Source organism: Anoplopoma fimbria, chromosome 9 (assembly GCF_027596085.1).
Source record: "Anoplopoma fimbria isolate UVic2021 breed Golden Eagle Sablefish chromosome 9, Afim_UVic_2022, whole genome shotgun sequence".
NCBI classification, from domain to species: Eukaryota; Metazoa; Chordata; class Actinopteri; order Perciformes; family Anoplopomatidae; genus Anoplopoma; species Anoplopoma fimbria.
The window spans coordinates 27,785,064-27,857,152 of record NC_072457.1 but is presented as its reverse complement, the minus strand read 5'-3'; the positions used below and the strand labels follow the sequence as shown (position 1 = coordinate 27,857,152).

The 72,089-nt window shown below is 44.1% G+C and overlaps 2 protein-coding genes across 2 annotated transcripts; one reads left to right on the top strand and one right to left on the bottom strand.

Annotated features, from left to right (window-relative positions):
* Positions 1–21,886: 21,886 nt before the first annotated feature.
* Positions 21,887–55,472, bottom strand: bcl11ab (BCL11 transcription factor A b). Its single transcript, XM_054603773.1, is given in 4 exon segments — positions 21,887–23,449; positions 23,452–25,116; positions 52,362–52,754; positions 55,228–55,472. Coding segments are annotated over 4 exon segments (2,448 nt in total). The 5' UTR covers positions 55,283–55,472; the 3' UTR covers positions 21,887–23,114.
* A 4,456-nt stretch (positions 55,473–59,928) lies between these two features.
* On the top strand, positions 59,929–70,129 carry cep170ab (centrosomal protein 170Ab). Its single transcript, XM_054603772.1, is given in 20 exon segments — positions 59,929–60,033; positions 60,155–60,244; positions 61,132–61,210; positions 61,420–61,478; positions 61,953–62,112; positions 62,410–62,547; positions 62,669–63,121; positions 63,272–63,639; positions 63,751–63,879; positions 63,975–64,074; positions 64,077–64,106; positions 64,368–65,840; positions 66,361–66,604; positions 66,850–66,958; positions 67,048–67,209; positions 67,713–67,801; positions 68,170–68,263; positions 69,683–69,734; positions 69,874–70,053; positions 70,056–70,129. Coding segments are annotated over 20 exon segments (4,188 nt in total).
* The last annotated feature ends 1,960 nt before the right edge of the window (positions 70,130–72,089 follow it).

Below are 72,089 nucleotides of genomic sequence, written 5' to 3'. Positions count from 1 at the left end.
TGAGAATATAACATACATCCTGGTCCTTATATTAAGGTTATGTTTCCTTGTTTTCAGTTTTTCAGTTATTTCCTGTTTTATTTTGGTACTCACCATTGTCTCAAGTTTCAGATACATCTCTTCCTGCCCTTGTTTGTTTCCCGCCAGTGTGATGACCTACCCCGCCCTGATCAGTTTCACCTGTCCCTGATTACCCTTCCTTGTGTATTTAGTCTGTGTGCTCCCCTTTGTCTGCTCCAGTTCCTCTTTGCAGTTTGTTTGATCGTCTCAGAGATCATTTGTGAATAGTTTTCAAGAGGTTTTGACCTTATTTCTGCATAGGTTTTTTTGGTACTGTTACCTGAATTTCTGTGTTTTTGCCAAGTTAAGACTTTCACTCGTACTTCTTGTCTGAGTCCTGCTTCTGTGGGTCCATTTTCTGCTGGTGAAGCCTGATATGTGGATGAATAAAAACAAAATCAGCCCCTACAAAAGCCTTAATCACTTCCAGGTTGCTGTATTTCTTTGCTGGTTATTTCTTTGCTGGTTATTTTTTTGCGAATGTCCTAATGGGACAGTAGGTTCAGCCTCTGAACACTCAGTTTTGGCAGCTTTTGATGTGCAAAAATTCCTAAAAAAACCCCCAGAAAGATCATGATAGTCCCACAACAAACGCTTGTGGAACAAGAAGAGATTCCATCCAACCACAGACAAATTACAAACCTCAGCTTGGATGGAAACCAACAGTAAAATCTCACAATGTAAGAAAAATCACCTATTTAATGAGAATGTATTAAACAGTTGGGAGACCAACTGATAATGTGTTTTAAAGCAGCTGATGAAACACAGTAGCTACTGAGATATGATTTAATAAACTGAAGGCAGCAGAGCTCGTTTACCGTAAGCTCCTTGTGATTATGTTATGATAGTTATGACACTGAAGACTTATCTTTGGCGATTGCTCCATGTCATGTGTGGTTTGGAGGTAGCTGTTATTTAGCTCAGTTTAAAACCAGAGTCTGTGCCCTTTGCTATCTGTCTCTCTCTCCCCCTGCCTCTCTATCTCTCTCTACCACTATCTGTGTCTCCCACATCCCTCCATAATACCACGGTAGCCCTCTAATAACCAACGGCTGTGATTATCCAGTCAAGTCAGAGATTTTCTCTGATATTTTCCATCTGATTTTTTAAAAAACTAATAGGGTGTTGGTGTGTGTTTTGTGTATGATACACTTTTTAAAGGATTGTAGGGGTTCCTTCTGAGGGCTCAAAGCCATTTCAAACAGCAGCTAATGCTAGACTCGACCGGCTTTGTTTGTTTTAAAGAGGGGAGAGTGACATTTAGTGGCTAACCGAGGGGCGAGGGAGAGAACATGAAAGTGAAAGTTTTTTTTTTTGAAAAGAAAATGCCAGCCCGAGGTTTCTGTTACAGGCAGGTTGTCGTACCACACACACCATGCCAAACCGCACACGCATGCCCATGCACACACACACAGGACTGAAGTTCCCAACGTAACAACCATTTTCAGTCGTCCCATCAATCTTAAATGTCCTGCAAGGTGCATCCTTGTCACGTTTAAGCACACTTCTCATTAAATGGGCCATAACTTTAAAGGGAGTTGACACCAACTTCCCATTACAAAACAGTTACAACTTTCACAAGCTTTTTTTTTATGAGCTTTATTGACAACCCTCCCTGCAACGTGGAGCAGCAGCAGTTCAATAGTTGAATTGTCCCTCTTTTCCTCCTCCTCCCCCCACCGCTCATTCTGCTGATGTTGTTCTACTGCTACTCGGGGAATAAGAGACCTCACACTATGGGGACTTGTAAAAACCACTGTCATGTTGATGGGGAGACTCGGCAGTGTGTACGTTTTGCGTGCATGAGTGTGTGTGTTCAGACTGTGTGTGTGCGTCTTTGGATGTGGTGCATGAGCACACTGCGGAGACCAGTAAAATGCTGTCTGAATGAAGTCCCAGTGCAGCAGTGGTGAGTAGTGTTTGATGGCCATGTGATTTGTTTGTTCAGCCCCAATGGCCTCTTCTCCTGGCTGAGGGAGGGAGGGAGAGAGAGAGAGAGAGCAGGGGAGGGAGGGCTGATCGCTTCGCACCTTCTCCCCTCCTAGCCCCGCCAATGAGCCATTTAATCCTCCTTCTTACAGCTAAATCAACACCTCTCACACACTTCTAGCCAGTTTCGGACCACCTCTGCCGACTGTCTGCCACTCTATCTGATTGTCCCTCTTGGTGGGTTTTCAGCACTCGACAGTAGTTGCAAAACATTTTTTTTTTAAATATGTGTTGGCATCGCTGTTATGTCATTCTGAGATACAATATACGGTGAGTTCTCATTTCACTTCAAGCATAGGATGAAGAAAAAGAGCGAGTAAGAGAGAGGAACGTTAGGAATGGAAAAAGAAAAAGCAGGCCGAGTGTGTGACTGAGATATATACTGATAATGGAAAGAGAAGGAGAGAAAGCATAAGAGGAAACGAGGGTTGGAGAGAATACGGAGGGCCTTTGATGGGTACTGTAGCTTGTGGGCGGCACATTTAGCCCGGTGTGGTAATTGTGTCTCTGGGGTGAGATCCTTGGACCTGATCCTGCCTGAGATCAGAGAGCGAGGCAGATCACTACAAAGCAGAAGAAGAAAGAGAAAGAATTAGAGAGCGAGAGCAAAGGAATGCTGTGTATGCTTGCACTCATATTTATGTTGATGTAATTGTCAAAGTGAATCAATACATGCATACCTCTACTACAATATTTAATGTTTTACAGTCGGTCTTAACAGTAACAATGAGTCAATTTAGTTAAGTAAGATGACTGGATGGTTCAGATTAGACTGACACACTAAAGATACAGTTTGAGTCACAGAAGCAAAGGGAATTTTGCTGGAAAGACATTTGATCGTGTAACTGCATGAAAAGCACAGTTGCAATAAAGATAAATAAATAACTCTAATTCTATGAAGCCACATCAGTTTCAGGGTCCTGGTATTATGCATACTGACTCACTGTCAAACTGTCATGATTTACGGGGACACATCGGGCCATGGTTAATGTTACTAGTAACACCTGTGCTTTTTCCATGACAAAAAATCTTCTGTTAATTAAAGTCTATTAACTACCTGTGACCTTAAAGGAAAATTTTGGTTTATTACAGCTTGGGTCTTTTTTTGTTTGTAGTTTTGGCCATCATTCGTTCCAGTTATAGTAGCATTGTATTCACAAAATAAATTGTCAATACCTGGGAATGAATGAAATAAAATGATAATCAGTCAGCCTCCCAGTTGTAATTCCGAGCCAGACATCTCGGGAGTTTCAAGCCCATTCTTAAATACAAACACAATTTCACGCCACTTTATATCTGAAACCGCTGCATGCACTTTCAACCAGGTGACCGATGTTCGTGTCTCAAAGTGTTACTGAGTTTTTTAGAAATTGTGTTAGTGATGTTTGTGACGTGTTTTCTGTACTTTGTTTACATTGTTTACATTTAACTTGCTTGGTGTGACTACAATCTAAAGCAGTTAGAGTAAGCATTTTGGAATAATGTGTGAACACACACAAGTCAGAATAACAAGAGGTATTGCTGATCTGCCCATTCTGCAGACATGAATGCAGCTATGCAACTTAACAGCGTTATCGTTGCTATGGTTTTCCTGGCCCATGAGGGATTATTAGCATCATTTTGAGCGCACTCACTTTCAGTTTTACCTCCAAATAAACAGATTTAGAAAATCATGTAAAATCGATAGATTTGCCTGTGAACTTAACATGAAAAAAAATAAACAAAAGCAATTCAAATTTAGTGCACTTCCAAATACTTGCACATGCCCCGCTCAGCTAATGTGTGAAATTTCATAGCGAGCCAGTGCACAGAGGGGCCACTACTTTGCTCCCTGCTGAAAGACCAACATACTCTCGTGTGAAACACCTCCTTATCTCCCTCTTCCAGAATGACCAGGTTTGTTTCCCTGCAGGCCCTCCAACACACACACACACACACACACACACACACACACACACACACACACACACACACACACACACACACACATTCACGCACCACCCACAGAGCTAGCAAGACTGTCCACAGACTCATGCTGATGCATACATAAAATTTTTGTATGCAGTTGTACAAATTCAGACACACAAACGTACAGATGCTCTCCTCTCCCCTTCCCTCTCTTTCCACGTCTCTCTCTATCCGGTGACAGCAAGAGAGCGAGGGGGGAAACGTGAGCGTCGGCGGTCCAAGTGCCTTGGTGTCGACTGACAGATATAATTACAGGAGCGGTCTCTAAACCCCCCCCCCCCAACCCCCTCTCACTTCTCTCTCCGTCCTCCACTGCCCCCACCCCTCCCTTTTTTCCTCTTGCTACCCCTCTACCCCCCACCCTCCAACGCCACTCTTACCTCCTCGGCCCTAACCATTATTTATTTTAGCAGCTCCAGCCCGCTTCAGAGGGCTCAGCAGCACTCACAGGGCCCCTGCCAAAAAGTGGCTTTCTGACTGAAAGCTTTCCAAACAAGCTCCGCTGGTCCATTTGGCCGAGATCCAACGCTGTGCGGTCTCCCTACTACCGCTCCCTCTCTCTCTCTCTCTAAGAAAAGAGGGAGAGAGGGAGTCTGGTTTGCATTAGGATGAATATGTGAGTGTGTGTGTAGTCACATTTGTGCCCATACTTATACAAGTCTTTTGTGTGTCTAAGTGTGTGTGTGTGTGTGTGTGTGTGTGTGTGTGTCGTGTGTTTCTGGCGATCTGACCCAGACCCAAAGTGATGGTCCCTGGAACCTGAAGCCACACCACGCTATATAAACAATGAGCGGTGTATTTACACAGAGCTAAGAGAGCAGGAGACTGCGGCTCCTCCAGTGCATCACAGCAAAGCCGCGTCTCTGATACTACGCAGACAATCTGTTTATGGCCTTGTATGTGTGTGTGTGTGTGTGTGTGTGTGTGTGTGTGTGAGAGGGTGAGGGAGACCCTGCCAGGACCCTTCTCTGGTCTACCTCCCTCCCAGGTATCTTATCACTGTCGGTGAAGATAGGAGTATGTGGATATGGAGAAGCTGCTATAACGGCCCCTCAGATAAGTCTGTGTACAGGAAAGTGAGGTTGGCAGAAAAACACATGATCAGATTAAAAAGAGGTGGTCAGACACTGGAATATAATATGTTCCATATTGCTGCCAGTCAGCACATACATGTGGAAAGGTACCTTTAACAACTGCAGTTCTTTGATGTTATCTTTTAGAGCCATACAGGCACTTTGCACAAAAATAATTGTCCATAATTAGCTAAATTAACCTGATCAAAGAATAAGTTAAGAAGATTAAGACCAGCAATTTAAGAGACAGTTTATGACACATGTTAAAAAAAAAAATGTTTAGGTTCGCAACTCTTCGAGACGAGCCAAAGAGAGACGTCCGAGAGAAATAACGAGGATGTGTTTGAGCTCTGTTTGTGTGTCTTCTGTCACTGCATTTGTGTGAGATGTTGCAGCTGTCCACTCTTCCAGGAATCAGGAACCAGACCCAATCTCACCTGACCTCCCGTGAGCTGCGGAGCGTGACCGAAAACATACACACACACACACATACTGTACAGACAAACACACACCCACACACATGCACAAGCCCCAGAGGAACAGAGCAACAGGACACACACTCTTCCCCAGGCCAGCAGAGAGGAAGGAAGTAAGGGCTGGTGGTCACACAGTACGCCAACGGTAAACCTGCCTGTCACACACTACAACATGCCTTCTCCTTTTCACCAGCGTAACCTCCAAAATGAATAGACGGCCTAATGAAATATGTGGAGTTATTCATTCTTTTTTTTTATCAAACACAAGCTAGTTCTATTCATTCATGAAAGATATTCACATCAACAATGCAGCTTGGCTTTGAAGCTTTGACATTTGACGTGGAAACTTCATATCTCTTAGAAACAAACTATTCAGTACTCGGTTGTTGTTGCACAGCGTGTGCACTGAACACTTTGCTTTGCAAAAAGCATTATCTGACAGTAACTACACAATTCTTTTTTAGTTTTTTGTAATTTGGGTGCTGAAAGTGGTTTGAATAATGTTTTTAGTAGAACACATTTCAGAATTTGGGGTTAAAGGTTACAAGACTTTATATTCCAAATTCCAAGTCCTGAAAAGCCACAGTCAATTTGTAAGAAGTAAGTATGCTTTAAAAACTTTGTACAAACTGTTTAAAAATCATCACTGCAAAAATACCAATAGCAATACCAAATATACCAAATATTAGCATTGCCTACTAGTATTAGAAATAATCAAACTCAAAAGCAATAGAAGTCTGCAACAAAAGTAAATAACTACTCCATTTTTGGTCTGTCAGAAAAAGGAGTCTAAAACATATAAAATCCTGCAAGGACGACATTTCTTTTTCGGTTTAACAGTTATATTTTCAAGTACTGCTCAAAAAGCAAATATCAAATTGCAAAATACATCTCCATAATTGGTTATAAAGAATGAAAAGCACTAAACATCAGTCATACATTTCAAATGATCCAGGGAACGAACCTGAATAGCAGGCATTTTGCATGGACAGCCTGCGATTAAAATAAAAATTCATAAAAATGCTAAATAAAATCTTAATTTTATGTAGATAACTCAACAAAGATATTGTTTGTTACAAACCTAAATGAAGAACATATTGTTTTGTGACAAAACTATATGTTTGTGTTTTAGGAAGAAAAACTCCTTATTTGTAGTTCTTTGAAAATGAGCTGTAAAGATTATACAATATTGCTTTTTAATTGTTAGAAAATTTTGACTTGTATTTTAATTATCAAATTTGGTTAAACATTTGAATGATGTCCACTGTACAGAATGGTAAGGTTTTTGTAATTTATAATTTGATTATTGCATTTTACTTTTTACTCAAATAACACGTACAAATATATATAATTAAAATACTTTTGTTTGGTTTATCACAATATAGTGTATGAAACAAACAACTGCAATCCTCATCTTTAATTTTAGCCTTCACTCTGGAATTGAAGAGCTCTTTCATGAAGCATTTTGTTTCAGGGCTCAGCCGGTTGAAATATGGTAAGCGACATTGTTTACTATGCTGACTGACAGCAAACAATAACAGCCATTTGAATGATTTACTAGTTATACGACAGCAACAAAAATGTACAAAACTGGAACAGCTGGTTTTATTTGTGTGAACACAATGTCCATGTTAACGACCAGCGTTTACAGCAGCACTGACTGAGCGACGTCGCAGAACAGAGAAGTGATTGTTCAGCTAGTTAGCTTGCAGTAGCTGTTTATCAGAGGGGTCAAGGCTGTCGATTATTGTTTGAGTGCAGCCACTGGGTCGTCTGCTGCACGTAGGATGACTGTAATGTGCAAAAGGTTGCCCTTCGCTGATAACTGTCAGCGAACTGGAGCGTCTGATCAATTCACCCCTTTGTGTCCGTTCTTTCTTCCTCTCTCGCTCCGTTTTCTTTCTTTTTTTTTCTCCACTCTTTTTATTACCCTGCAATTACAGCTTATCTGCAGTGGTAAACTTGGCCCCTCCACTTCCTTATCTTTCTGGCTGGGCAGAGCAAGGGTCTCTTGAGTAAGAAGACAGGGAGGACACAAGGAGGTGGAGAGAGAGAGAGAGAGAGAGAGAGAGTTGAAAAATAAGAAAAAAAGTGAGCAGGGAAGGAGACCTCCAGTAAATGAATGGGCAAGTTGCTGAAAGGAAGCAGGCTTTACTTATGACTTCCTACCCTCCCTTCTCTTCTATAACAGCCAGCCCAATACGTTTCCTTTTTTTATTTTCAACCTTTCACACCACCAGACTGATAAAGAAAATAGCTGGATTACATGGATTAATTCACATTTACTGAATAATGATAGTTCAAGGTTGAGGAACTTCTTTTCTACAGGCATTCAAATTATAGAAATGTTGCTCTTTATTAACTAATCTGCCAAGTTAATACATATTTGCATATTCAAATATTAACCCGTGTTTTACCATCAATGCTTGTATTCAAACCCATTTCTTTTTTCCTTGAACCATCCCCCCATCATTCCCTTCTTCAACCCCCTTTATGTTGCCCTGGCTGGTCAGTGGGTTTGTGTGTGTGTGTGTGTGTGTAATTGTGTGTTGGTGTGTGCGTGTCTGTGTGTCTGTGTGTGTGTGTGTGTGTGTGTGTGTGTCTGAAGGGCCACTGGGGTTAGGGAGTAGACCTTGGCCTTGTGGTCTGACCCCAGAGAAGAGACTGGTGTCTGGGTCTGAATGCTCTGTCTGACCTCGCTGTCACAGCCTGTGTTTGTGTGTGTGTGTGTGTGTGTGTGTGTGTGTGTGTGTGTGTGTGTGTGTGTGTGTGTGTGTGTGTGTGTGTGTGTGTGTGTGTGTGTGTGTGTGTGTGTGTGTGCTCGTCCATCTGACAAGATGCTTTGTGCGTATGTCTCTATGTGTTCTGTATATTTACACCATATGTCTTCATGTGCTTGTTTGCATGCACTCACCCTCTTATACCGATGTGTACATGCGTGTTGGTCACCTATTTATATTTAACTATTTAATGCACATATCTGTGCTTCTCTGTGTCTTCATGTGTGTTTGTGTGTGTGTATGTGTGTGTGCCTCATCAAGCTCTCCCACTGTGTGTTGGGGGGGCAGGGGAGCAGGGCTCTGGCCAGACCAGACAGAAGTGACAGGTATTGATCATCGTTGTTCCAGTCAAGCAAAGACCCTCTCAAGCCTGTGTGCTTTGGGGAGAGTCCTGTCTGCATCCAGGGGGAGAGAGGGAGAGAGGGACAACCACAATCAATGCCTGATCCTCCGCTCAGAGCAGCGGGGTCAGTCTGGATTCACCTCTGTTTCTTGTTCCTTACTGACAGCGGTCAGAAATTGAACATCCAAATAAAGAAAACGTTAAAACATCAATATTCATGTTTTCAGCGTCTTCAGTCGAAAACAGATAGAGAAAAATAAATCTAATGCTTCTGATCCTTTGGAAAAGGGTGAGAAGGGCAAAATGCAGTAAGATCTGCAAAAATCTTCCTTATGAAAAAGGTCTTCTCAAAAAATTGAGACCAGGTTGTGTTTTGACTTTGGTGATGCTCAAACTATGAAAAAACAAAAAATCACATATCTCTTGGCTAATTGGCCTTATTGAAAGTCTCCTCATTTCTAACCAACAATGCAAAGGAGTAGAGACTATGACATTGTTCAGAAGGGAGAGTTGCATACCTCAGGCTTTTCACCCAGTTTGTCCTCGGTGCTCCACAATCCCCCATCCCACCTCCTTGCCCTCACCCTTTCCACAGACAAATTGATTTGCAAGGGTCCGGAGCTGGCGAGCCCTCAGAGCACCACCTTTTTTGCATACAGAGCGCTGCGGGGATAGCACAATGACTTGGTCCAACAAAAGAAAGAGAGGAGAGAGGGATGAAGAGAGAGGGAGAGAGGAGGGGGGAGGTTTTGTAGGGGTGGTGCGCGTTTGCTGGTGGGGGTTGGTTGCACCAGGCCAAACTCAGCAGGACGGGGAGAACTGGCTGGTTCAGAGGTCCACGAAATCAACCAACACACACACACACACACACACACACAAGGGTACATCCATGGGCTCACTCACAGACACGCAAATAAGCACACAGACACACACTCACACACACACACACACACACACACACACACACACACACACACACACACACACACACACACACACACACACACACACACACACACACTCCAGTGCCCTCATGCCCTCAGCCCTCCCTCCTTGTCCCTTTATCCCTGTCTGGTTGGAAAGGTCAGTGCATGTCTGGGACAGGGGTCCCAGGATCCCTAAACCCCTCAATCCACACACACACACACACACACACACACACACACACACACACACACACACACACACACACACACACACATGCAACAGCCAGGTCAACACACACACATGCAACAGCCAGGTCAATTCATTTCTATGTGAATTTGCCATAATTCACCAATACTGTACACACTTACATATGAAATGCACGCACAGGAAAGTGGTTTTGTGCATGGGGTGAAATTTATGTGGTCAGCGCCCCCCACCTCCCCAGACAGTGCACCTCCCTGTTACCCCACCCACCCCCACCCTCTCCCGACCGCATTGAAAGAAGAGAGTGAACACATTCAAATGGAAAACATAGTCCATTGTGTTTTGTCTCCTCATGATGTAAATAGCTACACTGGCTCGCAAACAGAAATGTGCAATTGTAGCGACGGCAGATAACAACGCAGCCACTGTCAGTGATGTCATATCCACTGTCATGTGTGCATGTGTGTGTGTGCACCAATCATATTTTACTTGCACATTTGCAACAATACTTAACAGTAAAAAAATATGTGTGCGCCGGTACAGTTAATGTATTTCTGCTTTTTGGTCAACTGTCCACTCAATACAACAATACAGAATAAAGTACTAGATGCACACACTTGTGTCTGCATGTATGTGTGTGCATGTTTGGGTGTGCAGTGAGATGATCTGCTGTCTGGCTCTCTTCCTTTTCCTCTGATGCCCCTGAGACACTACACCATGCAGACACACACACACACACACACACACACACACACACACACACACACACACACACACACACACACACACACACACACGTTCTAGGATAGAGAGGGAAACCCTCCTTCATGAACCTCCCGACCTGGAGCCCTATACAACCTACGAAGGACAGGGGGGAAGAAAGGGGGAGAGAGACCACAAGCCCAGCTGGGGTGGGGGAGGAGAATGAAAACTCACCCTTCTCCTTTTTCTCCCACACCTCACCCTCTGCTCTCTGACCTGCTGCGAGGAGGAGGTCTTGACATGTCTGGTCCACTACATGGCTGTGGATGAGTTGTCCACCACTTTTTTTCTGGTAACTTCTGTTGAACTCAGTTAAGCTATAGTCCCAAAGTTTATTGCAATAGTGCAACCTGATGAGTGACACATCCCATCCATGTAGTGCAGTTTGGTACACCAACGGAAAAATGGTTTGGAGAAGTTTTGCTTCTCAATAGCATAACTGTGGAAGAGTGAGAGTTGTGAACTTGGATGTGATGAATAAATACTATAATGTTACACTGAGCAGGCTTTCCAACCCAACCTCAACATTGCTACCAGACAGCATATCTGCAACTATTCAACACCATATTTGAGTTTAGATTTTGGTGCATAAAGCTACATGTTTAGTTTTTACTATCAACTGTCTAGCTATTTTAATGTTGAATCGACATGTGTCATTTTACGGTGACACTGAAAGTTTTCATACATTTATAGTTGATTCGATTTTTACATTGTTCTCTGTGTTTAGTGCTTTTTCATTTCATTCAAAAAATATGAAAGCATTAATCTGAAGTTGAATTATAAGCAGAGAGGACACAAGGTAAACAAGAACACATTGCATTTGCTTGATCTCATTTTCTGCATCACACCCGCAAACACTGCAGGTAAACAATCTAATTTGTTGGACAAAAGATTCACAGATTACTTACCTTCTTCCAGTGTGTGTGTCTTCTACTAAAGTACCACTGATTATGTGTGTCTGAATGCACACAAACTCAAAACTGCCACCTAATCTTTTTTTTGTTCCCTTGGTGCAAAGTTATTGTTTTTAGGAACCGACTTCAAACTAATGATACATTACAGTAATGAGCAAGTTGTCAAAGTTAGAAGAATTGATGAATGATGATACATGAGGAGCAGAAGTTAACTTTGCATTATATCACTTTGCTGTGAGGCAAACATTAACAACATATACATCATAGAGGAAATGATCAGACTGAGAAAAAAAATAGAGAGTCAAAAATCAGCTGAATGAATTTACTTATATATAACATCAGGCAGTCTGTCTTATCAAGGAGATGTTGAACAGGTAACCTTGATAACCAGGTGATGCACAGGGACTTTATGCTAAATGCTACCATGGTTCCGTGTTGATATGCATGCTTCACCTTATGATACAATGCAATATATTTACAGTATCTTCTTTACCAAGTCATGTAAAGCTCACCTGTTAACACCTAGTTCTCACTACTAGACTTCAGCCATGATTTTCCACTCGAAGACTCGACAAAACCTTCAAATCAGAGTCAAATCTGCATTGGCTCGGCAGACACATTCCAGTTATCCAGCATGCATCTAGCATAAATGGGGGAATTAATCAGGGAGCTACGGCTAATGACAGTGTGACACACGGGTTGAGGGGAAATTGGCGGATGGGTTACCTGCAACCATAGGAACTTAATCGTATTTGTTTGAGTTGCAACACAGCCCAAAGTTGTTGTCACACTTAGGGTCTTGGACCATTGCATGGATAAACATAAAGTGGCCAATACACATAAGGTCAATCATGTAGTTTGAAAACCACACCGACTTCTTCTCCTTCTTCTCCTTCTTCTCCTTTAGTGTGATTACCGCTCTGAGAGCAGCTGCCTTGAGGAAGAAATGTTCAGACAAAACAGTGACATGGACCCATGTCAAGGACAGAAAAGTCTCGAATAGAGAAAAAACAAGAGCGGGAGAGAAGGCGAAGGCCATATTGTGTCTGAACAAGTTATTTGTCAGTGACACTGATGAAGTGCCAATCGCTTTGTCTGGGTGTTTGTATGTGCGTGTGACTGTGCAAGAATTTGTATTTTTTTGTGTGTGTGTGTTTACATATTTACACATCAGTGCTTCCAGGGATTGGGACACAGGGTCACTGTTTACCTGGTCCTTGATCCATTAGGTGGTTCACACACACACACACACCATAAGGGTCTCTGCTGGTCCTGCCCCTGATCTGGGTCAAAAGAGACCCCATTCAGGTCCATTCCATCCCCCAGAACCCCCTGCTGGTTCTCTGCTCCATCCTCGTCCCAGCAACCTCTCACTCCTCCGTGCCAGGGATTGTTTCCAAAGATTAGACTTAATATGAATATCCATAAACAGAATGGGACTCCCAGACTGTGAAAGCTATCAAAGACATATTTGCATCTAATCCTCAAAGAACCTCCCTCCCACCCCTAACAGAGATCTCGCTACCCCCTTTCGGCCCCCCAAAAAAATCCTACTAAAACCTCCCCCGAAAAAAAACCCTCAAACCTGCCATCCCCCAGCCCCAGAAACCCTCCCCTCTTGCCCCCGGACCATCCCATCCATTCCCCAACCGTTGGGCCAGACAAGACCAGACCAATTCTGTTGGGGATTATTTGGCTTAGTGATGAATAATGGATGACCATCTCCCCTCTGGCTCTCCACCACAGCAGCACCTCTCAATTGGCCTTGGCATCGAGCCATTCACTGGCCTGTCTGGATGGCTGCTTGGCCGGCTGGCTGGCTACCGGACCCAAGAGATCTACACGATGATTGCAATATTGGGAAAGTATGGACAGAGTATTAGTTCTGAATATTGAGGAACATGTTTGTTTTCATTTAGTGACATGGTGGCAAATGTGTAACATGTTGGTTAAAGGCAATATGGAGGAAACTATTATGAGTTTTGCAAGCAAAATTGTGGATTAAATTCAAAATATCATTTATTTTTGGTACTTTTATTTGGCGGCTAATGTTCAAAAATAATTAAATATTTCAACAATAAAAAGTTTGTTGTTTTGCATTTGTTTTCATTCTCACTTCATTCACATTTAAAAGTGTATCTCACGGAACATGAAATTACTGAATGCCCTCCAATAAATTAAAATACAAACTGCTGGTCTTGGACACTCAGTAGACCACGGGGGCAGAGCGAGTGTTGTACAGAGCGTGGGAGAAAGGCCTGAACATTGTCCTTGCCCTGAAAAGCAAGGAAGCCACTCTTCTTTTATTCCTCCTCTCATCCTTGTTTTGCACTTTATCTCTTTTCATTCGCTCCGCTCTCCGTCTTATTTTCAATGAAGCACTTGGGGCCAAAGACATGTCAGTGCTGTGGATACACACACACACACACACACACACTCACACAGACACACACACACAGACAAGGACACACCTGGGTATGAGAGCGCCAACTGAAAGGAGACAAGTTCATCCAAAGGGCCTGGCTAACAGTAACACAGGAGGGGCCAAGTCCCATTGTGCCCCAGGTCCGCTCAGAAGCTTCTTACCCCTCAGTGTTCCTGAAGACAGACTCCCAAGGTGCAATTCGACAAGATGGTTTTTGTACACTCATTATTTGTGACCCTTTTTTGTCTTTCATTTTCTTGTTTTACGGCTTTGTTTGTTTGTTTCTTTCAGGCGAGGGTAGAGTAGCCTTGGGTCTTTTGACGACAGCTGTGCTGCCGAACGCTGCATAGAAACAACACAAGTTCAGCACAATGACTGACAAGCGCTTTGTAGGACAGGAGGCCCACAATGAATGTGTCCCCACTAAAGACCACCGGTTGGCCCCATAAAGACCAGAATATTAGAGGCTGCCTGGTCCAAGTGAGTCGGACGCACTCCTGCAGCCCCCTGGTGCAGTTTGGACAACTGCGACCTCCAGCCTGCAGGATGGCAATATTTGTGCAAAAGCTTTTAATATATGCATGTGGAGTGTCAACTGAACAGACTTACTGAGGGTCCAAAACAGAAAATAAAAAGTGTTGGTGAAAGAGGGTATTTTTAAGAAAGTGTTTTTCTTAAAGTGAGCATAAGATATGAAAAAATTAACAGAAAGAGGACAGAGAGAGGCTGTGAAATATCAAACATCGATGTCACACAAACTCTCTAACTCTCCCTCTCTCTGTGACAAAATGCATTCTTTGATCCTGAGGAAAAAAACATACAAGCCCATACAAACAAATTGTAAATACTGCAGGCAGAAGGAAGTATGTGCAGGGTGTAAAAAGGTCAGTCCAACAGGTCAAGCATGTGACCGTGGCCCTGCAGCCCCTCTTCCCTTCCCCCCTTGTCCCGCTCTCTTTGACCCCTGGGCCTCAGGAATTAACCAGGAGTGGCGGGGCAATTCTCAGAAACTTCCAGAAACTTCCAAAGCCCTTTCACCTCTCAGCCTCAGCCAGTCTTAGCCTCTGTCACCCCTGCAGCAGCTGGAGCAGCTCAGAGAGCTCTGCTGGGTCAGTGCCGCCGTATACACCTTTGACACACACAAGCACACAGAGGGACACAAACAGGAGGATATTATATATGCCGTAAATATAGATAAGAAAGGAAAGTAAACATATGTAAACACAAAAGAATGATATATGTGAACAGGATAAAACTAGGGGTGAGGTCCATGCAATGTTGGACGATTATGCAGAAACCATAGAAGACTTTTTACACCCAATGACAATGTCTTTAAAATTTGAATTCTCTACAATATCTAAGCATATTACAGTGTGTTTAGATACAGGGAAAGGTTGTGGTTAGGGCAGATCAATTATGGTTAAGCTATGGTTAGGATTAGGCATCTATAACACATGTTTAAGGTAATGGAGAGATAGTGGTTATGTGTACAGGTGACATGACCTTAGTGTCCACAGGGGTAGCTGCAGCACTGGACACTGAAAGTCACAGACAGGAGAAAAAAACCCAACAACTACAGAAAGCGACCACTCCTAAAAACTTCAGTTAAATATCAGCCGAAATCAATCAGTCTGAAAATCCAAACTGTCGTGGGTGACATAGTTTACAAGCTACGAATGATGTATTTGCTGAGTTGCCGTCGTGTCCGGCCTTAACTGACACTGAAATATAGTGGCATAAAGAGGCCAGAGGATGAACTTTGCCTCTTTATCCACAGGACCGTAAACAGGCGCCCTACTGTCTCCCACTGCACACACAGCATACAGCTCACATACACATAGACACACATGCAGGTGCGCTGAAAAGCGCACACAAGTCAGAGGGCACTGATAATATGACCCTGTTTAACTGGTCGTATAAATTCTGCCAGCGGCGTTGCACCTGGAGAACACACACAAATGCACACGACGCAAAGATATGAGCCGTGAGCGTACACTGACCCAGTCGTATGCAGACACATGTATGCGAGTGCACACGCCCACATGTATGCATCTGTCTTGGCAACACGTCCACATGTTATAGAGCATGACACGCACACATACAGTTTTTGGCAGCAGCGGCTTTAACAGTTAGAACGGGGTGCCACTCATGGATGTCTACACCGCGCAGTTCAAGGTCAGATCAGTCAGTCCCTGGAATCTACTGCCCCCGTCCCGCCCCACCTCCCTCACCCCCTGACCCTCCCCTCTCCTCCAACCACCCATGCTCTGGAATGAGCCTCCCCTGCAGTGTGCCAAAGGAAACCCCCTTTGGCGATAGACCAACCACATACTGATACAGTGCAGCTGAAATAGTGCTGACCCGCACAGGGCCGGCATATGTGTTAGTGTACAAACTGTACCAACATGAGTAATATATATTTAGGAATGTCACAGACGAACCCAAAGGTCAGTAATAAAGGCAATACCTTGAGGCTCATATCTGATTGTGCACCACGAAACCACGAAACCAAGAGTCCACTCACTTATGGTCAGCACAGTTTTTCGAGAAATTCCTCCCCCCCCCTTCTCACCCCCGGCCCCTGTCCTTCTTTTTCACTCCAGGGTCAAAGTTTTCACCTTATCTGGAAGCCATCAGCCGTACCAGTCCCACCTCTGTGACTCATTTAGTTGAAACTGTTTCACGTCGTTAAAACCCTTCTCTCTAGGTCTGAGAAGTAGGAAAAAAGGAGGAAAAAAAAAATCACATACACGGACGTTTAAAGCAATACTTCACAAGCGAGGTAATCCTGGTCCCTGCCAAGATTTTGGCTGCCAGTTACAGCACATATTGTCTAGCGGGCAGACCACGACTCAGATGTTGTGAAGGCGAAGGAGGAGGAGGAGGAGGAGGAAGGGGGATTCTGCTGTGATCCAGTTTACTATTTTGGCTGGGGCTTTCTTCTCGCTGTGTGGTCATGGGGAGATTCGGGCGCAGCCAGCGGGCACAGAGGACACCGCCTGGCCGCAGCCCGACACAGAAGCCACATGGCCAGAGAGAGAAAGAGACGGAGACAGAGTTAAGAGAGGGAGAGGTGTAGGGAGAACGGCAAGCAGAGCTGTAGGGTGAGGAATGTGGGTGAGGTTATTCTGGTTTTCTCTTTTATGTTCTCACATTTTCTCACTCTCCTTGCCCCCGTCTCTTCTTCCTCTACCGTGTGCGTCTCAAACACTCCCTCCTGGCTCTCGCACTTCAACTTCAGCCTGACCAAACTTCAACTTAAACCTTGTCCCTCCATCCATCCCTCTGTCCCTCTTTTCTCCCTCCCCCTCTCTCTCTCTCTTTTCTCAGACAGACACAGCTACCCTGGACGTTTCCTTTCTGCCGGCCTGCCCCAACAAAGGTGCTCAGTCATGTGAAACCTAATCTCCAGCCCCCCAAAACCTGACCCTTGACCCCTTCAGTCTTCACACAGCCAGAGGGGGAGGGGAGCCGGGGCAGGAAAGGGAGGCTTTTGGGAAAAGGTCACATTCCCAAAGACACTTTTGTGTACGCACGTGTGTGTGTGTCTATGTGTGTGTGTGAGCGTGCATGCACCCGATCCATTATGTGGTTTGAGTTCCAGGATCAGCATGTGTGTTTGATTCTGTGTCTGCGTACAAAAAGTGCATGAGGGGAAGTTTGCCTGTATACTCGTGTGCACTTAACTGCCTTTAAAGTTTTTTGTGTGTGTGCTTGCATGTCTGATGTACAGTAGGTTTGAGTGTGTGCATGCGCAGGCACAGTCTATGGGCGTATGTGCATGTTTGTGAGAAAGCACTTTCAGCCCCCAAGCGTTGCTGCCCATAGACAAAACACAGACTTTGTTTTCTAGCCGATCCAGACCTGCAAGTCTTGTCTGGGCAGAGCTCCTCTCCTTCCACCCTATACTAGCAATCCTCAGATCTTTGTGTGTGTGTGTGTGTGTGTGTATGGAGCATGGTGTGTATATGTGTGAGGCACTGGGTGTCAGCTGTCCTGGGTGATTAGTGCTTTTATATTGTTCCAAGGAGCCCGGACGAGGCCCCCTCTTCACTGCAGCACAGCACAGCTGCAGTCTGCCTCTCCATCTCTGCTCTTCAGCCTTCCTCTACTCACTGACACTCAAGAGACGGAGCTCCGGCCCCCCAAAAAACAAAAATAAGCCCAAAAACAGAGGCAAGAACTAGAGGAAGAGGATTGGACAAAGAAACAAAGCATGACAGTGTGCGTATAATGTAGGGAATGAAGAAAAAGGAAGGCGGGATAGGCGAAATAAAGAGGGGGATGATCCACTGACAGTTGACGCAAGGAGGAGACAGAAGCGTCAGAGAGACGGAGGAAGGCAGGGAGATAGAGGGAGAGCAGTGGACAGGGAGAAGTGGCACATTAGGATGATTAGAGAGTCGATTCAACGTGCCGACTCTCTACTGGACAGGATTTCCCCAGTTATGCCTGGGAGGCCTCCCCTGCTTTAAACACACAGGCAAGTCAGGACAGAGAGAGAGGTGAAGTAGTGGAAGAAGAAGAGCAAAAGAGGGGAGGGGGTCGGGAGGGAGGGATCTTATCTTTGTGAAGCAGTTTTGATTTGCATAATGAACTAATAAATCTTTGCCCTTAAACACAGAGCCAAAGTATCCTCATAAGACTTGCCAGAAATGAGAGTAACAAAAACACTTTTTAATTTTCTTGTTTTACTGATGACAAACAAGTTTGATCGAGAAACTATTCAAACAGGACTGTACGCATTGCTTTCGGCATGACAACCTTTTTTTGAAAACTCCCCCTTCAATCACCCGATCCCGACTGTTGCCTTTACGAGTAAAGGACATATGTCTACACAAGGAGGAAGAGGAGGGGGGCAGGGCCTGGTAGGCAAGGGCCAAGAGTCTGCTATGGGAAAAGTATGTCTGCTATGCACAAGTTGTTTGGTGGCGGGATTTGTGGGCCAGAGCATTGTTGCTCTCTTGACATTGAACTTGGGAGATCGGAGACAAAAGGGGGGAGGAGGGTAACCACCCTCCTGAACATTAGAAATGTGTATATGTGAAAGAACACACACAGGCTAAAAATTCCTTGCTCCCGACACACACCCAGCCAACCCCACCCCCCCTCCACTTCCTTGCAACTCTGCTTTATCTTAACTGTCAACACCTGGCCCAAGCAGGAACCTCTCTCTATCTGTGAACTTTAATCTGGCCCTGCTAGGCAAACAGCAGCGGGCTCGGACAAGGAGAGCGATTAGTCTGTCACGTTGCCCTCCAGTGCTTCAGCGGGGAGAGGAGGAAACAGGGAAAGGGAGGGGTCGTAAGAAAAGAGAGAGATTTGGACGTAAGAGGATATATAAAGTTAGAAACAGCGCGATGAAAAAAACATGAAGGAATAAAAAAAAAAAAACGGTGTTGTAGTGGGGAAAAAGAGATGGAGGCGGGGGGAGAAAGAGAGAGACAGGAGGAGATGGGAGGGTTGCTGGAGATATAACAGGCGCTTCGCTGACCTGACAAGGCCACAGACCAGAGATATGTTGGTGAACTTCCACCCCCTATGACGGGTGATTCAAGCTGCGCCATGAAAACACACCTGGGTGCAATATATTCAAACACATATATGCAATTAAGTGCTATGTAACATTTAATAAATCGTATGTGTATTTGTGTGTGTGCTGGTGGTTCTGAAAAGTTGTATATAGTGTTGGATAGTTAGAAAATGAGGATGCAGATCACAATAAAAAAAAACAAATGCAGCAAATTCAGATATGTATGTAATACTTTTTATTTTTTTCAAGACAAAATGGCTGAGTGAAGAGAATAATGCAGACAACAGCTGAAAATAGAGTGGCATCTCCGTAACTGAAAAAATAACAACAACCAAATCTGTAAGTCGAGCAAGAACTCATGAATGTTGGTCAATGACCTTTGGTCATTTTAAAACAGAGAAATTAAGCCATCACAATTCATCAGGAGGGAGTTTAAATGAACTGATTTGTTTTGCAGTGACTCCATTCTGAACAGAGCATGTGTGTGTGTATAGTCATAATAAATAATGTCGACCAATGCCGTAGGTCAACTTCAAGTTCAGTTCAGAACAAATAGCTTGAGAGTAAATACAGAACACAGGATGAATCAGGCTGAAAACTCAAATGTACCTCAAAACCATCAGCAATGATAACATGTACCAAACTTTTTTTTTCTTTCTATGATTTATTTAGAATATGCCTTGCATATGAGATGTACCATATTTAAATTATAAAGCACCATGGTTCTTTTGGCAATGAAATAAAATTCAAAATGACAAAAAAAAACTGTAGCAAAGAACAAAAATGCTTTTCAGATTGATGTTGGATTGATTGCATATGACAAAAGGTCTTTTTCAAAAACGGCTGGAATGTTATTAGGTGGTACATGTTCAAGAACAGTAAAAAGTTGGCTACCGAGAAAACCCAACAATAGCTTGTATTACTGCATATAAAATGGCAGGAGAGAAAAATATATAAAACAAACTAAAAAGATATGTACAACCACCTGTTTTTACCTCATTGTGGTCACTCCAGCGGGACTGCCTGAAAAGGCCATTATATGACCTCTCACCCTTGGGGAACTTCACAACATTGTATTTTTCAAAAACATACTTATTTTCAAGCATACAAATTATTCACACTATATTATCCTGCCAAATTAAGAAAATATACGGTGGCAGCTTGTTGGGATTTTTTTTCACTACAGAAAAAAGGGTACATTGAAACCTTTAAAGAGTACAGGCAAAACAGTTAAAAATACAGGCTCCAACATAAATACTATAAGTGCCTACACTAAGTGAACATTAATTTCAAATACCATTCTAAATACAGGAAAAAAGTAGACCATAAATGTGTTTTGAACATAGGAACTTACAAGAGTGTGCATTTTCCTATGTGTTTTAAGTTCTCTATATATTTATATATCATAAATCTCTCCCCAATGCAAATTTTGTTCAACCTGAAGACTTGTGTATAGTAAAGGCAAAAAAGATGAGAGACATGTTCATTACAATTCATTACATAGTGATCAAGTCCCAGATGTCACCAAGACAGAAAAAAGAACAATAAAAAAAATGAAAACAAAGTTTAAATAAGATTCTCCCCTAAAGATATTGAAGTGTTACTTTAAAAAAACTCAACAACACAGTTTACTTATCTTTTTAAATCAAATTTAGACTTATTTTCTTTCTGTACTGAGCAGTATATTTCTATAGTTGGTATGAAGCAGGATATTTCTATGGCGGTTCCTGCATTGATACCCCCAAGAGCCAAACTGATGTTTGGTTCCTCAGGAGGAGACATGGCTGGCGAACAGTTTATATTCTCTCTCTTTTTTTTCTCTTTCTTTTTTCTTTTTAATGCAAAGCAATGACACCACACTAATCTGTCAGCATAAGAGCAAGTTTTCCCTTGAGCGTCCGACTGTAAACTGGGAAAATTGAACAGTGCACGTAGGTAGTCCCAGATCTGCAATCTGGTCTTCGTTTTATACTCAACCGACTGTACCTCCGATTAGGGAGACAGATACAGAATCCAAGGCAGAGTGACAAGTGCTATATCATCAACAATGACGGTATGGAGTAAAAAAAAATAAAAAATACAACTACCACAATGAGGTCTAGAGTATGTTAACTGAAAAGAACACAACATGTGAAACTTTGACTCTTAAAAACTTGTGTGGAAGGGGCAATTTGTTTCAATTTATTTTCTAAATTCTGATTCTTGACTTTAGATTTTGACTTCCATTTGAGATCGTTTTCAATGAGTTAATAAAAAATGTTTCAGATTACTTAAGGGTTTCTAAGATCTAACTCGGTGAAGAGAATAAGCGCTATAAGGACATAAACATTTGAATTGTAGAGACACCTGGTCAACCCACTCCCCACCCTGCTACCCTTACCCTCCGACCCCCGCCCAAACCCCCACCCTCACCCAAAATCTGTCTGGCTTAGGACAACTAAAAACCCACTCTGTGGTCTCCAAGTGGCTGCTGGCTACACTGCTGCCATGGCTGACACTGAAGAAACATAATTCTGCGCTACTTACAAAAAGAAAACCTGCAGACTTTTAATTTTCAAAGAAAATAAACACTCTGGAAAATTAAGAGCATTACGTTGGTTAAAACAACTCGTCAGACTACCCTCTCAGTTTGGTACACGTGTACCGGAAAACATAAACACCTAAACCAAAATTCTACACACATACTCCTTTTTAGCATGTAACATGCCAGTAAACAGAATCATAATCTGGAGAATAACAATATACATGAGTCAGGCAGTTAAATGATTTACCAGAGGTACACATAATCTTTTTTTTTTTTTTTTTTTTGTTTCAGCTGGTTCCTTATGCTCTGCTAAGTCACAAAACAACAGGGTTGTGCAGGTGCTTGATGCAAGGACCTGCTTATTCCATATGTGCACAAAAATGTCCTGTAATCTTATATAGCTGAAACTCCGAGCTTATAGCAAAAAAGGAGGATTAACTAATGCAGGTAAAATATCCAAGGCACTCTTTGTTGTCATTTCACACCATATTGTTAATTTCATTGCTGTTTTTCAAAGAAATATTTCATGGCGCCAGTGCCTAGCATTTCATAGGCAGCCCAATTTCTATATGTATATATTTATATATATCTTATTTCAATCTCGCATGGAAAATCTTTCACAAAGATCCGTTTTAAGTGTGACCCTGCTTGTCTTGACGTTTTGATAACATGACACTGTCCACTATGTTTGAACACAAAACTGTACATGATATGTAAAACAGTATGTACTGTATGCAGCATGGGTTCTCATAACTAACTTTTTTTCTTTTTTTACGTTGAAGAAATCAAAAGTATCAACAGCAACACATGTACAACCAAACCCACCAGCCAAGGACAATTTTCTCTCTAAGTAGCCAAAACACACCGAGCATGCTGTCCAGTTACAAAAAATACAAAACGTGTAAATTATTGCACAATAGAAAGGCTCAAAAAGTTTTGCGTTTGATGCAATAATATTGCCCCAATGATGGATCATGCATTCAGCTTTTTCCAGTCGGGGGTGATAACAGGGGCTGTACCGTGAACTGGTGTCTAACCCTGTTGTCCTTTCCCCTCACTTATTGGCTAGTTAGCCAGGGTCGCTTTTTAGCCAGAGGAGCCGAGTGAGAGAGAGCTGCCAGCATGCTGCTCTTTGCCTACTCAGTCTTAATGTCACTATCCAGAGGGCGTTCGCTGTGCCACTTCTTCATGTGTTTCTCCAGAGTGCTGTATACACTGAAAGGCATGTGGCAGATTTCACATTTGTACACGTCCTTACCCATCTGTCCGTGGGTCTTCATGTGGCGGGTGAGCTTAGAGCTCTGGGCGCACGCGTAGCTGCACAGCTCGCACTTGTAGGGTCGCTCTCCAGTGTGACTGCGTCGGTGCACTGTCAAGTTGCTGCAGTTCTTGAACACCTTGCCGCAATACTCGCAGGTGTCACTGCGGCGGCCGTCCTTGGAGTTCGGCCTGCCATTCCCACTGCCGCCGTGGGGGTGCTGGCCCCGCTGCCGGTGCCGCTGCGTCCTGAGGCGGCGCGTTCCCCGTCCAGCTCGCCGGGCGGGGTGGAGAAGCGCAAGCTGCCGTTTTCCGACGAGTGCTCGGATGAGGAGGCGAAGGGCGATTGTCTGGAGTCCCCACCTGTAAAGTTGATGAAGGGGTCCTTGAGTTGTCGTGAGGCAGCGTAGCCAGCTAGCCACTGCGAGTAGACGTTCTCCGTGTTTGGGATGGTGGGCGTGGAGGGGTCGAGGTCCTTCTCCACCTTGATGCGCTTGGACAGGGGACTTATGGAGCCGGGGCTGATCCGTCCACTCAGCAGCTTCCTGGACAGCCTGTCAGTGTTGGATCGAGGTCCCAGGCCATTGATGGTAGTAGTGGTCCCATCATCTGCTCGGTCTGACTCCAGGGCCGAGTCCTCGTCAACGTGCTCCCGGGACGAGTTCCTGCGGTGAGGGTGCAGGGCCTCGCTGTTCTGGTGGTGGCGGGCCCCTTCGAGCCGCAGGCTGAAACGATAGTCATTCCTCTCCTCCTCCTCCTCCTCTTCGACTCCAGGCTTAGTCTCAATTTCCTCCTCCTCTTCTTCCTCCTCCCCCTCTTCTTCTTCTTCCTCCTCTTCTTCCTCCTCTTCTTCCTCTTCCTCCTCCTCTTCCTCCTCTCCCTCCTCTTCTTCTCCATTTACAGGCATCAGGCCGTTGTTCTCACTCTTGAACTTGGCCACCACTGACTTGAGAGCGTCTGTGGCGCTGCCTATCAGGTCACTGGTGCCAGGTTCGGGGGAGCTTGCGGTCGAGAGGCCATCATCTGACTTGGCATTGAGCACCGAAGACTTGCTCTGACAGTGCGTCTTCATGTGTCGCTTCAGTTTGCTGGCCTGGGTGCAGGCATGGTTACACAGGTGACACTTGAATGGCTTTTCCCCCGTGTGGCTTCGCCGGTGAACGATTAGGTTGCTCTGGAACTTGAAGGTCTTCCCGCAGAACTCACAAGACTTTGACTTGAGAGGTGTGCCCGGTTGGGTCGCATTGGATACGGGATTGGGTGTGGAGCGCGATCCAGAAGGTGACTGAGAGGTGGAGAGGGGAGGCGTAGCTGAAAAGGGAGGCTTTGAACCTGGCTGGAATGGCTGCAGCAGCCGTTGCATAGGGCTGGGCCTGTTCGGGGAGAGAGGCGGGGAAGCCCCAGTGGCGTTCCCAGCCAGCTCACGTAGTCGTCTGGAGAAGTCCATCGGAGGGGCTTCTAGTGGCACTGAGTTGAGCCTCATCACCCTGTCGAAGGCGCTGGGATGGTGGGTAGCAAGGGCTAGGTCATCGGGGCTGAGGTGGTGGCGTGGTGGCGGGCTGAACAGAGGCGGAGTTCGAGGGTATCGGCCCTCGCGAGGCGTGGATGCGGATTCCCGGCCAGATCCGGAGCCCGGCATCCTCAGGAGGCTGTAAGGACTGCCATCGGCCAAGTGGACAGCATGGAGGGGAGGCTGGGAGGAGGCACAGTCACCCCCCATCCCGGGAGCTGCAGCCACGCGGGGGGTGAGGGGGCTGCCAGGTTCGCTCTCCAGATAGATGCGGAAGCCGTGGGTGTTCTGGGCATGCTGGAGCAGGAACCAGGCACTGGTGAAGGGCTGCTTACAGGTGGTGCAGGTGTAGCTGCTGGGCTCATCTTTATCTGACAAAAAAAGGAACACAGAGAGAGAAACAACATTTTAAATTGAGTCGATAAAAAATGTAAACAGACTTACTGACAAACAACTAATTGATATTACATCACAGCTGTAGAATCATGACTCTTCAATGATAACAGTGAGGGTTTTAAAATATGTTACAAAAATGTCCAATATGATCATCAAAAACTGACAGAATGTGACTGAGTTCACTCGCTGCTATTTCTTTTATCTCTGGCACTTTCAAAATAAAACACTATTACACCATCAATTATTCCTGGACAAAATTATTGTGATTAGGTAAGAGCTTTAAAAAATATATCAGATGAAAGAATTGTATTGTCACAGATCAATAAATATTCCTTCTTACTTTTCAGATCATTAAGCATGACTGAATCTTAACAAGCTGGATAATGCATTTCAAACAAACAACAAGTTCTGAAACCCTGAACTCTAACATATGTGATAGATTAAATGTGCATTTACATTTTTTTCAAACCAGCATTCACTTCCAGTAGGTGTACGCTTAACAAGAGAATTAATTAAACAATAATGAGAGACATCTCAGGCAGCAAGTACACAATTTACACAGATGAGAGGGCATAGGAATATTTCAAACAATAATTGACTTTCAATAGCACTTGCACACTGACCGGAGATTTGCCTGACAACGCACGCCTAATCTCGTTAAACACACTCATCTCTCCTCCAATGCCATGTTTACAGAATTAGCGAGGCTAGAGTGGGACATGTATCTGATGCTGCATATTAATGCTGAATACAAATAAGAGGTCACATGTTAATAAATTGTACCAGCGTTTATCACAAAAAAACACACATTCACAGCGAAAAGAAGCGAAGGGAGTAATTGTGTTTGACTGTTTGTGTGTGGGTGGGAGGCTCCTATAAAAATGCATTTCATGCATTACTTTTCTATTTCTGATATTTCATGCTTTATGGATTTATTTAAATCCTCTCAGGTGAATAGAAAAGGAGAAGAAGGGGAAAGCAGAAGTGAGAGATATGCAAAATAAGAAGCATCCGCCACTTGCAAATGTGCTCCCTCTTTCATCTTTTGGCTTTCTTATCCTTTCTTCTCTTTTTCTTTTTTTCACTGGAGGGCATTTTTCTGAAGTCATTTGCAGACACTGAACCCAAAACCATGGTCATACTGTGCCAGACACGGAGAACAAGCGAGAGGGAAAGACGAAGATAGGCCACGTGTATGTGTGTGTGTGTGTGTGTGTGTGTGTGTGTGTGTGTGTGTGTGTGTGTGTGTGTGTGTGTGTGTGTGTGTGTGTGTGTGTGTGTGTGTGATTGCGATGAACGATCCCTAAGATGGTGGATGGACAGTTGTGCATGTTTTAAGCCTGCTGTGGCAGAGAGACAAAGGGGTGAGGAAGGGGCAGAAAGAGAAGACGGCTGCTGAGCAAAAAAAGAGGGATGTTGTGGATGAGCAATAGACGGAACAGATTGGTGTTTTTGTGGTTCCCCTTTCTATCTCGTGTGTCCACGGCCACCACGGCCCCCTCCGAACAATCTCACTTAAAGACCAGAACACAGCATAAAATGTGCACCCAATCAAACCTCCACGCAAACCTTTTTCTCTTGACTGAAAAGAGTTGGAAGGGGGTTATACTGGTAAATTATGGATCATTACAATCTGCAAAAATTACAGTTAATTGCTGCCACCTGCAAGGGGCTTTGACCCCCTATGGAATTTTTCCATCATAAAAAAGCCATTTGCCCGTACAGGTTTCTGCTCCCTCTCTCGTAAGCACACATGAAATGTGCCCATTACATTGGCTTTGGCTATATGTAGGTTTCCTATGATTATGTGTGTGTTTTTATGGCTTTAAATAGAAAGCCCCATATCTCTCGTAAAACGGTTGCAATAACCTGGCCTCTCCTGTTCGCTTTGCTTTGATTTGCAGCCTCTACACACTTCCTCATCCCTGTCTTAATGTGTGAGCAGAGAGTGCATATGCATGAGGAGGAAAATAGATGAAATTTTCTGTTATTGTGAAGGACGAGAGAGGGAGATGGGGGGGGGGTTGAAACGAATGCCGTCTTCTCCTCCGAGATATAGCTGCGTTCGTCAGAGGAAAGAAAGCACTGAGGGATCATGGAAGTGAAGGAAGGAGGCAGGGAAAAAGGAAGGGAGCGAAGTAGGGAGAGAAGTGTGGCGTGAAGGGTACATTCCTAATGACAACCCACCACATTTTCTGAAGGACACCAGGGCCACACACAGCACTTCAAAGCCGGTAGTCAATTCATTTTCTTATGTATAAGAAACGGCATGTCTTGTGCTATGCAATCACAAACCCATGTATGGACATTTGACAAACTGTGCTCATGCCACAAGCAGTGACAACAATTGTTCCCCATCCAGGCAGTGGACGCATTGATGGGCATCAACAAGCCAGGCCGAAGCATGCCCAGATTCACAACAACGGCAAAAAGGATGTCTAAATAACCCCGCAACTGTCCTTGACAGATGTAGTCAAAGGGATGGAAGGAGGGTTATTCAAAAGAAAAAAAGACGTTCTGACAAGGCATTTGACGGCCTTGAAGGGTTTTTTTTGTTTTTTTTGCAAGTAAGAAGAGGAGAGAACTGTGCGTAGAGAAAGGATGATCTTATAAACGAGTCTGTCCTCTAATGGAATAAAGGAGAGCTCCCTCTCACTCTCTCCGTCTGTTTCTCTCCTTCCATTAACTCTAAGTCTGTGGAGAGCAGGAGAGCTCAGGCTAATGCTGGATCTCCAGGTCCCTTTGAAATAGGATCAGCAGAGAGGAGAAACCACACTGACAACCCCTTAGCTGCCATTTCATGGCGGGGGCTGAAAGAAGGGACTTTGGGGGAGAGAAAACAGAAAGCAGATAGAAGAAGTGAGAGATGGAAGGAGGATCAGCAGCAGAAAGAGTGGAAGAACGATAATCACGAAAAAAAGAGGGAATATAAGAGCTAAAGAGGCAGAGCACAGAGGAGAGACGCAGAGCAGTCAAAGGAAAAGAGAGGGGCGTTCACAACTCCTTCAAAGCCATTTCAGCTCGTTGCAACAGAAAGCCCGGGGAGGCTAGTGTCTAACGGACACAGTGCACCGCTATCAGGAAAAGAATATGATCCAGAAGCAAAAAGGAATGATCCAGAAGCAAAAAGGAAAACTGACATAAGGGCAGTGGGGGAATAATGGCGACTTGAACAGCAGATATGGTCGCCTGCGCTGCTGACACCATATTCGCACCGTCGTCCCAGACAGCAGTGTTGACCAGACAAAGCAACACACCCAAGCAGTCTAGGATGCTGAGACATCATGTATACTTTGCTCATGCATAGTGCTCTATTGTTAGTGACCCAACCCCCAAAACCAAGTCTCACACGCACTCTCTCAATCACCGCACACACGGAGGAACCGTATCAACCCCCTTCCCCTTTTATCCCCAACGGCCAAATCACAGCCACAAACACAAACAAACAAAACAACAGACGCCAAGACATCGATGACCTTGACCCAGTGTTTGCAGGTTAAAGAAGAACTTTCTCCCTTCATCTCGCCATCAAACCCACAGACTGTCCCCCACTCCCTTCAAACTTTTCCAGCCATACATCCCAAAAACTTGCAGACTTTGGTTTGACCTCCGTTTCATTTCGTTTTGTCCTTGACCAAGCTTGATAGTGCGCTCAGGCCGTCCTGGTGCGACCACGCAGCTCTCACTGATATTGGTCATTTAGCTAATGGAGGAATGAGCTAACAGGATTAGCGCGCAGGCCTTCCAAAAGGAGAAAGAGGAAGGCACAGAGACGGGAGACACGGGGGACACAGCATGTCACCGCCATTTTCCCAAAGCTATCAGTCGCCTGAGGCTCGGGAGCACTCACACACACCTGAAAAGTGATTATGCTAATAGTGGGTCTTTGCCAATATTCATAAGTGTTTATAGGTGTTGGAGTGAGTGCCTTGGGAAGACGGAGGGTTGTCAATACAGTGCCTCTTAAGAGGGCCTCAGCCGTAACTGGCGTTAATGTGATTACTACTCTGTTTATGTCATTAGGGTATTCACAGTCAGGGATTGGACAGGGGTGAAGGGGGAAGCAGCAGAGGACAGGTTGAGGAAGAAGGTGGTGGAACTTGTGGAGGCTCCACAAGGCACAAATTAGAGCTGTTCTTCAGTGTCCTGCATTTCCTTAATCCAGTCTGTTGTACATGACTTTCACCTGACTTGAAGGTATGAGTGGAAAAGGATTGAACCATAATCACTCGTCGTCAGGGGCTTTAGAGTGTGAGAGCAGCTTTACTTCATTGCATTCATTGGTGTCTCATTCATGTTATCACCCCGAAGATGTTTTATCAGTCTCTGCATCCGTTTGTGAAAATACGTAACAGAGCAGCTGGCTGGCCTTGACCTTCCTCCTTACTTCTCTACCTCTCTCTGTTTGTCTGTGTTTCCCTGCCATACACACACACACACACACACACACACACACACACACACACACACACACACACACACACACACACACACACACACACCATCAGGTCTCATACACTCACTTCTTTGTCCCGGGCCAGACTCGTTGTGGTGTGCTCAGCCACTGGCCACAGACAAAAGGCTTGTTTGACCAACACTTGTTCCTGAGACAAAGCCGGATGCAGGAAATACGGTTTACTAAACAGAAAGCCAGCCAGGGAATAGAACAGGCCCAAATCGCAAGTGTGATGTGGACCAGGGGCCTGCAACACTGGATGGTGTCGGAGTCACACATTAAACAACTGGGAGAAGCCGACCACGAACCACTAGACCCACAAAAAAGGAGACGTAGAGAGAGGCAGCAAGAAAAAGAAAGAATGGAGAACTACTAGAGAGGTAGACTTGGACAAGAAAAGCCTAGCTGGCATGAACAAGCAAGGGGGAGGCAGATCACCAGATAAAGATGCATGGTGGTCTTTGAGGGCGGGTGCAAAGCATAGGGTAATCTTCTGGCAGTGGCTTTGTCTCCAATCAGACTTTCACACTTCTTACCTTTCCTTTCCCCTTCTCCTTCTCCTGAAAGTTGATAAGAGCAACAGTGGAACTGAGGCGTCACTCTGAGCCACTAAGGAACCACTATGGACAGATGGCACCCACTCATGGGCCAATTAATGCGTGCACCATACACAATAGACAAATGTGTGTGTGTGTTTGTGTGTGTGCTGGGGATGTCAGTGTGTTTTTTTCATATGTGTGTGTTTTTGTATGCGTGTGAGTCTCTAATGGGCATGCATGCTCATTGTTAGCGAGTTCTCTGTCCATGTATGAGTGTATTTGTGTGTGTGTGTGTGGACATTAGTATGTAATACACTTGCTACAATCGTTTCAAAATTAGCATCGCTCTGCCCTGTCTGTTTCCCTGTGTAACCCTACTCCCTTTCATCTTTGCTCAGTTGAACTGCATTTGAACTGACCATCCACCCACCCATCAGTCCGTCCGTGCGTCCGTGTCTCTATCCCTCCATCCCTCCATTTATCCATCCTTTCCTACTAAGCCCAGCTGGACGTCTTCGTGCTTGGGTGCGGCTCGGTCCGGCGGACCTTATAATAGCCTGGGCCAGCCGTGTCTCTGATGCAGATCATTATTTGCTCTCTGCTTACCGGAGACGGTGGGAGGCCGCACGCTGTTGTTTCTCATCCTAGCTCTAATGGTACAGTGAAAAGACCTCTGGGCTTCTAAGCTTAACCAGTCTAATTAAATGGACCATCGCTTATGTAAGCATCCGCAGAGATTATTTATTGAGTTGGGATCCGCTTCACAGGATCAAACCGCCGTCAACAAAAGCCAACGCTCAACGGAGTAGGTATTAAATAAAGGAGTGGAATCAAAGAAACTGCAAACTGCCAAGTGTCAGTTTAAGCACACATATCCAGGTACATAAGAAGACTTAATCAAGCAGGAGTATTTTTGGACTCGGGCAATATCCCAGATGGGTGAGGGGTCTCTGAGCACTTCAGAGGGGAAATGTGAGAAATGTTCTTTCAAAGAAAAGATATGTCTCAGTAAACTACAGCTTAAGCTGATGAGGATAGAGTAATATAGGCTGATAAAAAAAATAGCGGAATAAAACTTCAATGGACTAAAAAATTCAATGGAATACAATAGGTAACCACAGAACAGACTTTTTGGTGTTCTTTTCTTTCAAAATACAGGCTGCAAAATTCAGATGAGAGCGTCGACTGTCCTTCCTTACAAGCTTCATCCCTGTTTGAAGTGTTCAGACAAGAAAGCCTCCGTAAGACATGAGGCCAGCAGCCTGAGCTTCACTATCTCTGCATAGCTTAGCTTATGACAGGCTGGCGTCCCTGCAGAAAGGATGGAGGGGGACCAAGGAGGTCGACTAGCTGCACATTTCTGCATAAATCTCCAGATAGATAGCATCAGGAGAGCAGAAACAGCAGAGGGAGGCAGGCGAGCGGCAGTGGATGATAAGGCCCCCGGGGCAGGGCATTCGACACTGTCAAAACTGTTTCGTCTCCAGCTATTGGACGAGTGGAGCGCGTTATGAGCCTGCATACCATTTGCCAGGACGCGATTCGGCTTCACCGGAGCATACAAGGCCCTGTATCTGACCTCGCCTCCTTTCCACCCCTCACTTCAGTCTTCTTCACAGACATTTGTGCAGGGAGCTGGATGGAACAGCACAAACACTGCATGGAAAAAGACTATGAAGAAGTGAAGAAGATTACACTCACATTACTATACAGCTCTGATAATCAACAGCTTTGATGGTGAATATGCTGAGCAACATGAGGCACTAACAGAAATCATGAGATGCCAGCATGTCAGTCGCTGTTATATTGTCGCATAAAACAAACAGCTACAACATACTGTATGTCAAAGCAAACTGCGTAAGCAATAAAGAATCAAATCAAAGCTGTCAGACCGTAATGGGACTGACACATAACAGGACAATCATTAAATACCATAAAGTTAAAAATTCTAAAATGTCCACGGAACAAAAAACTGTAGATTGTCATGCTCATAAGACTGATGTGACAGGACTGTCATCTTTAAATGCCCTGTATCACACGCCAACACACAATGACCTTGCGTAAGTAGCAAATCAATGCTGTACAATAGTGTTGTTTTATCTTTGTTGTTGTTTCAACTGCCGATCCACATTATAAAATGCCACAGAAAGAGAATCAAGTGGGTTTTTTTTATGTACTTAATTTATTCTCGACAGCATCAGCAGGTAGCAGCACCCTTGGATCACGTATGAATGAACTATCTTGCTTGAAAACACTTCACGTTGAACGCCTCGCCTTTCTCTTACTCTGAACACGACTGAGCTTTTTGGCGAGTGAAGTGTGATACAGATTTTCACATCCTCTATTACGTTAAGAACAAAAGAAAATGTCCGTCACAACCTTCACAGGTTTTCCTACAAAATCTGAATATCTTCATTAGGTTTGTGACATGATGTTGGTGTTTCGGTTGTTTTCTCCACCATCTTTGTGCTTAACCCCATATTCAGGCCACAAGTGGACTTACTGCTATAAATAATATGCTAAAGAGTAGGGGCGAAACTAAAGTTGGGGATGAAAAAAATTAAGTGAGCAAGTGAGGGAAGAAAAGTTGAACAGGAAGAGTGGGCAGTGACTTTGGGGCAGGCACAGACCTGCAGCCAGGGTATCTCTGAGCTCATGGAAGCCCGGACACACACACACACACACACACACACACACACACACACACACACACACACACACACACACACACACACACACACACACACACACACACACTGAGTGTGTCTGGACTGAGTAAACACTTCAGCCTGTCTGGAGGATAGAGTCATTCCATCTCCCTCTTGCTCTCCGTCCCTCATGCAGCCTGCATGCTCCCTTGTTACTCCTCCTTCCATAACGCTATTTCCTTAACACGCTGATGACAGCACTGAGAGAGGTTAAAGTGGGTATTTCACACACACACACACACACACACACACACACTGACCCCCATACACACCAACACAGTTTCTCCTTCACCTTTTTTCTTTCAAAAAATCCACACAAATAGTTTCTCAAATCGTTCTTTCCCTAAGCTGCAAGTCACACTACCTTAACACCTGTGCCACGATACGCCTCTCATCTTCTCCACCCACTCATTTAGTGCCGGGCAGATCTCAAAATCCATTAGGCCAGTGTGTACAAGTCTTTTCTTTTTCTTCTCATACCTTTGCCTGAGGTGCTCCGTCACTGTAAATAATATTTTCCAGAGAAAGTGAGACACGTAGAGCGAAAAGAAATAGAGAGCGGGCAAAACAGGGAAAGGCACTCCATCATTATCTTAATCTCTGTGGGACGGAGCTGGAGGTGGAGTGGATTGAGGGTCTGTGCGTTAAGGTTTGGGCTTTCAAATGAACCAGGATCACCAGTTACACACCACATTGTCATGATGGGGAATGATGGTAGGGAACTGTTAACAAACACAAAGATACTTCTAATGTCGACCTCAGTTGTTTGTTCCTGAACTCGCTCCCAGAAGCCCCAGGAGTTCTAAAGCATGGGCCATCATTTAGATGCTAGTGAACAAGGGCTGTTTTAAACATGCAGTTATTTTTCACCCTGCCCTACCACCTCAGGGTGAGAGGACCAGGGCATGTGAGCTCGAGCCAACCATAGCAGTTCGTTATGCATACGAGCCTCAAGGCATTGTGGAGGGACATGGCACTTTAAAACAAGAGGGCCAGTGTGTTGGAGTGTCCCGTGGCCCGGAGCTGTGGAGGCTGAGGGTTTAACACGCGTCCCATCTGCTGTGTGTGACTGTGCACACGGTGGTCGAGTGGTTAAGGGAGCATCAATAGCCGGACTCTTTAGATCGAGGGGTATCTCAGGGTCAGCTGTAGCTCGCAAATCCAATTTCCGTAGATACAGAGTAAGTGGGAAGTGGAGAGAGATATGCTTGTACATGCGGTGACCACAGATCTGACTTGGATGAATACTATCACAAGTTCAGCATATTATTTTTTTTATAAATGTTGGTACAGTATCACAAGTTAAATTCATTGCAATGTCATAACAAGTAAGGTCTAAGACATGAAGTTCTCTGATCCTGTAATAAGGACACAGCCAGTAACAGAGAGGCCGCCATGCCCCCACCACCATCCATTCATCCAACATTACAATCCCCGTTCCATTATTAATTCATCGAGGAGAAAACATTGCTGGGCCACTCAACCCAGAAGCTTTCCAAATCCTGATTAAAATTGCAAAATGGCCTCCTGTTCAGCCCTAATTCAGCCCCTTCAAGACATTCTGACAGGGGCAATAATAGACGGGGCAGAGCGAGGAAATGGTCAGATATCCAAAGTGACCTACAAATGTTTCCTCCATTGCTCTTCTGCTCAGTGCTAGAAGTTGACACTAAAACTGGTTGCCAAATCAAATGGGTCAAAGTTGGATTGTACATAAAAGGGCACAGTATCATTTCCCAATGACACAAGACTGGACTGTACGCGCCGGAGAAAAGACTGTAAGGTTAAAACGGGGTGAATGCAGTCGGTTAATACCTACATGTAACGTTTACCATCAATAACACTTCGTAAGATGGATGGGCCATGTGCTTGGCAACGGCAGGCCACACTCCACACAATTCTTCATCTCCGAGGCTCCCTGTACCAGATTCCTGGCTGCTAATTGAAGACATGTGCTCTGATCAGCCGCCATAGCAACCAAGGGAGGCGGGTAAAATGGTGGACAATAGGACCTGGTGCGACCCAGAAAGTTAACACCCTGAACCGTATGCCTCTGTTCCAACAGAAAGCAAAATCTGAATTTATATCAATGATATGTTTAACCTAGTGACACTCTAAGAATCATGGAAAATCATGTTCAACACAGCTACGTGTGTCTTTCCAGCTACATGTCGTGCACGCTCACACCGTCAATGGCCTGTTAAAAATACAGCATGTGGAGTCTTCCGCTTATTCTCCCTAGAGCTGTGTCAGGAACATGCATAGGTCCAAGCAGTAGCGAGCGTGATATTAATTAAGGTAGCCAACCTGTAGGTTCCTTTGTGCCCAGCTGTAGAGCATAAATCAGGCTTTTAACGAGGCTAGGGCCCTAAGATCTCAAACCGTGCTGGAATGCTACCTGCACAGCCATGCCAAAAATCTGTCTGGGTCTAGGGCTCCTATAGATCACTATGTTTATAAGGAGGGCTATAGCGACCTACCCTGGGGAGGAAAGGAGGGAGGGTGGAGCAGAGGAGCAGAAAAGGAGGGTGGCAAAAGGGGGGTGGGGGCAAGAGCTATTTCTATTGGGTCATCAGGTCTAAGTAAACATGTGTGGTGTCGCTGTGTAAAGGCGCTAGTATGCATGTGTGTTGCACGCACGCACACGTGCTGCACCACAACAAATGATCTTGTTTTTTATGAGGACTGTTTATAATTGGCAAAGGTAACCAAGGAAAAATGAGACAGGCGGAGCTGAGAAGAGACGGAGAGACAAAGACTTAAGGTGGAGAAGTGGGACGGCAACAGTCAAAGAGCCATCAGAAAAAACAATAAATTCCTCTCCTATCCCTCTAGACCTACGTGACTTAGAGAAAAACGTTAAAATGAGCTTTTAGGCCTCGGGAAGAGTTGACGAACAGGATACGCGAAGAAAGCCTGTGTGCCTTTGGTGACAGAAGGATTTATTCCCAGACAGCTGCAGGACAGAACACACATATGTATAGACTGAGTGACTGAATGGCAGACTGAGTCCACCTTCAAGCTATTGTTCCTGCACAGAAAGGGTCCATGAAGTCAGACATTCCACAACAGGTAGCGGCAAGACATACTTACACACAGCCAATACACAGGCATGATGCAAGTAGAAACACACTCATTTACACTCACTGCATATCATGTAGCCACACAAGAATGGTCAGAACTCTTGCTAAGGCAATGTGTACAATACTGTAGTTTATTGTCACATGCACTTAATAGTACAGCAGTGCTTTCCATTGCAATGCCTTCACTCCTGGAAAGCTTACCAGCTAACCAACCGTATATAAATAAGTCAGTGTGGAAGTGCGGAAATTTGGATTAATGGCTGATCAGGGGATGGGTAGAGCTGATTTCTCTGGCTGCGCTCTGCAGCACCACCTGAGATTTATGGGCCAGATGTTTGTGCCATTGCTTCTCTAACAGACTATAAAACTTCATTTACAGAAGGCAACAGTGGAGTCTCGGTGTAAGACGTCACTAACGTGCAAACATTTTGCCCGCACTAATGCAAATTTCAACTCCTAATGATTATTAATTAACAAACATTTTTCATTGTTAGATATTATTTTGCACCCCTGCAGTTTTTCGCTCTCTCTCTCTTTTCTCTTTCTCTTCGCTTTTTGTCTTTTTTCTCTGTCATGTCACTTGTACAATGACAGCCCTGACAGGAATGTAACTCCAATCCCTCCCAACGTGAACTCAGGTTCTCAAGATCCACCCTGTCATTTTGAGAGGGGCTGACAAACTCTGGCTGACGGAGAGGTTGCTGGGGGCATCGACCCCGGCGGACTGCTGGTGTTGCCTTCCGAGAAATGAACTTTGTAGGTTTGCAAAAGGTCAAACTGTAAAGATCCTATATGTCCATTCCATACATGTCCAGCTGATATGCTGTAAGCCTACAGACCACGGGAGGAGAGTGCTTTACAGGCGACCCAACGGCTATCTTGTGTACCTTTGTCACGGCCGTATAGATATATAAAGATATGTTTGTTCTTAAAACACATGCCCTTTATTGCTCTCGTCCGGTTTCATCACCTCAGCAGGACACAGAGGGGCAGCTGATGAAAGGAGGAATTAAGAGCAGTGAAAGAACAGGGACATTATCTGAAGAGGAAGGGTGCAGTTGAAGGGTGTCAAGAACGGCGTAAAAAGCTGTGGAGTGGAGAAGAAGGGAAAAACAAAAGAGTGGTGGACAGCTTTACACTGCAGCACCCCATTCTAGATTACATTAGTGGCAGCTGCTTCCTTTGTGTGGTTTTATGGCCTGGCCCCAAGAAAAAGCTGCTAAAATTTCATTTAATCTGCTGCAGAAACTCAAGTGTCTGTCAGCCACTCAAACAAGGGGGCCTAAAAGCCCTATGCTCTCAGATAACTGAGGCAAAATAACGCTAATAATATCTCTGTCCGTGGCCATACAGGCAGACATTTTGTGTAACCGAAGAGGGCTTGCCTGTGCATGGGAAGAACTGGCCTGCTCTCCTAGACCAGGGGCAGACCTTTAATGGCGGGTGAGGGAGCCAGACAACGTCCCCCTTCTTCCCTCGTTCTCACCCCTCTTTATCTCCACCTCCTGTTCATCCGTCCAAGTCATTAGCTTATGTTAATCACTAAAACTAGCAATAGTGACCCCCAATTTCATTTAGTATGCTACTATACTTAACAGCAGATGACGACGCAGCTGCTACAACTGATTTATTAAGGTAAACTAATTGTACGACTGGGCCTATATCTTGTGCTAATTTGTATCAGTTGCCCACACTCTCAGACTTTGACGCATACAGTGTGTGGTGAAATTAAAATCGAATCCTTATATCATTTTATTTTAATATGTATCCTAATTCAAAATCAAATTTGGCAATGCTATTTATTACTCCTTTGCTCCTTGTCTTGTGGAAAATGTTGTTTGGCCTTACTGTATGATGTTCAAATGTGCATTGTACCCTACTAACTCTGGACGAAGGCATGCCAAATCACTTTTGCCAAAAACCTTTACCTATAAAGTGGCCTAACGTCTACTATAAACTATAGTTATACAAGCCCCAATTTTTTTTGTTGCTAAAAGTAGAAATGCCAGTGTTATCCCTTGAAAGCAAATGTATCTCAATATTCTGCTCGTAAAGACCCAGATGCCAAACGCTAACGCACAAAAAAAAGGTCTGAACAACATTTTGCTGGCCTTGTAAGCCGGACGCAGGGATGGAGCTTTGACAGCAGTTGTAACTGACAGAGAGCAGAGGTACAGGCAGCGGTTAGGGGCAACTTCCTTCCAGGGCTTTGGGTTCACAAAACGGCGTGTACGTCCGCGTGCATTTAAGTCAGATAAACTGAGGGGCTATTTTGCCATGTGATGCCTCTTCTGTAGCTTAAGTCAGGAAGAAGAGGAAGAGGAGGAAGAGGAGGAGATACAGGGGCCCCTTTCCTTCGACTTCTCAGATAATAAGATGGCAGGAGTGAGGGGAACTAAAGGGGTGAGGGAGGAAGAGGGAACTGAGAGGAGCCAGGAACGGGCCAAAGCACCAAGCAGAGATATCGAGGCAGGGGAGGTGTTTGTCCGAACCAGATATCTGCTCCCTTAGTCTGAATGGGGCAAATCACAGATGAGGAAAGTAAGCTGGTGACACTTTATCCCACAGGAGCAGGTCTCACTTGCAAACTGCTCATCCTCTCAGGTTTGGCTTAGGCTTAAGAGACTGACACCAGTGTGTGAGGATAATGACAATGAAGTATGGCTGCCACATAAATGAGAGCAGTTGTCACTTTTCTCCTTGTCTAGCAAGACAGGCAGGTTTTTCTCTTTACTGTCAAATTAACACGATTCTTAGAATTTGTGTGATGCATGATGTGTTTTTCTGTACTTGTTGAGCACGCTGAGGTTATTAATGCTACACTTCTGGTTAGACTAGAAGCACTAGTAACTCTAAGAGGCTAAGAGGGATTGAAACGCTTCCTTGCCAAAAGTAAGACAAAATGTTTGACACCACTCTCATATATGTACTGTAAATATATAGCTACAACTAGCAGCCAATTAGCTTAGCTTAGCATGAAGACAGGGGAAAGAGTTAATCGAACCTTGGCTGGTTGCCTGGCAACCTCACAGTGATGACAGAACTCCAAGCTAGCTGTTTCCCACACTTAAAGTTGTAATGCTATGCTACGCAAGTTGGCTGCTCGCTGCAGCTTCATATTTAAACTTTGAGCGGTATCCAATCTAACTATGGGAGAGAAAGAAAACAAGTATATTCCCCAAAATGTCCAATTATGTCTTGAATCTCCTGCTTCCTCTACTGAGGCTGGTCAGTTTAAAGTGTTGGATAGTTCAAAGTGAAATTAAATAGGGTGTATTGTGCAAAGAAATTGAGCTGATTTTAACTTTAATTGCTTGGAAGAGGCTATAGAAAAACAGCACTTTTCAATTAATAAACAAGCTGGCTCAGAAAAGAATATGCTAATGAGGGTTCACCCTTACCTTTTCCTTGTAAAACTGTGTTTACAAAAGGCAACTAAAAGGACAAAGAAAGGAAAAAGTAAAAGGGAATAGCAACAGCACAAATGAGTACTAATGAAGACATGGAAAGCTGTAGAAGGGGGGGGCGGGATGGGCGAGGGCAAATTAACCTTTTTAATTGGAGAGTGGTAGTCCTCTTTGGACCCTGCAGTTGGATCCAGAGTGCTGACAGATGATGAGAGGGAAATGGCAGGCCTATTACAGGCAATCTGGCCCTGCGACTTGGCAGACCAAAGCAGTACCAGAGCCTGGGGAGAACGGGGCATGTCCAGCATGGAAAGCATTCCCTGCCAGACCGCTCGCTGGCAGAGAAGGGCTTGCCTCAATAAAAGGTATAAATAGAGAATGATTATCTTGGCACTTTGAACTACGGGGTAAAGGGTTGTCATAAGGGAGTCTTGTTTCTTGTCTGATAACAAAGTACTATCTGGTCAAGAAAAAGGAGAAGGGCTTTGCTTTAATGAAAATGAGAGAGAACCAGTCTGACAGGTATACGACAGAGGAGGAGGGCCAAGGCCAGAGGTGTGCGGTTGAAAAAAGGCACACTTAAAAAAAACTACACACCCTTTGAGTTCACATGACTCCGTATTAATGCGCGCACACGTTTTCAAAACCAGTATATCTGCCCCGGCGCTTCACCAAATAGCCAAATGCAAGAGAAAGACATCAGAGAGGATAACTTCCTGTCTGTCTGTGTTTCTGGATGTGAGAGCCATGTTTATGTCTGGGGATACAAGAAAAACAAACACCAAGGTCAGAGAGGCTGGAGTCTGTCCAAGCGATAGATTGCCTTTTTTTTTTTTTTTTTAACATAAAGCCCCAGTAGTGGGACAGCAGCATTTAGACAGAACCCTCAGGTGGGATTTCATATTCAACATCGGGACCCGTGCGCTCTCAGAGCTATTTCCCAAGCTGAAGACTTTTCACCTGACATCGGAAAGACCCTTATGCACAACATATGTATAATTTCATACCAGGTCATTAGCGCTTCTTGATCTCCTGATTTGAGCTGAACTACGACTCTCTGAAAACCAATCAACGCCCACTTCATGTCATGTTCTCGACAATAAAGGACAGCCAACTCATTCATTGTCTCACTGTCCAGCAGACAGTTGATGTAAACATAATCCTGACGCCTTTCTCTTAAACGCTGACCCCATTAGAATGACGTCTATGGACATCTCTACAGTAGGTCACAGAGACAAAGAATTATCAATCCATACCTCTGTTCTCCCCTTCCCACCTTTCCTCTCAATACACAGCTTCTCTTTTTATGTCTACCTCTCCCTTTCGTCCATCTGTCTTGCATTATGCATTTTGAACAAGGCACAGACATAGCAGACCACACAGGGTTGCTTTTAGTCCCAGCGTGCAAAGGATGCTCCAAGTCCATTAAGTCTCACACTCTCACACATATATGCCAAAGTGCTTATTGCACACTCTGCGTCCCACCTTCAGCATCCTCTCTAGTCCGCATCTCCTCCGCACAAAGTCTAGCTCACACATTTCTCACTCACTCTCTCCTTCTTTGTATCTGTCTCTGTCCATAGACACACACACACATACACACACACACACTAGACACATGGCCGAAGAGAGCAGACTACCATCTGGGAGTAGTGGCCGGCTTTGTCTGGGGAGGGGGGGGTGAAAGCGTCAACACGACCCCCCTTTAACACACACACACACACACACACACACACATACACACAACCCTTGCAACGGCCCCCCATCACCCTCCCCATCCAACTGCTCCAAGTGTGAGAGCTCTTCTCGTACAATCTGCACATATACATATGCAAATTTGCAGGGGGGCATTATAAAAACAGCCATCATCACACGCACACACACACACACACACACACACTCACACACACACACAGAGAAGCAAGATATTTAGTTGGCTTCGGCACCAAAGTAGCCACGCAACAGTTTTGGAAAAAGAAAAAACGTGTTTCAGAGAAATAGAGCAAGAGCTGGAGGGCTGGAAGAAAAGAGCACAGAAAAAGGGGAAGATGAAAAGAAGAACCTTCTTTATAAATAACAAATTAATGTGAGCATGTGTGAAATACATGCAAATGGGTTTGCATGCATTTACACGGCGACACACATAAACGCAGGCAAACACAGACACGCAAACATACATTATCCATGATTTTTGCCCCGCAGCATGCATGTGATGAATTTATACATAAAAAGTCACTCAATCAAGATGACAGAGGATGCATCACAACTGTCCTTTGATTCAACATCACATGTGGGTAGGAGGCCCTCAGAGACATTAACCACGATGCACCAGACATCAGCTGATCATCATCTATTTCATTTTGGCAGGTTTGGTTGGACATGCAGTTGTTCCATAGGTTGTGGGTAAAGAGCTGGGTGTTGTTTAATAAATGACCTTAGATAGGATAGGATGCAATACTTTAGTTTGAAGAATATAAACATTCAAGTAGCTATAGACAAAGGTTTTTTGCTTTAAATTATCATTATGAAGTAAATGTTGATTGAACAATGTAATGGCTATATAATAATGATACCCTCTGCATTTAGATTGCATTTTAAAATGTTTGTTTGTTCTCACTTTATCAAAAGGTATGCTCAATGCATCAATGTTAAACATATAACTTTGCTTAAAGAAATATGTGTACAAAGAATTAGAAGCCTAGAAATCTGAACAAGCATTCAATGCCAGATTTTGATATTTGAAACCTTTGCACAACCCGGCCCTAGTTCATACATTCATTACACGTTTACGTTCATAAATGTCTACCAAAACCTCAAAGAATCAAAGGAAATAAAAAAATATTACGATATTTAATACAAGATGAATCAACTTCTCTATGGCTTTTGTGACGTGTCCATTTGTCAAAATCATAGACCACAAAGCCCTGAACGAGGACAAGAAAAGCCAGAGAGAGAGAGAGAGACACCTGCAAGGCTAACTGGAAAGCCGACACCTAATCCACTCCTTTTCTTATATAAACCTCATCATAGCCTAACACACAACCTTTCACACAAGTTTCACACATTTTTTTTTTAACCTCAGCAGTTCATGTTCACGTCTGCTTTAGCCGAGATCACATTTGCTCCCTTTTACTTGATAAATTAACCGTGTGCATGTCCGAAACTGCAAATGTTGAAATCAATCACAAAACACATTTCATCAAGATGATAGAAAAGTGATAAATATAGCCTTAACAGGGACTCAAATTAAGGATTTCTACAATCCTGCAGAGATAAACTCTCGGTTCCTCGAATTCCTTAGATGTTCATGATGCGACGGAGCTTTCTGATCTGCCATCCCGAAGCAGGGTTTGTGCGTGAGCTGACAGCATTTGAAGTGGAATGGTGGAACAGCCTGCTCTCAAAACTCAAGGGACACATCCGATTCGTAATTAGGAGAGGATCTACGTCCATATTTTATGGCGTACAAAGACACAAACACATTCACGGACACGATTTCCATTACTGCCACATGTGTATATATATGATACATGGATCCACGGGGTATATTCATCCATGTAAAGCTGACGCAAATAGAAGCTTTCTCGCCCACACGGCACAACAGTCTATTATGTACATCTTCCATATCAAATTCTCTCCCCCCCTAGTATTCACCACTCTCATGTTTGCTGTAATGTTGTCAGTACACAATGGCAGCGGTGGTGTTAAGCTCATGTTGCCCCATCAAGAGGAGAGCACCAACAACAACCAAACACTTTTCCCCTCCTCTTCCCACCCTGTTTACGAGCAGATCCATTCGTCTCTCACTTTGTTCCCACGCTCCCTCGCTTCTTTTTTTTTCTCTCCTCCGCATTGTCCTGTGCCCTCAGGTTAGAGGTTCTCTCTGTTTCCTCCTCTAAAGCTTGGAAAACAGAGGAGGAGGATGAGAGGAGGCGAGCTAGAGAGAGAAAGAGAGAGAGAGAAAGAGAGAGAGGAAGGCCGGGCAACGGGGCCTGTCCGTCGGCCTCCTTCGGTCCTGGCTGGCTAACCGGTCTGAACTGGTTCTGACATAGGTGAACTAGAGACGTGTCCTCTTTCGCCTCTGGACAAAAAAGAAACCATGGTGGCATTCCATCTACAGTCAGCAGGTACCGGGGAAAGGTGCATCCATGTGTGTGTCTGTATGTGCATGCGTGTGTGTGTGTGTGTGTGTGTGTGTGTGTGTGTGTGTGTGTGTGTGTGTGTGTGTGCCTGTGTGTGCCTGTCTCCCAAGACCTTTGAGGCCTGGACCATTGCCAAGTTCATCTGTTAATGGACAGCTACGAGGAGAGCTGCCCCCCCCCCCCCCTCCCCCTGTCTCTCCGGCAGCCATGCCTGCTCGCGACCCCCCTTAACCTCCCCAACCCCCAGCCAGGCCTGCCCAGATACAGGCCCTCACTCTCCCTCTCCCGCCTCCTCCGCTCCCTTTCTCTCCCTTCCCCTGAAAGCTATATCATTCCCTTTCTCCCTCTCCTCCTCCTCCTCCTCCTCCTCCTCCTTCTCCTCCTCCTCCTCCTCACTGCCCCCCCCAACACTCTGGGCTTCTCCTATTCAAGATAAACAGAGTGCTTCAAGTTCAGGGGACACCCTGGGACCCTTTAACAAAGCCATCTATCATGCTGTCTGCCTCAGACTCCTTTGGCCATAGCGGGCTCTGCTGCTGCTGTTGCTGCTACGTCTCTCTCTCTCTCTCACTCTGTGTGTGTGTGTGTGTGTGTGTGTCAGTGTGAACATACACAGGCCGGACATAGACCAGCCAGCAAGCCTGCTAACCCTGACTAGCTACTTGCTCTTACTGATCCTGAGCTGGACAATTTCCCCATTGTGTTTGTGGCCCCTCCAAAACCAGAGCAAAGACAGACCTTCCCCCCCCCCCACACCCCCACCCCTCGTCTCCTCTGCCAATGCCCCCCCCCCCCCCTGTTAAAACGAGACAAACTCATGACACGGAGGCACGCAACGGAGCGAGGAACAGCATGCACGCGTGGGCCACTTTCTCTCCACACCTCGGAGACGGACTCCGCTGACCCCTCTCCGATTCCCCTGAAGTCAAACAGCGGGACGATTAACCAAACTGTCAACAGCTTAATAGTATAGGAATAAGAGACAGACAGTAGGCCTAGGAGGAGTGTGTAAGAATGGTACACAAGAAAGAGAGAGAGAGAGAGACAAAGACATGGATCCTGCAACATTTATGGGCTCAATTATCTAGGTAGGCTGTCTTTTTCAGCATTCAAGCACAGGTCTGCTGTATGGAAATATTCCGTGGCAGGTGTTTTCCCAAGTGATGTGGTATTCCATGCATTATTTTCTGCTCATTACGGGTGGCAGCAAGTAGGAAAATAAGGACACCACTAGAAGAAGAGCGTGGTGAAATGTCACACGGGCTGAACTTAATGATGGAGTCAGTTTGTTTAATGCCTTCTTCTAATAATAGTGAAGGCAGTAGTTTGTAGTGCAGTTGATCTTTTTTTTTTCATGATATTGAAAGGTGTTAGTAATGATGTATTTGCAATTAAATGACAATAAGTAGAATTTTAGGGACCAGAATACTACCTTTAACTTTTATGTATTTTAAATGTATTTAAATTAAGTATAATTTAATTGTTGCTGTGTTTCCACTCAACCTAAGCTGGAAGATTTCCAGAAATCAAGCTAGGTCCTGAGCAGGCACACTGCTTAAAGGCTCCAGTTCCTCTTCCAACCCGACGCTAATATTTACAAGTTAAGGTTCATGCAGTTAAGGGGCCAGAGACTTTCCTGGCCAACTATTGTGAAACCACAAGCTCACTCCAGGCATGGCAGCGAGACTCACATCATGGTCACTCAAACGCTCATTTGCATTTTCTACCCATCTCTCACTTCCTTTCTTCCTCCTTTTCCTGCTTGTCCTCATGTATCTCTCCGACACACAGCAGCCCCAAAAGCCCAGCAGCTGCTGTCCTCTCCTGCCTGCTAGCGAAGCGGACCAGCCTGCCGGTTTTAGAGCGCTAAATTATCCATTAGATGTTATCAAGTTGTAGCAGGGCTATGCCATTCTGCTAGGAGCCATCAATCTTTCATAAGTCCCAGGCACGGCCTGCATTGGGATGCACTACCAGAACCTCCCGACCACTCCCAACACACCACCCACCCCATCCAACCCACCCGACTGCACGCAAACTTGGACATGTACACAGTCAGGCGGACATCGGCGCTCATAGTCAACAAACACACCATGCTGACATAAATGCATCAAGGTACACGCTCTAGCACTCAAGCTCTGCAGAGACAAGCTGGATGGAGCTTGTTTAGGGAACATCCAGTTCTACATTTCTAGCATTGTGTCTTGTTTCCCCCTCAAGCTCACCCTGCTTTGCTCCCTAAACAAAACTAACATCTTGAGCCAAGCAGCCATATTTTCGCTGTCTAAACTGTGTTTTAGTGCCCCTCACACTGCCTTCCCTTGCACGCTCTCCCTTTTTTCTCTACTCTCCCTCTCTCCCTCCCTCTGCTTCTTGCCGTGGCCTGGCAGGCAGGCAGGGCAGACATGTTCAGAATGCGCTCCAGTAATGGGCTAATCAAAAATGCAAAACAATTGGCAATTACCGCGCGGGGCCCTAATGGTCATTAGAATTTACAACAAGGTAATGAACTGAGAGTCAGCTCAGTCCATGCATATTCATAAAGCAATCAGGCCTTTGAAGATTAAAGAAGCGCTTCAAATTTAAATGAGGGCGCCAGCATGTTATCAGTGAGATTCAGCCTGCTAAAAGTAAAGGGTGCCTGGGACGGGAGTGTGCATTTATGAATGTGTGTATATGTATGTGTGTGTATGTGCGCTGTGGGGTTGGGGGTCAGTTTGGTGTGGGGGGATGGATGGAGGTGTAAGTATGTGTGTGCATGCATCTGTGCATAAGTAATGCCTATGTGTGTCAGTCTCATTGGGGTGCCAACTCGTGCCTGCATGCCTTTGTGCCAAGCGCACTACAGTAACACCAACATCACCATATAGCCTAAAGTGTTTCTAATAAGCAAATTAACACTCTTAAAAATGAATGAGGCCCCTATCTTCTGATAATCGTTTAAAAGACGTGGGATTTGAATCTAAGATCAAATGTAACTTGAGCTATTAGGAGGCAATGAGCTTTTGAACACAAAATCCCCCTGAGGAATACAGCAACCTATTAGTACACATTCATGAAAAAGTGCAGCTGTGGACATGGTTTGCATGCTTATGGACGCGCTGAACACACTTTCAAACACACACACCCACAAACAGAGGGCTGTGAGTTTTCACAAGTGTAACGTCAGACGCAGGGGCCCCTTCTCTGTCCCGTATCTCTCTGGTCGCGATAAGGCTGGCAAGACACAGCTTTAGACGACCACCCAGCCACATACAAAAGGTACAAACAAACTCCCGCGCACATAGACAGGCACAGTCTGACAGGCCGAGCCCAGCGCTGGGACCTGCAGCGGGACAGATAGTAGAGGAAGAAACATTATCGAGACAGATAGTCACCGGGATCAGTGGGTTCAGACTAACATGACGCCCTCCTCACTGTGGCTCTCCCATGGCCTCATCATTATCTCCATGGGTGTGAGAAAGACAAAGCAATGGTCCTTCAGCACCACAGCTTTAAACACTACAGTCACAATAGGAACAGCAGAGGTTGAGCTGACACACTGAATACAGGAGGCGATAATACGATGCAGAAGACACAAAATAATTAAATGTGGATCAGAATCAAACAGTGACCTAAATGAGGACTTAAAGGAAAGAGGGGAGATTTTTAAAAAAGAAAGAAAATGACTTTGCTAAAGTCTCTGTTCCCATTCTCACCCCCAAACTCACCTGCCTACTTCCTAAAATACCACTTCTGTCCTTTTTGCTCTCATCCACCACTTCCTGAGCCACAGCTGTATCAAAGACACTTTTTCTTCTCTGTTTCAGTTCGGTCTAAAAATAAAGTCATTAACCTGCAGGTGGTGAAGCCGGCGGCTGGCGTGACAGGCCCTGACGCTGTCAGCTGACCCCTGACCCCGTGATGTGACTGCCTGCCACGCTATTGACAGGACAGCGGCAGGACACGCTCATTTCTGAGGATACTTTTTCATCCCGCCTGACGTGGCCGTGGACAAACAAGGTTGTTTCTGTCGTATAGCTTCGTTTGACAGTAGGTAAAGGGGATAGAAAGAGGCAGCAAATGTGTGTGTGTGTGTGTGTGTGTGTGTGTGTGTGTGTGTGTGTGTGTGTGTGTGTGGTGGGGTGTGCGTCTTCTGGCATGCTCTGCAGCCAAATCTGCTAGAGTGAGAATGAGTGGATGTTGGAAGCCTTTAAGAGGTGCAGACACGCTAATGTAGCCAAAATTTTCCCGTCCCTCGAGATAAACTACTGGAGCGATGCGTGGAGAGAGAGTGTGAGTGAGAGAGAGGGGGAGAAAAAGAGATAGGGGGAAGGAGGACAGGAAAGGAAAGGAGAGGGAGAAAAAAACAGAGAGAGGGAAAACGGAGGGGAGGGGGCTCAAATAAGTATCATATGTTTCTGACAGATCTCATCAACTCGCAACACATCATGGGGCCTCTGCCACAACACATTTATTACAGACAAAACACAGGTTCACAGGAGGGGGTTTACACTGTACATCTGTGTGTGCGTGTGCGCATGTGTGTGTGTGTTTCTGGGGGCATTGTTGTGTTGATAAAACAGGTGTGTCTGTGTACATTTTATGGGAAGGCGCAAATACATACGCTTCTTTTTGTGTGCATGCTTGTGTGTGTGTCTGCTTATGTATGTGTGCATACTTGAACTAGCCTCCACCTGAATGGCCTGAGGCCGTGGTACCGGGGTTGTTAGAAGACAAACAGAGACACAGGAAGCCCAAGCAAGGAGCCCTGAGGACAGCACACAGAAAAAACACACAGACATACCTACCCTTAAGTACACACACACACTCCTGCTGTCTGTCACACACATAGCAGCCACCTCAACATAAGTCCTGCTTCCTAAACTCACAAAACATTGCTTTAACACACAGATACACCTCCTCTGACTCCCTCTCTCTCCCTCTCTCTCTCTCTCTCAAACACACACACATGTTTAGGCCCAGCCCGTCCCTCAGGCCCAGCGCTCTGTGCCAAGTCTGGCCTGGCAGGGTCCACAGAGGGGTGTCCTCAGGCGAGGCTTGCCAAGTCAAAGACCCTTTCATGTTGAGCCTGCACGCCCAGAGTAGTAAAGCTTTAACAAACAGCCCGACACACACTTTTTCCCTCTCACACACACACATACGGAAAGCTATAAACAGTTTAAGTGGTCAAAACCACACTCATACACATACACACACACACACGTGCACACATATGCACACATATGCATATACATTAGTTTAACACCGCATCCACACTCAGGATGTAAACATCCACTAGACTTCAGCACTCGAATGCAGCCAGAGCCACTAACACTCAATCCAACAACAAAGGCAGCCGAACCTCCGCCGACAACATTTGTGGGTGTTTAGAGCTCGGCTTTCGGAATACAAAAATGTCCTTTATGAAAAATTCATTCTAAAAACCATTCCTGTTCACCTTCATTAAAACTTTGTGGAGCCCACAGCCAAAAATAGGAGCGATTTCATCAGAGCCCAGAGCAACTGTAGGATCAAATTAGAGTCAGTTTTTTTACAGACAATGGAGTGCTTATGCTGATAATATTAGCTGGTGTCCAATAATTACAATAGCATGCATCTGTGCCTTTTCAGTATCAATTAAAGTGATCACCGCATCAAAGGCACACACCACCACATGTGGACTCGCCAAGCGTCCAGTATGCACGCACATACACACTAGAAAAAGATATCACTACCAAGACGCCACACACACACACACACACACACACACACACACACACACACACACACACACACACACACACACACTCTCTCTCCATGCACTGCCCAGCCCCCCCAGTTCTGCCTGACAGATACCCAGCGTGTACATGTGTGTACTCATGAGGGAGTGTGTGTGTGTGTGGGGGGGGCTGTGGTGGTTTGGAGAAAGGTGGCACCGTGCCAATAGGGAGCCTGCTAAATACCTTTGTCTCTACAACACACAGGGACAAACAGGACAGGCAAGCTGCTGCATGAAGACGCTCTACAACCACGGAGAGATGTTACAAGAAATACCACTCAGTTGTTTCGAATGTTTTCCTCCTCATAGAGGGAAAAAGGGGGAAAGGTGCCTGCCATTATTAACTCAGTATTGATTCAGAGTCCAGGTTACAATAGAGGCAGTGTGCTGGAAAGAGGCAGAAGTGTGAGATAGTGGTCGATTTGAGCGGCTACAATGGCCTCATTAACACACATGGCTACACTGGCGAGAATGCAAGAGGTGCTAATGCTGGGACGGATAAATACAGGCCACAGTAATGTAGCAATATGAGCACAAGAATGTGGAACCACACTCGTAAAATGTTGTGAAGAGAAACGATTTTGTGAAATTAATAATTATGGTATAGGACATTATGGTGCATCCTAAATCATAACAATGAAAAGCATCTTGCTCCAATTACTCAATGCAGGGAGACCAAACAATCATTTATTGCCCTGTTTATTCCGTGAAATAATGAATGTGAATGCAAATTAAAACAATGCATCCACGTCACCAGTGTGCCTGCTTAATAGTGTCTGTATCCTGCGACATAAATCCAGTTTTACACTGCGGTCACATAGTTTGTGTGAGAAACCGTCATCTGCTCTTTTTTCTGGGCCATCCATAATCTGGAGACAAGCGACGGTGTCCCTATGCATATCTTAAATTGTTTATCATGCAAATGATGGCACGCAGGCTGCTCTGCCCTCCTCTAACGGCCCAGAGCTCCAGACTGCAGACCCCAGCCCCAGCTGCAGCCATGAGACTCCCAGACGGCCTCAGCTGTCCCAATGACGGAGACCGAGAGGCACAGACCCCCCCCCACCCCCACCCCCTCCCCCTCCCAACTCCGAGTTCAACCATCCTGGGTGTCAGCACCTTTAGTCCAGCGGCTTCTTTTCCTAAACCTTGCCCAAACCCTTGCTGTTATACGCCACTGTCCATACAGAAATCCAAATCCATCTGCATCAGATGACATTTCAGGAGGAGGGTTGGGAAGTGAAAGGGTCATATTCATTTGAGTGTACGCAATGCAGATACAGTAAATATTTGAGGGGTGTAACTTGTAATACACCCCCCTGGAATAAACTGGACATGAAGCCAGTCTGGCAGAGACACAGTGTGTGGGGACGGTATGTATTGAGATGCCTCATCTCTGTGTCAGCGTCTAACTGAGCAGGGTGAGAGAACATGGCAGCTAGCATATGGGGCGCAGGGTGGCGCGCTGGCACTGCCAGTCTGTATCCATCAATCTTGGACACAGAATACAGAGGGGGGGGCTGGCTTTAATGCATATACAACTGATGTGTGGTCTATCCAGCACAGTTCTGTTTTACCCCCAAACTCTTTTGCAGGTTTCTCCTTTAATTCTTTATCTGTAATCTTGATCACAAATCGTTCTCTCTTGTTTTACAAAAGGAAATGTGACAACAGGGTTACAACACTATCAGTTGAGGTGTCATGACAGAGCACAACCAAATCAATCTATGCATCACGGCATCAAGAGAAGCCGGAGAGTTACACAATGCCAAGAGACATAAGGCCTATAAATAAAGCGTATGAACTCACAATGCTAGTGACCTTATGATATCATGTGAACTCCACTGCATGACGATCTAAATGAGCACAGAAAAGCATGTCCGAACAGCTGACAAGGCCAAGAGGCATGTTGGATGCGTGTGTGTGTGTGTGTGTGTGTGTGTGTGTGTGTGTGTGTGTGTGTGTGTGTGTGTGTGTGTGTGTGTGAGGATGTGTTTGTGCATGTCCGTGTGTGGTTGCTCATACACGGGGCAGATGTTTAACAAACTGCACACAGATGAACAGTGGTCATTCTGTTTGACAGTGGGCTGACTAGTTAACAACAGTTAACCATTGTCCCTTTACAATGCCGTCTGCAACTACTACAATACAGCGATGCACATTATTGAGCACTTCTCTCCGTGCATTTAGCCTGAATTGGCTTCACATTAAATCTGCCCAGGCAATCACACCAATCTGGCACATGATATCGGATCTGTTAAAGCAAATGGATAAACATTCAAATAGGCTGGTCAGAATCAAACCCCACTCTGTAAAACTAGTCATAAGGGACCCACGCTTGTTTGCACAGCGACTCGTGTTTTCACTACAGCCTCATTTAGCCCCGGTGGACAAACAACAAACCAACCAGCCGCCTTTAAGAAGTCCTTAATTACTCAAATCAAGAAAATACACTGACAATTAGTGGCTGTAGGGTTCCTCAAATAAACGCTTCTTCCTTGACAGTTCAGCATAATTACATTCTTGTCTATCTCTTTTTTTTTAATTTTAGCATCAGAGTGAGGCTTCGCAGGCGCATATTTGAGGGAAGGAGAGATATAGCGGCGTAATAAGCCGGGGAGGGATAGAGATACATCGCTCAACACCACATGAGAGGGAACGTGGGGACCACAGGATCTGAGCACATCTGTGATGCAGCAACAAACCGAAAGAAACCCATCTTTTCTCTCTCTCTCTCTCTCTCTCTCTCCGTCTTTCATAGTCTGTTTCTTTGTCTGTGTGTGTCTTTTTCACTATCTGCAAATGTTTCCAATTCCCACAATCATTTTCAGCTTCGGCTGGTCTTCGTGTGGGATCATGGCCCAGCTGAGGGAGATTCACTGCTCCTAAATGCAGCAGCAGATATTTCACACTCTGGTTATGCAGAATGGATGCACTCCCTACTAAAAGCAAAAATCTGAGAAAATCCCTACTGATGTAAAACTGAAATAAACTCTCTATGAACCTCGGGAAGTGTGACCTGCTCCACACCTTTTGACCTTAAAGACTCACTGCCCGCATCTGTTTTTTCTGCTCATTTGTTTGCTCTTGTTTGGCAGCCATTTTAAGCTCCCACTGTGTTTACCTGTGATATTCTCCTGCTTTGGGATTATTCCTTGCAAGGGTGCAGATAAACAATCCTCATCCCGCGGCGACACCTGAACGGCCACTTCCACTGGGCGACACGACCTCCGCGGGTGCTGATGGTGGGTCCGTGAGTGCGAGGAGGACGTGGAGAGGGGAGAGGCGAGGGGGGAGGACGGAGGCCTGTCCAGAGGTTTGTCCATACAGAAGCTCCCGTGGCACTGCTTCCGTTTGTGTTCAATGAACAGCAGGATGTCAGCCAGGGGGAAGCGGGAGTGGCACTGGCCGCAGGTCAGCAGGTCCTGGTCCCCTTTTAGGGGCTCACCCTGAACCACTGCCAGCCTGGGGGAGTCCTGAGAGTCGTCTTCTGGTAAAACACCTGAGAGCGGCTCAGCTGCACAAACAGATAAGAAAGGGGATTGTGAGTTCAGAGAGAGGTTGTGATTCTGTAGAGCTGGTAAACAAATGTGTCAGGAGAGGCAATGGAAAAGCACATCAGTGTGTCCTTCATTGTTACAATATATCAAGACGTCTACAGGAATAGGGTCAGGTTGTAAAATATGTATAAAAATATGTCTAGAAAGAAAGAAAGACAGAAAGAGCACACAGACTACTTCGATAAGGACTGACATGTTCAGCTCGCAGGCAGCAGCCAAACGATTAAGTTGCTTGACCCTCTTTATTGTGCTGCCAATCTCGCTTTTTTAATGAACCTAACACCTCTGAGAATCAAAAAATAGATTCTAATTTGAGTTCAAGATGATTGGACCCCATTTCGTTAAAAGTGCTGGGATCTCGTGAACCAAGGTTAGACATTGAGGGGTTGGATGTGGAGTAGGTCCCTGAAGTACTGGCAGAGAGAGAGAGAGAGAGAGAGAGAGAGAGAGAGAGAGAGAGAAGAGAAAGAGCATTTTAAAAGAAGTAATCTAGCCACACGGTAAACGACATTGGGCTCCCCGACTGGGATGTTGAGATAAGATGTGATGAATTCTTGCCGCCGGTTCAACCTTTAATTCCATGTCAGGTCGGACGAGAAGGCGGTGAGGGACTATGCAAGATAGGCCCTGTTACCTGTATGTTCAACTGCATTAAAGATGAGGGAATTCGCCCCTATTTTACTGGAGCTTATCTTAACCAGCTTATGCCACGGACATAGGCAGAGTGTGTGAGGCTGGGTTAGGTGGAAAGGTTTTCTTCAAACCAAATAATCTAATTTTGATGCCACGCGAGAGTGATGTGAATAACTTTGAAAACTAAAATATAATCCTTTTCTCAGACATCTCACTGCGGCAGAATTTAGAGTAGTTTAGGCGAGCGAGTCGGTCTGTTTCACAATCAGGAAAATCATAAGGCCTCTTCGTTTGCTGTTTTAGATGTGAATGGCTCCTTGTTATAACAGTGGATCAATCATTTTTTTCAGGGGATTTTTTTTTTCCATGTTCAAATGGAAAAAAAACAAACAAACAAATAAACACATCGAGCATGTGGCTTAATTCCCTCTGCTTGTATGAATACGTAATTAAATGTTCCTTTGCTACATGACGACAGCTCAACACTGGCCCCCAAAACAAGCGTGCTTTTGTAGTATTTTGTAGTCCAAATAAGAAATATAGATTTATAAAAAACATAATTATTATGACAGATAAAATGTAACTGAACTCAATAGATCTGGGTCAGAGCTGACAGTAGAAAGGATTTAGGCTTAATGAAACCTCGCAAGGGCAAAGAAAGTTATGTTTTACGTGTATCTTTTTGCAAATAGTTCCGCGCAAACATGCCTAGAACTGCTTGTCTCTTAAACACTTGTTTTGTCTTCATTCTCTTTGAATATTCTGAATATTTCAGTTTCTTTTTTTTTTTTTCCCCCTGAGCAGCACAAGGAGCATAGAATACACAATCACTTATTTGTGCTAAAAACGATCCTCTGCATGGGCTTGGTCAAGCAGCACGGAGATAAAGTGGATCAAGTTCAAGTTCATTAATGGCCAAACAGGACTACAATCACAGTGCGCCCCCCACTGGCAAACCTTCTGACAATTACCCCTCAGATGAAGGCATTCATGTTGCGAGGGGGCATAATTGGTTCCAACCGAAATGGGAACAGCGTGCTGAGACACATTTGCCACAAAAATAACTAAAAATGAAATGAAATGAAGGAGCTCTTCATCTCCACTTATAACTCAAATACATCTGGAGACGTCTCCGCATTCCCTGACGTTCCACCAGTGTTTTAATAAAACAGTTCCTGCTGAATGTCGAAAATCACATCATTCAATCTCAATCAAAACCTCTCCTCTGGTTCCATCTCCTGTAGCTGCACAAGGAGATTCAAGTGGATTTAAACAGCAAATGTCCCATAATGAAGCTTAATAACAGCATGATGTTACTGTGACACTGTAGTCCTTCCATAACGCACACGAGGTTTCTGTGGACAAGTGTCAAACATCTGTAAATGCATTGAAACAACACAACTAATGCATGCTGTGGTTGGAATAGCTTCACACGCTTCACCTGGAAACTTCTCAGCAGCAGTGGACCTTCATGTAGGCAGAGGTCCCCGGCCATAAAGCCCATGCATGCCCTTTAATGGCGAGAGAAAGCTTGTGGGCTGCGTTATACAACACGGTTAACCTAGTGGAAGCTCTCTGTCACGTTGTTTTTGCACAAACTTCCACCGGAGGATCTCATAATGAATTAGAAATAACCTGTAGTCTCGGGTTTGTTTGCCTTTTTTGTGTTTCTCTCGGGTCATTCCACTCCGGACAGCGGTGCATAGGTGTCCGTCTCTATGCACAAAGTTAAAGGAAGCTGGTGAAGACACACAAACAGCTCACATCAAGTCAGAAATGCGATTAATCTCCACTTACGCGAAAACTCCCGTTTGCTCAAGTGCTGGGGTTTGCCTTGCTTGCGACGAGACATGTTGGGGTTTAGCGGCGTCTTCTCGGCTGAGTTCACATCGGGAAACCCGTCCCTACAAGGTAGACTCCAGATGAAATGTCTTCATTGATGCGTCTCACATCCAAATAGGAAAAGAAAAAAGAAAAATCAGATCATAGAGAGGGAGATGCAGACCTCCTCATGACTTCTGTGCAGAGAGAGAGATGGGGTAACTGCGATGCCCCCCTGAGCTGCAAGTTCAAGTGCGGACGTGACGTCTCCTGCGAACTTGAACGTCAGGAGACGGACGGAGGCAGAGAGAACATGGGCAGGGCCAGTGGGAGGAGGACAAGCAGTAATAAAAACCAATGGACACTCATTATGGACTACCTATGGAGGAGGGGGGGGCAGAAGAGAGGCCCCCCCAAGACACCAATGGACAGAGGGGATCAGGGGGCTGGACTAAGAGAAGAAGAGGAGCAAATGTTATGAAGCAGTGGTGTGGAGGAATAAACCAGCTCTACTGCTCCATTCATAGTTATTAAGAGTTTATTTCCAGGCTGATCTGAATATTAAGTGATTATGTAAATGTGCAGTGACGTGACATTTTTTTACATAAAGGTGGGATACAGTGTGTTATTATAATTCTAACTTGTGAATTTTATAGCCATTTCAGTAAATAATGTATTTGTTTTTTGTTTTTTTTTGTTAAGTTATATTTAAGCTTTTTATAAGATTGATTGATTGATTGATTGATTGATTGATTGATTGTCTTTATTTCGAACATGCAAGCAATAAAAAACATGATTATTAATCAATTAATGATTATCAATTGATTATTAATAGATGAAATAAAAAATAAAAAATAAAAGAGACTACAAAAGAACACACAAAAGAAGTAAAAAAAACTTTCTACATGCTCGAAAGGAGACAAATGAGGAGGAGCTGTTAGAGATGCTCTATGACAACTTTCTGAACCCTCTGTGGGTGAATGATATTGGCTATAAAGTGGATCTCCTTGCATTGGTTTTTATCCACATTTCAAATGTTAACACTCGTAGAGTGAGATAAAGTAATATAAAATGATCCAATTATGGGATCATTATATTACTAATAAATAAAAATGAGGAAAAACCGGCTACTAGAAATAGATTTGAGCCTAAAATTAGAATCCAATGTCGTTTAAAGGTGTTAAATTAGATATATATCCATGAACAATGCACCTGAGTCTTCAGTGAAAATGAAATTGTTTTTCTCAGCTTATCTTAATGTTTTCATCTGACAGGTTGTCTATGTGATAGATAAGCAGACACATCTTTTAACAGAGAAGGAGCCAACAAGCTTTTATTATTGATTACAATAATAAAAGCTTAAGATGAACGCTCAAAGCCACATGGAGGCATCAGAAAACACATTGCTGAAAGTTACTGCACTGTAATATTCTGTTACAGTGTTCAGGTATTATATATGTAATATATACATCCTATTCAAATGATTTATCATTTTTTTTATAGTTTTATTGTGATGTTTGTACCCTTTACTGTACAGGAGCACAAGCAGTAAAAATCAAATGCAAGCAGGCAAAGAATGTGACATTTGAAACTTGGAGCCAAAGGAGTAAACTAATTGTGACAAAATCATTTGAACATTTTTTTTATACAAAGCTTTAATTATCTGTTTTGATTGTCTTTTTTTGGCTGAAGCTTCAAAGCAAAAATGTTTGTCTTCCATAAAAGCACCATAAATAATCGATCTGGACCAACAAGCCATCTTCCACATCACAGCTCAATGCTTTGGTGCCATCTAGTGCTTTTTATTAGAGATCGACTCCAATACAAATCATTCCGCCAATAAGCAGTCAATTATGATTAAATACAGAGCATTGAGTTGGGATAAATATATATATATGTTCTTTTAATTCTTTCAATTTTATTCTGAAAAACGAATACCATACTATATTGTAAATACTGCCACCTAAGTCATTTTTAAAGGGTTGGGAACCGTAGATAACCTGCTTGTCATGCTTACTAGCTTTTTATATACACAGTTTAGAATATAATAATACTAATGTACAGTACCAGTCAAAAGTTTGGACACAACTTCTCATTCAATGGTTTTTCTTTTTTTTTTTTTTTATCTACATTGTAGATTAATATTGAAGACATCCAAACTATGAAGGAACACATATGGAATTATGTGGTAAACAAACAAATGCTCAACAAACCAGAATATGTTTTATATTTTAGATTCTTCACAGTAGTTGAATGAGAAGGTGTGTCCAGACTTTTGACTGGTACTGTATGTATATATATATTATATATATATTTATATATATATATATATTTATTTATATATTTATTTATATATATATATATATATATATATTTTTTATTTTTTTATTTATATATACTTTGAAGAATCTAAATTATAAAACATATTCTGGTTTGTTGAGCATTTGTTTGTTTACCACATCATTCCATATGTGTTCCTTCATAGTTTGGATGTCTTCAATATTAATCTACAATGTTTTAGAAAGAAAAAACATTGAATGAGAAGGTGTGTCCAAACTTTTGACTGGTACTGTATGTATATATATTTATTATATATATATATTATATATATATATTTATATATATATATATTATTTTTTATTTATATATAAATATATAAATATATATTTTTTTTATTTTTTATATATATATATATACAGTACCAGTCAAAAGTTTGGACACACCTTCTCATTCAATGTTTTTTCTTTAATTTAATTTTTATTCAACAAACCAGAATATATTGTAGATATAATATTGTATATATATATATTACCAGTCAAAAGTCTGGACACATCTCATTCAATGTTTTTTCTTTCTACATTGTAGATTAATTGAAGACACATATGGAATTATGTGGTAAACAAACAAATGCTCAACAAACCAGAATATGTTTTATAATTTACATTCTTCAAAGTAGTTGAATGAGTCCAAACTTTTGACTGCTGCTGTATGATACAATATTTATGATAATAACAACAACATAAGGCTTTCCCTTAAATATAAAGCCCTATTACTACTCTAATATGGGTCACTCAGTATTACATAACCTCATGTTCTCTCCATGTATGAGCACACAGCGCCACCGTGAGGCCAAGACACAGAGATGCTGCAGGAGCTGGGCTGGGCATCGAGCTTTGCAGGAGCAGCAGTGCTGTTGTTCATGATCCTCACATTGAACGCTGGTTGTCTGCAGAGCACCTGGTGAGTTATGATCTATCTTCATCTCTTATGTTTATGCATCAGGGCCCATCCTGTTGTCTCTCGCTGCTTTATCAGCACCGAGGATGGAGGCGATGGGGAAATGAGCATTGCTGTGTTTGTGCGACAAAAAAACAAAAAAAAAAAACCCATACGTCGTCCATAACGGGAGAGAGCCTTGGCTGCACAAAAGCAAAACGCCTCCATAACCTGATGTACAACAGTTATCCCAAATCTGTCTAAATTAGCCTCTATTGGGACATCCTGAACGTTAAGGATGAATACGTTTCAGATGGCATTCATGGGCACAATGTATCCATACGTTTATGCATGCCATAATATGCGTGGTCCTCTTAGAGCATTAGGTTCATTTAAGGAGATATTGTTCTCCAAATGAGACACGGCCTACATGAACCAGTGATTAGACTCTGTCATTGGCCGACTTTAACCCATCCACTGCCTCCCTCTTGCAAGAGCACTTGACGTGTTGTCACTTAAAGAGGAGATTCATGTCTATAGAGAGTGGATGCTGTGTGTGGTCAAGCGGCCTGAAAGGGAAATATGGGCCACTAGAAGCCATGCCACTGAAAGGGTTAACTGTCCAGAGAGAGAGAGGATGGGGGGGCTGTCAGGTTCCATTGAGATCGAGGTTGATGAGCCCCAGATATGACAAAGTGTGCTTAATTACATCTCACTAATTCATCCATGGCTTCCTCGGAGCGTGAGTCAGCAAGGCCTGTGTGCTGATGATGCTCCTGCACACAGAGGGAGGACCGGCTGTTTGTCTCAGTGAAAAGAGCTGTTGTGCTGGTTCTTGTGCAATGGGAAGTCTGACAGCTGAATGTGGATCATATGAGAGCATCATGGGGAGCTGAGATGTGAGCTTTTGAAGAAAAAACATGATCTTATCTGTCGATTTCACTCGCTTCCTGCCTCCTTACGGCCTGTAAATGATCTCTGACGTTCTGTACAGCATCCAGATAAATTAGCTGCCTTTCTCACAATTTAACCCAAGTCGTGCTCACTTCTTCCTTCCCTTTGTACAATATCTATCTCCTCCAATTTGTTTTGTTTGTGTCTCTGGTGAGAATTTTAATATGAGCGTTCATAAGGATGCCTAGAATCTGTAAACTGTTTGTCGCTTTTTACACTCACTGTTCTTCTCTCATGTTGTTTGCTGCACTACGGCGAAAGATAGGCATGCCAGTGTCCTCGGGTGATACCTGAAATAGCTACTGTGCATATGACACAAACACACACACAGATGTTTTTTTGCTGTAATTTATAAAGCAGCTCATTCATGCCTGTTCACACTGTAATTTATCTTTTTATTGATCAAAGCATGACTCATGAATACACTCATGGATGGATAGCTAGATACAACTGTTCTTGTTTTCAGGAGGATGCATTAGGGGTCAAAGGTGAGCTAGTGAGGCAGAGATGAGTCTGACTTCCTGGTTCCTGGTGAGCGGCGGGGGGACGCGCCATCGTCTCCCCAGGGAGATGATCTTTGTGGGGAGGGACGACTGTGAGCTGATGCTGCAGGTACAACACTCCTGCAGACACAAACCTCTGAGCTGTCACTTCTTTATCTTGGCTGGATTATTATCTGAAGCGCTGAGATTAGCGTGGATTACAGTGATTGACTGGATTCTGTGTGATTCAGTCCCGCAGTGTGGACAAACAGCATGCTGTCATCAACTATGAGCCAAATACAGATGAACATAAAGTGAAGGACCTGGGCAGCTTGAATGGGGTGAGTGTTTCTGTGTCTTAACCACTTTATGTGTCTGTTAAGTAGAGAAACAATCTCTGATCTCAGATCTGATCTCAGATCTCTGACAGATTGTACTATAACAAGAGTCTCCATGCATCTATAAATATGACATCATTGTGTATATTCTACACTGACACTAGCAGGCTGTTTTCACATTCATCTGCTGCATGACATCGGGGCTTCTAAATTAGGTTGGAGCCAATCATGGTTCAATATGCAGCTTCCATTAGTGTGATGTTGAAACTCAAAGCCTCCAGTGCACATCCACTGAGAATGTATGTCAATGACGTAGGTGACGTGTTCCAAACAAAACATGTCTGGGGGGGATCTTAAATTGATTTGCTGAACTTCATGATTCAGCATCTCTTAACTATAGAAGATGTTGCTTGTGTGGTTTTTAACAAGCACTGAGCTATCCTCCATCTGTTATAAACATATTTGTTTTTTATTTATTTGGCTGTCATGCATCTGGCAAGTGTAGAGTATTTATGATAATTTGCAATACTACATCCAATTTCAGTTGCAATCAATTATGTTTCGATGAGTATAAACTTTTTTCTATGATACACTTTTCTATTTTGCAAAAAAGGACAAATAAGCTTAATTTTACCATGTGGAATACTGTCATAACACAACCAGACAAGACTACCAAAATGCCAAAATACAGTGTAAAAAACAATAAAGCTACAAAAATAAGTGGACAAGGATTCTGACCAAGGATCCAGCCCAAAGTTTTGGTAATTGGTTATTTTCAGTACTAGGTGTTATAGGCATTATTCAGCCATTACATGAACACTGATGAGATTGAGTGGCCAGTCCGGATCTTAACCCTGTTGTTCTTACTCATTATCTGTTTTTGTTTGCAGACATTTGTAAATGATGTCAGAATACAGGAGCAAATCTACGTCACATTGCAAATTGACGACAAATTGAGGTTTGGATATGATATCCTTTGAATATTATCCTGTGTGTCTGTCAAACCCAGTGGCATGCAGCACAAGGTCAGTGTACATGGACAACACTGTAACTTTATCTGTTCCTAAATTACTGTGAATGATCATTGCACTCTGCGTGCTGCATAATAGATAAGGCTATCAATGCGTGTTTGTCACCCTTGCAAAGAACTCACCGTCTTCTACCTTAACCTGCCTCACATACCAACCTGTTCACTGTGGTTCGAGGGGAGATGCATATTCCAGAGGAGGCCCTCAAGGTCAGACGGCACATTCTGCATGTTCATGTGTTAGAGGTCAGAGTTAACATGTAATCTTAAAATAGTACAGCTAGAAGGCTCTTGTATTTTGTCTTCAGTGGGTAAAAAAAAAAACCCTGATAGAGATAGATTTTAGTCAAAAAGATAGAAGAGATCTGATTACTGTGCAAAATACTACTTTACAAGATTGATGGATCTGCTGTTTTATCACAGCAAACTGCCTAGGAAGTTGTAGAAAGGATAGGATTTCATCTTTATGAAGAAGATGAAAGTCCTACAGTAATATTCAGAATACCTCAATTTGTAGCAAATGGGAGCAAATGGTCTGGAGCTATGGGCTATAAATGTTTGAGACATGATTTTCTTCTAAAATGTCCAATAAACAAAAATCTGGCTGCCCTTCTATAGATTAAGAAGCTTTTTCATGTTTTGCCTCCATCTCTCTAAACTCTCCTTGCCCCTCCACTACGTCAGCATGAGAAGTTCAGCAGCCAGCTGCAGCTGAACCAGAAGAAACCTCCAGGGGGAGAATCGTGTAAATCCGAGGCTAAACTCTCTGAGGCAGCAGCACCATCGTGTGACGGGGCCTCCGCCAAGCCCCCCGAGGCCAGCATGGTGGAGGATAAGACGACAGGTAAGAAGGTCGGAGGATGCACAGGACACAGGTTGCATAACTACTTACTTATGGTGTGTTACTCAGACAGCAAAAGATTTTTAGAGCTCAATTAGTTTTTGGGAAAATTGCGATTGATGTTTCACAAATTTCTGACCCTAAAATTATATAAATAGATGGAAAAACACAAAAAATTGTGTTTTTAAATCATAAGTAATTGTTTATATTGTCCTTATAAATGCTTAAAGCTGTTTTAGTGTTGGTGAATGCAGCTGTACCGTTCCCATGCAAGACTAAGTGACTGGTTGTTTTCGACAGGAGACGGAGCAGTGTTGCACAAAATCACGCCCCTCTATGGTCAGCCTGCCTGGTGGGGAGATACAGACTCTGGAAAAAAGCAACCAGGGAGGCCAGAGGAGAAGAGCTCAGATCGGAAGCGAGAGAAAGCTGATACAGGTATTTACAATACTGCAAAAAACAACTTTAAATATGTCCCGTCCTGATGACAATTTTGCTAATTCCCTTATAATTAGTACACTATGTGGTGCTAAATATATGCTTGCTTTAATTCTGACAGACATCAAGAAAAGTGCAGAAGTCCCAAAGTCTGCCCCGCAAACAGCTTCCAATCATGAGCCTAGCTACTTTGAGATCCCAACCAAGGACACTCCCTCAGCAGGTAAAGTGAGCGGTGAAGCCCCCTCACGAGAACCAGAGGCTGGTGCCTCTTCTGCTGCAGAGTCCATCCATGGCCACGCCTCCTACGTCATTGAGTTTGACCCTGGGGCCTCAGGTAAAGTGACCGTCAAAGACAGAGTGGCGAAAGTGGGACCGGAGACCAGGCCACGTCCTAAAAGGGCCATTGGGGAGGAGCTGAGTCCACTTCAGACAGCCATGGTAGCTGCCGAGGTTAAAGTGGCCGACTGGCTGGCCCAGAACGAGCTGCCGTTGGCTCTGAAAGACACGGTGGCAGAGGATGACGGGGAGAGTGTGAAGAGTGATGTGCCTGTACAACTGAAGAGTCTTAAAGGTGTGATATGTGTGTATTTCCTGCTTGTTATTGTCAGTTAAATTATATAATATTTTATTATATTAGCCAAAGCCTCACTTTAACCCTCCTTGTCACTTTCTTTAGACTACATTCTGACCACTTACCTTCTTCTCTACCTCTCCTTGGTAGGCAGTAAACATGAGGACGGTACTCAGAGTGACTCAGAGAACGCACTTGGAGAGCAGCGCAGGGCTGCAGCGATGGAACGCTCCTGGGGGCTGTGGGGCGGCGCAGGGATGAAGATCAGGGAGGGTCGTGCTAACGTACCAGAGGGGCTCTTCGCAGAGGAGGACAGCCCCGCTCGCCGTCGCAAAACTTCGACTTCCAAAGCGGCAAGTGGGTTTGTGGAGAGGCGACGTGGAGAGGCACCACATCAGCAGAGTGGCCGTGATGAGTGCTATCAACATGGGGATGATTATAGTGACAGAGGGACCTATACCATCGAGGTGGAGAATGGAGATCATGAGGAGGAAGAGGCTAGGAAAATGATTGACAAGGTGGGGAAAAATAAACTTTTAATTAGTGGGCTACTGATTTTATCATAAAATGATCATTTTCATACATGTATGCGTATGCTTGTTCCCTTTTTGCATGTTTGTACGTTGCAGGTGTTTGGTGTGGATCAGCAGGAGGCTGTGTGTGTGTCCAGGTTGGGGGTTGCTGACCAAAGAGAGAGGCTGACCACCCAGAGGTCTGGTACAGGAGACAGAGGAAAGCCTGGACGCATGGAGACGGAGGTGAAAAACCTGAAAGCTTCTAAATTCAAGCTTGACAGGTGTTGAAGCACTATATTTGACTTGTTACTTGTATCTTTCATGCTGGTTTTGTGCAGGTACTATCTGAGGAACTGATGGTGGGTGGTCCTCGCTGGGTCTCACAGTGGGCTACTCTGGCTGCCAGTCACATTAGGACTGACCCTGAGGGATCAGGAGGGAGAGTCACATCATGGTCTCAGAAGACAGAGGTACTTGTGTAAAAATCTGAACATAAAGACACAAACATTTTGTTTGGTCAGCTCATGTGAAGCTGAAGTTACATAGTGTAGCTTCCACACATTTTTCAGCATTATAAAAGCCACAGACTGCCTTACGATTCATTAAAGTATGAAGAACACAATGATGTCTCATGGTTCATCTGATAGAAAGAGAATCGCTGAATCGAAACCACAAAACCAGCGTATCAACTATATCCACTTTACTAACAATAGTTTTTTCTCTCCCTTCAGCTGAAATAAGTGAGTCCAGCCACTCGGCCTCCTTTGCCTCGTCTGGATACACAGAGCGTAAGAGGAGAACCCTGCCACAACTCCCTGGTGAGGAGCTTGCCCTAGGAAGGAGGACCCCAGGTGCAGGCCTGCTTACAGATATGGGGGAGAAACAGGACACAGAGCTGCAGGAGAAGGAGAGCCAGGAGGAGAAAATGGCCAGGGGAAAGAATCGACCCAGTCATGGCACTGGAGGTGTGGGCAGTCACGGTGGAAGCCCCAGTCGCTCCTCACCAGCCAAGTCGCAGGACAGTGCTGGCGGGAGATCAGGCCAGTCAGGTGTGTTGGCCAAGCTCCCCCCTCGTCCAATGACCAGCGGGGAGAAAAGAATGGAGGAGGTGCAGAGGAGGAAAAAGGAAGAGGAGAAGGCAAGGGAAAGCAGTGGGAAACCATTGTTTAGGCAGGAGAGTTTTACTGTGGAGAAACCAAGCTCCAACGTACCCATTGAGCTCATCCCTCATATCGATGGGCTCACGGGCTGCAGAAGTCAGAGTAAGGAGACCGGCATTGACAGTGCCACAATGCAGAAAGACTCAGAAGCTGTGACAGCCTTTTTAGAAACGACTGTGTCAGACCAGGGTGATCCACCGAGTCAGTCCATTGAAGGCTCCATGTCGCCAGAGTCAGACGTGGACACAACCAGCACGGTAAGCCAGGCTGAAGGAGCAAGAAAAGTCATCCAGAAACGACGGACTCTTGCAGGACAGCAGAAGGAGAGAACGATCGTGTGCTCATCGGGCAAAGGCCCCGCCGGGAGCCGAGAGACCCAGGACAGGAGGGTCAAGACCAGGGCGTCTGGTCCTCCACAGCCAAGTCGCCCCTGGACTTCTCTTGACCTCACCGATGATGACGTCAACTCCAACTCACTCCTATCTGACTCCCAGCCCACCTCTAAACAGTCTAGAAGCTCACACACCAGAGCCCAGACTGGGACCACAACACTGGGGGCTAGCACCAAGTCTAGTCGGGCTAAAGTCACCCAGGCCCAAACCTCTACTGCAGCCAGTAGAACCACGAATGTTCCCAAGCCCAGGCCCACCAGGGCGTCGCTGCTGAGGCGAGCCAGGCTGGGGGACTCCTCAGACACTGAACCAGCTGAGTTCGACCGGATGTCCGTAGCGTCGGAGGCCTCCACCGCTAGTTCCACATCCAGGACAGGCATGGCGAGAAGGGGGATGTCCAGGATAGAGGCTCTGGCGCAGCCGAGGAAGCCGAGAGTGGGCTCCCCATCAGCCCAGAGTGACTCAGAGGCCACCGTGACAAGGAGTAGAGGCCTGGGGGCCCGGAGCGCCGCAGGTGATTATGCCATTAGACAAGGACTGAGGGGCTCCAATGTGACCTCAGTGTCTGGGCCCAGAGCCAGGGCTAACAGCGCCTCCAAGCTGTCCGACAAGAATAAAGGCACTTCTTCCTATGGACATGTCCCACCTGCATGTAAGTAGTTACACAGGAGACCATTTATTTTCATCTCCGCTGGAAATAGTATTATCTTTCACTAATTCAGATCTTTCCATTGCCTCAATGTATTTCATTTATCTGAAATGACTATCCTGTAAAATAAATAATTCCTTAAAGCTACACTAATTCATATTTTTGTATAAACAGTGAGCCAAAGTTTTTAGCATCTTAAGCTTTCTGCTTTTTGACAGCAGAAATACAAAGTCAGTGACTAGATGGTGAACATTTTTCAGCATTTAGAAGTTAAAGAGTTAGATATTTATCTCAGTAGTTAGTGGAGACCAGACAAAGCTAAAAGGAGAGTGAAATTTGGACCTAAATTTGTCAGGTTGCCAAAAAGGTGGCTTCAAACGAATGCTTATATTGCTCTGTGTCTGCAAGATGTATAAATAGGCAATTATTTTCTTACCCTTTTGCTATATCAGCCTTGAATGTTTTGTTTACAGCACATTTCAAGCACCATCTAACCTTAACTTCCATTCTTTCCTAACATTAGCTGGCACTCGGTGGCGCCGTGTGCCTGTGGAGTACGCCTCCACCTCGGAGGACGAGTATGGCTCAAACCGCCACCTATCCAAGCAGAGCCAGGCACGTCCGTTTCCCTCCACTCGGGTAGCCCAGCTAGGAGGTTCAGCCCCAGCAACTCCCAGTCCTGCAGGCCTATCGGCCCTGAGGCAGAACTCCAGGGAACAGGACGAGTATATGAGAGACTGGACAGCACACAGCGAGGAAATAGCCAGGTAAGTGGGTGAGAGGTTCTCCAGGGCAGTTTGAGAACAGTGATGTATTCAAACACCCTCCTGTATAAAGGTATATAACTGTTATTATTTGCCATTATTTGCTTTTCTTTTGGGTTGTGCAGTATCATTTATGGTTATGATTTTGTGTATAAAGCATGAAAATAAGTATCACCAAATACAAAAATCTGAAAGATCTATTTAACATATATCAGATGGTGATTTCATATTTGTGTTTGTTACATCAGGATTAGCCAAGACCTGGCCAAAGACCTAGCCATGCTTGCCAGAGAAATTCATGATGTGGCCGGAGAGATCGACTCAGTCAGCCCTGCAGCCACTGACCCTGGAGTTCCGGTAGTCAACAACTTACTAAATTAATATTTCTATCTGCTAGATTGGACTACAAAGTATCAAGATTTTAAGATTTATTTTCTGCTACTCAGATGGAGGAGCGTGTATTTGATGACAGCTTGGAGCCGAGCGTTCCCTCCGCAGAGCCCAGCAGCAATGTGGGAACTAACGGGCGGTCTGTGGAGCTCCGACCCCGGGGCTCCGGTGGACAGAGCTCCCGCTCAATCCGCAGACAGACATGGAACAGAGATGATGTGAGTCCCTGTTTTTATATCAAACAATACTCAAAATATAGAGGCAGTCTGTATAGCAGATGGCTATTCCAGAGTTTGAATCTTGCATGTGATTCACATTTAAGACTTTATTTAAGATATGAGTGAGTAGATACACACTGTGTTAGTGTAAGTGCACCTGTACAATTAAAGAAGTCTAAACTGTAGGTTATACACACTTTATTTCCAACCTCCACAGCAGTTTACTTTTTGGAGCATTTGTTGAACATTTGAGTAGCAGATCAACACATCAGCCTGTACAACATTGAGCCACTAGAGAGAGCTCTCTTCATGACAACTTCAGTCACCCGTAAACAGACAAACTGCTTCTGATTGGACACTGAGCTGATGGGACACACTATGAATGTAAATGCATAAATAGTTATAGCTATAATAAGGCCTAATTATGCAATGACACATAGTTTCTCATCTGCATTCATTGTATCCCAGTGTTAAATAAAAAGTGGCGTGTATTCTCTCATCAGGCGGTGCTAGACAGTTTACTACTAGCATCTGTTACTCAGCTCTCAACGAGGATACGTCAGTCTGTCGATAAAACAAGTTGCAAAATCAGGTGAGCATCTTGTTACATCCTATGGTTACATCACTAAACTGGAATGTGCTGCTGTTGTAATCTGGTGTAAATGTAAGGCATGTTAAACTGAGAAATGGACAAACGCAGGATAGAATTGTTGTTGTTTAGACTCCTTTCTGTTTGATGTCGGAAATAGGCCAAGCAACATGATTTGCGTTGCACATCACAAAGGTTCACTCTGACAACCAGCTACATGTCCAACTAATTATCACACGCGGGATGACACCTCAAAGGCTTTTTTGATTCCCACAATCTACAGAAGGAGATCACTTCAACAGTCAACTAATACTTCTAACAAGAAGTAATAAAAATATGCATGTATTTTACTTTCATCTATTTTTGTACAGGATCCTCTTCAAGGATAAAGAACGAAGATGGGAAGATATTGAGAACAAACTGCAGGCTGAGCGTGACTCCTTACTCCTCAAGAGCTCCAATCAGGTGATGAGCACACCCACTTCTCACAGTCAGTTTGATCTGCAGAAGGGCCATGAAATAGACAAGACAGTATATGTGTTAGGCAGCTAGCAGCATACACCTTTATCCAGACTGAAATATCTCTATCGGATGGATTGCCATAAAATGTTACGATATTTATGACATTTATGCTCCCTTCAGAGTTGAACTGTAATTACTTTGGTGATCGCACGACCTTTCCTCTAGCGCCAGGGAGTCCAAATTTCACTTAATATTTGGGAACTTACAAAGTAATTACTGCCTCAGCTGTAAAATATTTTGTGTTTATTAGCTAATTAGAAAATAATAAAACACCCTATGGTAAACATGGTCAAAATTATACTGTATGTTATATATTTTGAATACAGTATTATTATACTGTACTAGCATGTTAGCATATAGCTCAAACACAAGGCTATGCTTAAATGCAGCCTCACAGAGCTGCGAGCATGGCTGTAAACTATTTCAGTATTGTTTCAGAATGTGTGGGGCTCAAAACAGTTCATTTTAATGATCATGTGGTATATACGGCTGGTAATATAGTGAGATTTATAACTACTACCTTATATATTTAACTGTAATGTGCTGAAGGATGGTACATAATATTGACTGCTAACTTTTAAAACAAAATCTGTACAACCGTAACCTTTTCAACTGTATAGAAGAGCATTGTGCATGTTAATTAAGAGGCATTTTGATACAGTTATCAGACAGATGAATTTCAGGGAAGTCTAATCAGCATAGTGTTTGCTTTTTGGCATTAGTTTGGCATAAATGAATACAAACAGACAGAGACTGAAAGGCAATGTTATATGGCTTCTGTAATGTATTACTTTGCCTAAGAATTTGTTTATGTCAGTAATGCATTAGCTTTTCAAAGAGGAGATGAATGCCTTGCAGTTTTAAATCTATCCTTCCCTCTTTCTCTGTAATCGTACAAACCACACAATATCTGATTACTTCATAGTGATTGCTGATGGTTTGATTTGATTCCACAGACAGCTGTAAATCAAAGACACTTCAGACATGCTCATTCCATTTAGTTTCATTGCTAATTCCCTTTTTGGAGAGCAGAGCACACCAAATATGGTTGTTTTGATGGAGAAAAAAGACCTACGAGCTGTTGCAGGTGCAAAAAGTTAAGAGTCCACAAAACTTCTGCCTCCCTCGGGGTCGGAGTCATAAATCCTGCCTTTAACCCAGCCTGGCCTCATGTGAACCCTGAAGAGATAAGTCTGTCCACCACACAGCCATAGGGCTCGTAAACCATTACTGAGCATACAAGGCACCGCTCCAAACTTATTCCTGCAACCAAGAGATGAATGGGGTTGATTTATTTGATGTATGAACTTTCCCTTACTTATTCAGACCAATTAAAATGTTTAATTTATGTTCTCTTTACAGGAGATTTCCACCATTCTTCAAGACCTGAGGAGAGTGGAGCGACAACTGCTCGGTATGGATGTAATGCTTATCTTTAGTTTTTAGTGGACTATTACACATCAAATTACAAGTGTGTGTATTGTGTACTGTCTGGAGCTGTGTAAAATTCAAGAGTACTAATTTCAAATGTTTGTTCTGCGCCAATCTGACAGTAATCGACATGATGGTGGACCCAGATGGCACCCTGGATGCCCTGTCCAATCTGGGCCTGACCAGTCCTCTGACTGAGCAGAAGACCGGCCCTGGGACTCAGCAGGGGGCGTCGGTGTTGCACCCTGGAGCTGAAGCTTCCTCCAGCACAGTCTCCAGGCCTGAAGGACGGGCCACTGAGTCCTCGGACCTTTAGACCATGCAGAGGTGGTAGAGCGAGACCCCGGGCCCCGACAGAGCCCTAGATCCTACAATTGATACTCCAAGGACATAATTCAGTATGCATCTTTTATGTTGGACATATCCTGAAGGTGTGCGGTGAGAACATTTTGAAGTAATTGGTTTCAGTCGAAGGAGGAGAGACGAAGGAGAATGATGCCTATTTGGTGGAAGAGCCTGACTGCCTAACTGTCCATCAAATTGACTCGTGATAGGACGTTGTTAAAGTTCAACACTACCAAATAGAAGCCTTTGTCAGATATACAATATGAAAACATAACCGCATTATGACAGCTATGACATAATATACTGTGTTTTTGTGTTGCAGCTCATTCTTATTATCTGTTATCTTTAAAACATTTGAAAGAAACAGATGTGAAAGATTAAGATATTTAATGTTAAAGATTAACTTTCCAAATTCCTGCACAGACACATTTTTGTTTTTAATATAAGCCTTGAAATATATCTGTTCCATTCTAACTTAAGGCCAATGCAGAAATCTAAACTAGAAAGGTGCAAAGATGTCATATAATGATTCAGCGGAGGTGTATGTCAAGTGTTCTTCTATCCTGCCATATAATTATTTATATAAATTAATATATTGTTGGCCTGTTGCAATTGCAATCCCCAAACCTGCCTCAGTAATGATTTTCCACCAGAAAAGGCCATGTTGCTGGGAAAAGAACTGGGTATGTACAGTATGTACCAGTGTAAATGTTTATTATAGTTACGTTAAAAACGTCCATCCATGCCTTTTTTCCTGTGACGATGTCATTTGAAACCAGTGTATCAAAGATAGACCGTGTGTGTTCATAGACTATAACTATAAAATCAAATGTAGCCCCCAGAAAGATTTTCCTCTTCCAAATGTATTTTGTCACAAGTGCCCTGGATCAAACAATCATTACAGTTGGAGATGAGAGATGTTAGTGAGTACAGGAGGTAGTGAGGTGGAGGTGAACTTTGTTTTGCACATTACAAAGCTGATTCATCTCTGACGGACCAGGACACGAAGTGGCCCCCACGATGCTCCTTTATCATGTTGTTGTCCTCGACGAAAAGCGAAACAGGGTGAAAGCCAGCTGCCTGAACAGTTTGTCAAATTATTTTCTGATCTCAGACAAAATGTTGTGTTTGAACCAGCATAGACGGGGGTTACCTCAAAGTCCTGCAGCTGCATTTTCATGTTAACGATGCAATGGAAGGATGGACAGTGTAATGACTGTAGGTTTTCCAGTGTCTTGCCTCATACCAATGTTTACACATGAATGTAACCTGATCAAAACTGTTGGAACATTTAAGCCAAAACGACTTGAATACCGATTGATATTTGTGCTCGGCACCTACTGTACTTTGTCTTTAATTCTGTTGAGCATTTGGAGAATTTTTGTTTGGTTGTTTTGTATGAAGTTTTTTTTCTTTCTAATGATGTGTTGACCTTGCAATACCTGTGTATTGTTTGTCTCATTTCCAATAAAATGCATCATAATCATGAGCTATTTTCTTTGTTCTTTTTTTCACATTACACATTTCCACTGGAGTGCAAGCTCACAGTGTTGATAAAAATGTGTGCTGAAATAGACTGTGCTGGAAAGTAACTAAGGACATTTAAGTACTGTGTTTAGTTTTGAGGTACTTACTTGAGTATTTCCATTGTTTGCCACATTACACTACTAATCCAGCTTGTTGCTGCCCCCAAGTGGACAGAAAATAAGATATTGCAGAGTAAACATCCCATTTTGTCATCAACTGTCATAGTAGCATACATACAATTTTAGTATTTCAGCACGTCTCCCACTACTGATTTTTGATTTAACATTAAAAGTAAAAAAAAATCTGTGTGATGGGCTTTCTGTGTGGAGTTTGCATGTTCTCCAAGTTCTCTCCGGGTTCTCCGCATTCCCCACAAAGTCCAAAGACATGCAGCTTAGGTTAATTGCTGACTCTCAAATTGCCCGTTGATGTGGGTGTGAACGGTTGTCTGTCTATAGATGTCAGG